The following is a 72,089-nucleotide window of genomic DNA, read 5'->3' on the forward strand; positions in this document are numbered from 1 at the left end:
AAGGCTGTTCTAGTATTCAGTTTTTGTCATAAAAGTGTGCAATTTGAGCAGACCAAGGAACAGACATAGTGTTGGAACCGCATTTCATTTCAGTGCCTTTCATAATATATGTGCTACATTATGGATATTGTTAAATTTTAATGATTGCATTTTTTTCTGGTGTTAGAACTTCGCAATTTCCTCTGATCACACTGGGGTTGGTGAGACAGGAAAGAGTATTTTGACCTAGTTGTCATGTGTTGTCTTTTCTCCTTTCCTTTCCTCTGCAGACACTTGAGAGTTGAAAATCAGAGTACCAGAATGGGTAGAAGACGGGCTCCAGGAAAGAAAGTGGAAGTGCAGTGTTCACGTGAATCCATAAGAGCCACAGTCCCATCTTTACCTCTCCATGACGTCTCAACTTCAAGATCCCGAAATGATGCTCAGAAGGACCAGGACCTGGAGCCGCTTTCAGAGAACCTGTCCCACATTATCCTTCTATCCATGCTGGAGGAGTTGGAAGCCAAACTGGATAACTTGCTGAATACTGTGGAGGGCGTACCTTCTAGAGTTGCTGGGATGATTAAGAAAATCTGGATAGAAAAGGATCAAGGTTACCTAGATAATGGTGGATTGGCTTTGGAGGTTGTCTGTCCGGTGAACATTAGAAATGGTGCTGTTAGCCGGTCTCCTGTGACACCTCAGCCTGATAGGCCAGGTGGACCAAGCTTATGTCTTCAGCCGGTGTTCTCTGATGGGCATGCACCAAAGCAGGAATGTACGCTCTCTTCTCCAACCAATGTTCAAGGGTGTCCAGAGGAGCCAAACCTTTGTCTACACCCAATGTTTCTACATCGATGTGACCCACAGCAGGACCAGTGCGTGCAACCTGGGTTTCCAGATGTACACAAGTCGAAGTGCATGCAACCTGGGTTTCCAGATGTACACGAGTCGCAGCAGGACGAGTACATGCATCCTGGGTTTCCAGATATACACGAGTCGCAGCATGACCAGTGCATGCAACCTGGGTTTCCAGATGTACACAAGTCGCACCAGGATGAGTGCATGCAACCTGGGTTTCCAGATGTACATGAGTCGCAGCAGGACGAGTACATGCATCCTCGGTTTCCAGATGTACACGAGTCGCAGCATGACCAGTGTATGCAACCTGAGTTTCCAGATGTACATGAGTCGAAGCGAGACCGGTGCATGCAACCTAGGTTTCCAGATGTACACAAGTCAAAGCGAGACCTGTGCATGCAAACTGGGTTTCCAGATGGAAATGGAGTACAGCAGTATTGTACTGTATCCAGGTGCCCTCAGACCGATCCTTCAGGCAGATCACTGGAGGCAAAGCGGCGTCTTCATTCGGAATTTGTTGATGGGCAGACACCACAGCAAGACCACAGCATACAATCAGCGTTCCTAAAAAAGAGAGAACCAGATGGGCACCTGAAGCAAGAACCATCCCTATTGTCTACTAATAGCTGGGATCAGCAACAGAACCTCTGCCCACACCCACTATTTTCTTATGGACACAAACCACAGCAAAACCACTGTGTACAACCCGTGCTACCAGATGGGAATGGACAGGATGATCCCTTGGAGAAAGAATTGATGTGTTTTGATTTCCTAGATCCCCAGGAGACCCGCAGCCTACAACTTGTGTCACCTGATGGGATGTCATCATACGAACACATAAAGTTTGTGCTGTTATCCTTTGATGAGTTGGGGTCACAACAAACCCAATGCCTACTGCAACACCTGTGCTTGAAGCAGGAACTTCCTTATGCGCCGGATCCAAACGTGAACTACGAGCTAGAATCTATGCGCCCTGAAGCACAGGAACCGGATCAAAATGGCAATCTAGAACCGGCCTGTACTGATGCACACCGTTCAGATCAGAAGTACAAGCTAGAACCACTGCACACTGAGGCACAGGACCAAGAGCTAGAGTCAGTGCTTCCTGAAGCACAGGAACTAGATCAGAACTACACGGTGGAACCACTGCACCTGGAGGAGAAGGATTCAAATCAGAACTACATGCTAGAACCAGCTTGTACTGATACACAGGGCTCAGATCAGAACAACAAGCTACTGAACCCTGAATCACAGGATCAACATCAGAACTGCAACACAGAACTGCTCTGTCCTGAGGAGTGGGGTCAGCTTGTGACCCCATCATGCCTAGAACTGGACACAAATTCTGCAGATGAAGACTCCATGAAGAGAAGAATTGCAAAATCACATTTATTGCCGTCCCAAGCCACCCCAGGTATGTGTTTCGCTATACATGGGCAAGCGAAGTGCACTAACACATGTAACCTCTTGACAATGCATATGGGCAGATTTTACAAAGTCTCCAAGGTGATCATTTGGGTTTGGGTGGAACTCCCTGAGCGATACTGACCCCCCGAGTACACTGGGTGCAGATGTGTCCCTGCACCCTTCTCTGGTTCCACACAGGACTGCATCCTTCCTGTGCAGAAACAGGCCTGGTTATGGGACTCTGCATGAGACAAGTAGGCCAGCATCTCTCGTTCTTCCTTGTCCGTCCCTATTCCAGGCTGAGGAACTGGAAATAGCGCTATTCATGGGAGGAATTACTGGCCAGAATCACACATAATAGTCTGAGGCAAGTGATGTGGTGTTCATTGAGAATAGCCGACATGCGCAGTCTAGAGAGGGAACTGTGTTTCCTGTTGCACAGTTACATTGGGTAAGACGCAGTCGTCTCCAGTTCCTGATATAAAAATACTAGTCTGTATTCAGCCTCAACAGCAGGGCCGACCAGGGATGTTGTTGCCACTGCGGGCTTCTCCAGGAGTGCACACCTCCTCATGGTAGACAGATACACAAAGTGATTTGTTATTTGTCACTTGTGAGTTTACCCTCCCAACCTCTAGCTCAGTAAAGAGTTAATTGTTTTATGGGCAGACAAAAGTAGTCATGATCTCCCTACAGCAGCATCCTACCTTTAGCAAACTCTTTAATTATGAAAATGTCATTGCATCATCACACGTAACATGCTGAGTTAGGGTTTGCACACCCATAGTGCGAGCAACGGATTGTGGTTCTAACCATAACCTACAAATTTCAAGAGTTTGTTTGGGTTTTAGTCTTACCCATATATACACTTTACCCTTGTTTTTAAGTGAATTTCTGATTTTTTTAAAGACCCATTAAGGTGTTTTAACAAAGCCATCTACAACGTCACTTTAACCAAAATTAGTGAAAATATATAATGGATGAAGTAACCCCTGCCGCACCTTCTAAGGATATTGCAAGTCAATAAGGTGTTCCCTAACCATATAGAGGAACGAGGAAGGCAGAGTTCCTTTATAAGGTTATAGAACTCTGAGGTGACTTACAATAATCTTATTATATGCACCAGGTGGTACTTTATCACGTATAATACATGGTCACACCATCACCGTTCCCACAAACCTTGGTGCTTAGCTCCTACATATGCAGCAGCTAACATATTTTCAAACATGAAGAATGAACATAAAACCTCTTGTGCAAAAGTAAACATAAAAGATATTTGTTGCAAAAAGATATTAGAAACAGTTCAATAAAAGTCCATTTAAAAAAGCTGCAGCAGCTCGGAACGTGTAGAAACATGCAAGAAGATTCCACCCTTCCTTTATCTAAGGAAACTAATAAACATATTCCCTCTGCTCCTCATAGTAAGCTCGTAACATACAGCAGAAGTAATAAAAGCAAAGTTACTCCAGTATTGGAACTTTCATAGATTCACATGCCTGAATCATTCCCCGTCGAGGAGACGGTAGTCTCTGGTATATAAAAAAGCAGTGCTTAGTAGTATAGCAAACTGAAAAGAGGCCTAGGCCCAGTTCCCTTTTGCAACCCATAGCCTTTGTTATGTAAAAAAGGCCCAAACTTTTCCCTGAACCAATCAGAGCTCCTCACCCTCTAGAACACTCCTGAGAGAACCTTCTGCCCCTCGGATTTTTCTACCGCACGTTGTGCTAGGGAGTCTCCTTTGAGCTCTGCTCAAACTCTTTACTACTACAGTATTTTGGCTTAGATTTGAGGTTTTTACATCAACCATGTCTGAGAAGGAGAAAAAAGGACTATTTAGAGCTTGTTCCACCTGCTCCAAGAAGAGACTTTATACAGCTGACCCTCACAAGGACTGCATCTACTGTCTCTATCTGACCATCAGGCAGCAGATTGTAAGGTATGTCGTACCTTTTCGAATAAGACCGTGAGAGATCGTGAGGGAAGGCTTCTGATCTGGCTTCAGAAGGTCAAAGCCAGGAAGGAAATCCTCTCAAGTGAGAGTGAGGAGTAATCTGTGGCGTCTAAGAGATCTCAGAAGAGAAGTAGATCTCCTCAGACACATTCCTCAGGGGAAAGACCTGAGAAGGCCCCAAAAAAGACCACTCCAGGGTCGTCAGGGCGCAGTCCCTCAAAATCCCCTTCAGTCTCATCTAAGGGGATGAAGGGTTCTGCTGGTGAGGTGAAAGGAGCAAAATCCACCTCAGATCCACTACAGTCACCTCAGAAGATCAAGATTACTATCAAACGGTCTTCTTCTACGCCTTCTGAGGAGAAGGGTGCTGCTTCAGCTCTGTTGACGGGACCGTCGACAAAAAAGAGACCATCGACGACGACAAAAACACCTCCGTCGTCGACGAAAAAGGATAATGTTAAGGCTGGTGAGAAAACAGCGTCGACGATTTCACCGTCGCCGGCGATATCGTCGACGGTTTCACCGGCGATGAGGACGTCGACGACCGTGTCAACGACGGCGTCGGCGACGGTGGCGCCGACGATGACAGCGTCGACGAGGACTGTGGAGTCGACGGCAGCGTCGACGAGGACGACGAAGTCGACGAGGGCAGCGTCGACGGTAACTACAACATCGACGGTGGCGTCGACGACGATGACTTGGTCGACGATGGCGATGGGAATCTCGTCGACGGGCTCGTCGATGAGGGAAAAAACACCAGAAAAAAGGTTGGTGCCTTGGAAAAAATCTATAACACCGGAGGTTACATCTCCAAGTAAGGTCTCCCCATTGCTGCCGTCTCACCTGCTGGAGGAAGAAGATTCGGAAGAAAATGAGGAGTATGGAATTGCCAGTAGCCCTTTGTAATTACAGGTTAAGTACCAAGAAGACGATTCTGAGGAGGAATATGGGGGTTATCAAGAACAACCCCAGGAACAGCACCGATATCGCCAACAGCAGCGAGAGGAGATGACAAGTGTGCCATCTTCTTTGTTGAAGGATCTCCAGGGAATGTTGGAGGATTATAGGAAGAGATGCCTAGTGACTCCAGTCGCTCAACAAGCCTTAGAGGCTACTTCACGTCCACGATCGGTTCCAGGGACGCCGGTTCGTAGGAGGGAGATTGTGCCGGAACCTACTGTTAGGTCCCCACCGCCAACGACACACCACGATACCACGGATGACGAACATGAGGATGGTGAGATTGCGGACACAAGTGCAGAATGGCATGATTATATTGCCCCATCACCTTCAACTCCTCCGCAGAGACCAGTAGATTCTCCACTGGAGTACATTGGTGGATTTCATAATTTGATGGAAAGAGCCACAAAGAGATTTGCACTGACCATGAGAGAAGAGAAAACGGAATGTATTCTATATGACTTCAAAGACTCATATCGGAAATCCGTAGGATCCCTGCCTATAGTGTCTCACATTTGGAAGGAAGGATTAAAGGTCATGGAGACGCCAGCGACGGTAACACCGGTTCTGGCCAGACTGGATAAAAAGTATAAGGCACCGGTTGATGCTCCAACTTGCCTTTTGGGTCATCCCAAACCGGATTCTGTTATCACTCAGGTGGCACAACAGAAATCAAGGAACCCATCTGCTCCGATTGCAGCACCTCCAGACAAAGAGGGCAGAAGGTTGGATAACGCGGGAAAACGGTTTTCATTAATGTCGGCTCTGCTTGTGAGAGCCACTAATGCCCTCGCCATATTGGGAAGATATGACAGGCAGATGTGGTGTGACCTGTCTCCATATGTTAATCTGGTGCCGGATCCAGAGAAGCAGGGGGCAAAGAAAATTCTCATGGAAGGAGAGAGGACTTCGGCTGAAGTCATAGACTGCGCTATGGATATAGCGACCACGGCATTTAGATCCTTGGGAGGGGCTGCGGTCCTGCGCAGGCAAGGATGGCTGCGAGCAACAGCATTTAGGCCGGAGGTGCAAAACAAAATTTTAGACCTCCCTTTCAATGGAGAAGAATTATTTGGGAAACATATTGATGATACTCTGGAGAAGGAGAAGAAGAAGGATACTGATACGGCAAAGGCTCCTCGTATAGAGGAGGATACCAACAGGGGAGATATTCTTCTTCTTATCAGTCCTCATCGCAGCCTTACCGTCAGCAATACAGCCAACGTCAATCAGGAGGATATACAAAATCAACTCCACGAGGACGGGGTGGCCGGGGCAAGGACAACACCCGTCGACAATGACAACCTCCATCTTCCGGCTCTGTCAGATGCTCCCGTGGGTGGAAAGATTGCTCACTATCTTCACAATTGGCGGAAAATAACAACGGACCAATGGGTCCTCAAAATAGTTCAATTCGGTCACACCCTAGAATTTCTTCAAGCGCCCCCTTGTACGCCACCGATGCACCAGAGAGCCAACCATCTGCATCAACTCCGGCAGGAGATTCGACAATGCTCCGAAAGAGAGCAATAGAACCGGTACCAAAATCCCAGGAAAACAAGGGGTTTTACGCCCGTTTTTTTCTTATCAAGAAAAACAAGCTCCAGTGGCGCCCCATTCTGGATCTCAGATCCTTAAACACCTATCTCAAGAAACAATCTTTCAGGATGGTATCTCTGCAGGACATCCTTCCGTTATTAAACCCAGGAGATCATATGACCACATTGGACCTACAAGACGCGTATTTCCACGTGCTGATACATCCTGCACACAGACAGTACCTTCGGTTCTGGGTAGACATTACCAATTCAGGGTACTGCCATTCGGCTTGAAGTCAGCGCCAAGAGTTTTCACGAAATGCCTGGCTCCAGTGGCGCCTGTGTTGAGGACGCAAAAACATCAAATATTTCCTTACCTCGACGACTGGTTAGTCAAAGCACCATCAAAGGTACAGGCCAGAGTGTCGACGCAGGCCTGCATAGACTTATTCGCCGATCTAGGATTGACTCTTCACGAGGGAAAGCCAAACCTCCAGCCAACAAATGTGATCACATTTCTGGGGGCAAAATTGGACACAGAAGGCAACAAAGCGTTTCCCTCCGAGGAGAGACAACTGAGGATTGTGTCCCTCTTCCAAGACTTGGTAAAAAGAAAGTCTCTTTCAGTCCGCAGGTACAAATCCTTGCTGGGCACAATGTCCTCTTGTATTCCCCTGGTACCTTGCTGCAGGCTAAGGATGAGACCGTGGCAGGAACAGATCGATCTACAATGGCGTCAGGCGGAGGGATCCTTCGACGATACAATAATTCGAAGTTGCTACAGGCAGCAAAGTGGTGGACGCAAAAAGTAAATGTGTCTCAAGGACTGACGTTTCTGGCAAGAGCGGCTCGGCTAGTGGTAACGGCGGATGTGTCATTAGAAGGATGGGGAGCTTTCCTTCAGGACCTTCAAGTCAGCGGTCGGTGGAAGTCACAGGAGCAGCAATTACAGATAAATCTGCTGGAGCTCAGAGCGATCCGCTTGGCATTACTGGCTTTTCTGCCAAGGATAAAAGGTTCGCCGGTGTTGGTAAGAACAGACAACACCACGGCGATGCATTATGTGAACAAGCAAGGGGGAACGAGATCTCTCTCCCTGTCTCAGGAAGCCCAGGAGATATGGGAATGGGCTCTTCAGCAAGGAATATCATTGGCAGCAGAACACCTCCCGGGAGATGAAAATGTCTAGGCGGATACTCTCAGCAGGCTAAAATCGTCCTGCCAGGAATGGGAGGAGCTAGACCAGGGGACCCTGGACAGCGTCTTTCGAAGATGGGGAACACCGATAGTGGACCTCTTCGCTACAAGGGAAAACAGAAAAAAATGCCAGTATTTCGCAAGCTGGCTTCCCCAGAAGGGATCTTGGGGGAATGCGTTTTCCATTGCATGGTCCGGCATCTTTGCCTACGGTTTTCCTCCAATTCCTCTTCTCCCCCGTGTGCTGGTGAAGATCAAGAAACAGCCGTGCAGGCTGACCCTAGTAGCCCCGTGGTGGCCCAGACAACACTGGTTCACGGAACTGCTGCTGCTGTCGGAGGAACGTCCAATTCAGTTGCGCCTAATTCCATCGCTTCTGACAATGTCCAAGGGGCAGGTGCTCCACCCGGACCCGAAATCCGTGCGATTAGCAGCCTTTCTCCTGAACACTGTGAGTTTAGCCATCTGAACATCTCACATGAATGTAGGGAGATCCTGTCCAAGGCCAGAGCGGAGAGTACCAACAAAACCTACAGGATGAAATGGAAGAGGTTTTGTCTGTGGTGTAAGAGACATGATGTTCACCCTCTTACTGCTGCGCCTCATCAAATTATACCTTTCATTCTGCTGTTAGCAAAGTCAGGATTAGCACACGCCTCCATCAAGATGCATTTGGCTGCGTTATCCCGCTACAGGAGGTCGTCGTCAGGCCCATCTTTATGGTCCTCAAGGATTATCAAACAATTTATGAAAGGGATATTCAGAGTTTTCCCACCAGTGAAGCCTCTACCACCATTATGGAATCTGAATATTGTACTCTCTCAATTGATGAAGCCACCGTTTGAAACGATACACAGGGCAGACCTGAAGTTCTTGTCCTGGAAAGTGGCTCTTCTCATTGCATTGACTTTGGCGAGAAGAGTAGGTGAACTACAAACGCTCACGATTCAGGAGCCTTTCTTGCAGTTTAAATGTAAATGTAATTGTGGGATACTTGTAAAGCGCACTGTTACTCTACCCGAGTGTCCTGGCGCTATAGACCGCTGGGGAACCCGTCCTGGTTTTCCCTGTGAGATGGTCCCTTTCTGGGTATCTCCAGGGTGAAACCAGGCATCCCCGGCATCTGTGGGGGGCCGTTGTGGAGATGAGGTAAGCTTAATGCCCAGAGTTGCCGAGTGTGTTCCCTGGTTAGAGTAGGCACTGAGGCGAGAATTATCGAGTCCGTTGACCCTGGTCCAAGTCCCTGCCGCGTCGGGAATTGAACCCTGGTCCTGGGCCGTTCTCTGCTTACAGGTCTGCCGCCTCTAACCAGTGAGCCACACCACTCCACAAGTGGATAGAATGATTCTCAGGACAAACCCGAAGTTCATTCCGAAGGTGCCAACTGATTTTCATTTGAACGAACCATTGGTGTTGAAACGTTTCATTCCTCATCCATCAACAGCGGCAGAAAGAGTATTGCACTCGCTGGACGTTCAGAGATGTATGAAATTTTACTTGAAAGAAACTAAGGCGTTTCGCAAGTCTTCTAAGTTATTTGTCGCCTTCAGCGCACCCAGGAAAGGTTTCCTACTGTCAAAGAGGGGAATTGCCAGATGGATATCCAGTGCAATTGTCTACTGTCATCAAGCTGCTGGAAAGCCTTTGAATGCACGAGTCCGTGCCCATTCCACGAGGGCGGTGGCCACATCCACTGCACTGTTTGGAGGAGTGCCAATCCAGGATATCTGCAGAGCAGCAACCTGGGCATCTACGCACACCTTCACCAGGCACTACTGCTTGGAGGCAGCCGCAGAATCGGATGCGGCGGTGGGAGAGGCGGTACTGCAGAATATCATCCAGTAACGGCTTACTGCCCACCCATTGCTTTTTATTTGTTTCTTCCAATCTCCTTTAAACAGCCTTGCTTCCAAATGTTCGTAGATTGTTCCCTCCCATGAAGCACCGTCCCGTTACTTGTATCCTTGCATTGGCCCCATATTTTCAACTGTTTTAGGCACTTTTTCTTTTTTCTTTGTCTAAGAGCACTTCATATGAGCACTTTTTCACTCACTCCAAGCTTTTTTTTGTAAACGGCTGTAATTCTTGTTCATATCTCGTCACATTTGCTGTTCATTCACAGACCGAGATCAAATGTCAGACGATGTTTTCCCAAAAAAGCCTGTTATTTCTCTGACTTCAAAGTAAGAGAGCCAGTTCCTCACCGTCTCACTCATTGCTGCTTGCCTCTCCTTGCTTGTTCTTTATAAAAGCAAAGTACTTCATTTTCTTGCCTTCACCACCTCCCCTTTGCATAATGGTAGCAGCCGTTTCAACTAAAGTGCTCATGTCTACTGCTGCCGACCAGAAACTTCACTGTCGACTGTAAAGTTGGCACCTAAGGTAATGGAAGGATGGCTTGGGGTGGCGCGGACATTGGCATGTACAGAGGTTTGTGACATTGAAGCATCTTCTGGCAGCTCTCACCAGCAGCATCATGACACGACCCTGCCACATCTGTACAACGTTTCCGGGCCAAAAGCAGTATAGGATAATAGCTGTATATTCTGTAACCAGTCTGTTTGCTACGTACAATCCACTGTACTAAATGATATCAGGTATTCTTAGTACATGTATTTCTAAAATGTCACACGTTGTAATATTTACGACACATACTATTGTAATGCAAGTTGATCTCTAATAATGTTTAGGACATGTATTATTTGTAAAGTAGAAATGCTTTCTACTTAAAATTGAATATATATACTTGGTAGTTTGTTTAAAGGACTAATCAAACCAAATGTCAGAAGTACAATGCTATAGAATTGTGAAGCACTCTGATACCCAGTGGGTCATGTTCGCACTATATAAAACACTGAATGAATAAATAAATAACACACCTGAGTGCGGGGAGACCCCCCCCACACCTTGTGCCTGCTGTGGAGGAGGTGTGTGAGGGCTGTAAAATTACCTTCACGCCCTGCAGGGCCAGCGCATTCGATGCTGCCTGCGTGGTGGCCATATTCAAGCAGAAAACTATCAGAACATCACAGGCATTTACACCCAATACTGTGAAAGACCGCAAGCCCGTAGGCTGATTTGGAAATCATTGGGCGCTTTGCTAAAGGTATCTTGAGGAAAATAGTCAAGTAAAGAATGGCGCAATCAAACTACTTTTCAAAAATAACATACTCACACTAGGGAAAGACTTCTCAGGCTCTGATTGTGAGCTGGGATTCCCTGCAACAGAGAGCAACCGTATCTAGCTTCTTCTCAGACTAATAGCCCCCTTTCCCGGCATTCAGATTTTTTTTTTAATCTTAGCATTTTTAGGTGCAGCACCTAATGAGCTTATTGATGGCACAGTAACTCTCTGTTCCCGGCATTCTATTTTCATTAATCATATCCACCACATTTGATTGAAATTCAAAGGGTAGGCCTCAGTAACTACGTGTCAATCTTTGTAAACCGGCAAAATGCAGTAGGATATTTCTTTTTCAACTGATGGTGTGGGACACTGCTAAAAGTCATTTGCAAAGTTAGTAGGTTCGCAAGGAAAGACCAATTGGCTTTGCCAGTGCTTGTTTTTTTTGTTGTGTGCTAGGAAACAAATCTTACACTTTCTCCTCTTGTGTGGATACTCAGCAGAATTGTTACATAAATTCTCTCATTTTGAAGACATAGGAAGAAAAGTAAACACCAAGCTCCCTCAAAGAGAGAGCTTGACATTTGACCTCTGTCTTTGAATGCACTGCAAATGTGACCAGATAAAAACAAGATTTAAAGGCCTTTTTTACAGAAAGCGTGTTTGTGGAAGAATAAAGTAAACAAGGTTTGGGCAGCGGGAGGGACAGATGTGAGTTACAAACCACAAACCCAATGGTACGGAATGGGTGGAATGTATTCCCAGGGATGCTTCCTGAATATCTTTAAGATGTCTTTAGTGCTGTCTGGCAGTCGTGGATCTAAAACACAAAGGTTACAGTGAAGTTAAAATTGCGATTGCTTTTAACATCCTAATGAAAAAAATGATTTGAAACTCATTTAAACCATAGTGTGTGTGTCTCTCTCTCTCTCTCTCTCTCTCTCTTTCTCTTTCTCTCTTTCTTTCTCTCTCCCTTTCTTTTCTTTCTCTCTCTCTCTCTTTCTCTCTCTCTCTTACTCTTTCTCTCATTCTCTCTCTCTGTTTCTCTCTCTCTTTCTCTGTCTTCTCTATCGCTCTCTTTCTCTTAATTTCTATCTTTCTCTTTCTCTCTCTCTTCCTTTCTATCTTTCTCTCTTTCTCTTTCTAGCACTCTCTCTTACTCTTTCTATCTTTCTCTATTTCTCTTTCTCTCTCACTCTCTCTCTCACTCTCTCTCTCTCTCTCTCATAGGAAAGAGACCTTCAGTAATTGACACAGCTTTCCCTGCAAAAACGTGCACGCGTTGCATTACTTGTATGGCTCTCACCAGGTTCTGTTACCCAGAATCCCTTGCAAACCTCAAACTTTGTAAATAAGAAACAAACCTCTAATTTCTGTGGTGGAAAGCTCTGGAATCTGTGTGGATCCCCAAAATTGAACCTACCGAGCATTCCCCAAAGTCTACAGATAACAAGCATTGGCATAGCCAATAGGTCTCGCTTTTGGGACCTTATAAGTATTTAGTTATGCATCACAATATCCTTGGTGCAACAAAATTAACTGTTGCATGGTCGAACACTTACAAGGCCCCAAAGACTAAACCTATTGGCTATGCCAATGCTTGTTAATTGTGGCAAGACTTGTGGTTGTTCAAGGAGGTTGTGGGAGGGAGTTCCAGATCCTTGTAGCGCTGGCAGAGAAGGCGAGCTTTATATAGCGTTCTTGCCTGAATGTCGCTTGTTCCAACAGAAGGACTTTACGAATTCTCGATCGTTGTTCAGATCCAGAGATTAGGAGGGTGTGGAGTTGTGGAGGGCTTTGTGGGTGATGTATTCAGTGTTACATTGGACTGTTGCTTCAATGGGAAGCCATTGTAGGATGCGAAGTACAGAAGAAATGTGATAAAAAAATGCTGTGACCTGTCACAACGTGGATAACCGTATGAAGCATTTCTTTCAGTGATGCTAATTTTCTTAGGGAAGGCCAGACAGGAAAGAGTACCAATAATCCAGTCTGAAAAGTACCAGCGTATGGACTACTTAGTTCATCAGCACTGTTGAGCTTTGATGAGACTTGCTTCTGAAGGTAAATGTGAATAAATATAGGTCTGTAATTGTTAAGGTTGTTCTAGACGGCGTCGGTGTTGTTTGATGAGGGGGGTGACTTGGCCAAGTTTGAGGGATGTCGGCATGGAGCTGCTCGAAGAGGAGGAGTTGATGATTTTGGTCCATGCAGGCGAGATATGATGTGACTGAGATTCTTATTACGAAAAACAGTGGACCCTAGTAGTTTGGGGAATCAAGATAAGGATAGACACAAACTGAATAGTATTTATGTCCTTTGTCCAGCTGGACAGGAATTTATTTGGTGATGCACAAAATCAGAAAGTGATGTCAAGGGGGCACAGCCCGTGACCTACAGTGAACAAGACAAAACAACAAATATAGGCAAGAGCGAGCAATTCGGTCTGTATACTTATAATCAGGGAACAGACTTGATAATAGTTTGAGTGACCATTGTACATAGTATTCACAAGCATATTCAGTACATATGATCCTATTGTGTCGATGACGTTTCGATGCCGAAAAACAAGATAAATGGCATCATCTTCAGGACAAATATATAAATCATGTTTGTCTTAGAATTATAAACAGTTGCCTTTCATGCTACATACAAACGACATTTGTGGGAAAAATGAGGAAGAGAAGGGAAAGACACTGTGGATACGTGGACAGGCATGTTAAATTAGAACAGAAGCGACATGAATACAGGTAGTGGTACAATTTACTGTTCGCACCTCAAGGACTGTTCTTTTCTGGCATGCTTAGTGCTAGAACAATGATGTCATGCTGTGCACTAAACAACGGTACAGTGAAGGTTGTCTAGGAACTGTGATCGGTGCTCGGCGCAAAATAGAAGGATGAAGGAATAGATAGATGACGGCGCAGTGTGAAATGGTGTTTGAGTTAAAAACCAGAGTTCAGATTTGGAATAATAAGGGAAACATTTCAGAAAAAAGGCAAGTTAAAAAACAGGTCGATATAAATGGCGCAGTGCGAGGCAAAATTTGGAATAGAAGTGAAAGGGTCAAAATTGGTCCGTGCATTAGCGGAGACTTAACATTTGCTAAGTACCGAGTTGTCTCTACAGTGAGCAATTTAGTGTAAACGGCGCGGTGACATATGAGGAGAAAGGTATTCACGAGGCTGATCCTTAACAGTGCTGGGTACACCATTGTCTATACAGTGAGCAATTAGGTAAAAACAGCTCAGTGACATTTGTGTCTATTCAATGAGCAATATTAGTGAAAACGGCACGGTGACATTTGAGGAAAAAAGTATTACCGAGGCTGATCCTTAGGGCGGGAAAGATAGCTCAGGTCGAGAGGAGTGGTTTGATTAAGACCTATGGAGAAGGTAGCATTCATAAGTATATAAGTATAGTGCAGTTAGGGCAGATTGGGCGTGAGAAAATTGGGCAGAGCATAGTTACCAATGGTAGCGCGTTATTGTCAGGATATCCCGCATGTTTGTCAGGGAAACCGTCCAAATTACGGCTCGCTAGGGAAAGGAAGCACGGGCACAATTCAGAATTATGTGACAATGTGGCCGGAGCAAGGCTATGCGGGGTAGGGTTGGTGTACTTACAGTTGTACCGGTTGCAGGATCACAGGGCATGGCATCTCTGGCGGGGAGCGCTGTTAGACTGTACTGTGAGAGCCGGCTATAAAGCTAGCACTGGGCATGTGGTCTGGAAAAATAAAGGAGGGACTAACGCTAGAAGTGTGGTGGCCATTTTGGATTGGGAGTCAGGTAACTAAGACACGGGGGCCATCTTGGAGTGGAGAAATGAGAGGTTGTAAAGTGGTAGTGGTGGTGACGTGAGTTACAGTGAAAAATTCAAAACTGTGGTAATAATGTACATTCAAAATGACAATTCAGCTATTAGAAAATGAAGACAGATGATCGCATTGAGAGAATATTTTCTATCCATAGACGGAGACAGAACATTTCTTTGACACAGTAATTTCTAACCAGACATATTTGGTCATTCAATTGGAGGAGGGTTGTCCAATCCTCAAGGCGGTTGAGTCCCATGCGGATACTGTTAGTCCTTAGTATCCAATCGAGCTCCTCCTTGTTTAGAAGTTGTGACACATCGGCGCCACATGGTGGTGGTTTGATCTGTGTGGTAATTGTCCAAGTCAAGTCTCTTTCATTGTGTGCCTTTTCCATAAAGTGTTCCAGCAAGGGGGCGTTTTCCGTGTTGCATCTTATTCTGCTCCTGTGCTGCCCAATGCGAAGCTTTATTTTCTGGGTGGTTTGACCTATATATATTTTCATGCATGGGCAAAAGATTGCATACACCACATTTGATGAATTACAATTAGTAAATTGTTTTCTTTCAAACTTGATTGAGTCAAATTAAAAGATTTTGCCTTCAATAGTTGAGTCACAGGCTACACAGTTGCCACATTTCGTGTGGCCAGTTAGTGCAGGTAGTCCCCATACACCATTTAATGTTACTTTGGGTGTGGGTTGTGGGAGGGACGCATGTACCAGGTGGTCTTTGATATTTTTGGCCCATTTGAAAGCAAACATGGGGCGTTCTAATTGTAGTTCCCCTGCATTCAGTACTGGCCAATTTTTTACAGTATGCTTTTCCTTATAGAGTTTGAGGCTGGTGAGAAAGTAGTCACGCATATAAGTCTGTCTTGGTTCTTTTTGGGCTTGGGTTCTAGCAAGACCTCACGGGGCAGTACCAAGCTCTTTTTAGAGAGCGGCGTACCAATTTTTTCGGGTACCCTCTGTTCTTGAGTTTATCGCTGAGAATTTTAGCCTCCTTAAATTCAGCGCATGGGAGAGTCATTTATTGAGTTTTGAGGGAAAGAGGAGGTTTGCTGTTTGATGATTTTGAGAAGGCCTTTAGGTCTGTTCCTAGAACGGTCAAGTTTGACACAGAAGAATGGGGATTTTTCTCTGAAGAGGTCTTTTTTGTATTTTATGCATTTAGCTCCCTGGATCGCAAGATGTGTTACCAAGGGTTGTTGTCTTCAGTTTCTTTCAGCAAATCGGAGTTGTTGCCTCTTTGTTAAGGTCATTGTTAAACCAAATAAAATCTAAATCCGTATTTGTAAAGTGCAGAACTAGTCACCCTTGTGGGTCTCAAGGAGCTGGGGGCTGTTGTGGAAATTAAGTCACATGGTGCTGGCTGAGCTGCCGCCAGAGCCGGGGATCGAACCATGAACCCTGTGCTCCGAAGTCAGCTGCCCTGGCCGCTGCACCACACCTCTCCAAACCAAGATCTGAAAGGGATACTTCTTGATTTCTTCAGTTTCAAAGGGGCGTTTATGTCAAGGAGTTCTCCCATTTTTGTTTTGTAGTGGGCGGTGAGGTCATCACCTTGGAATTTGGGAACTGACTAATGCTTCTAACTCTGCCTGGGAGATTCAGTGTGTGTTCCCTAGGGGGCCTTGAATGCCGAAAAGCGCCTGTGGTACTGTTGATGTCACTGGGTTCTTAGTGGCCACGGTATCTAGGAGCTGGTGGTTGTGATGGAGTTTAGTGGTCAGTCTGCAGAAACGTCCTTTATATTCAACGGCATATATACAAGTTATACACCCACATCATAGGTAGTATATCAATATCAGCATAGACTATTAGACATCCCAAAGGATGGGTCACTGCTATAGGCACATGGTAGGATAGGAAGCAGCATCAACTTGAGATAACAGTATATGCACGAGATAATATAGGAATAAGATGGGCAAAACAATCACCATGTAGGCTTAGAATATCAGTGTAGATATAAAGACACAGAATACTCGCAAGAGAACATCTTACACTTCAGCATTGTGGAACTTCGTTGAGAGTTCATTTCAATGGTGAGATATGTTAGGAGGGGTCACTAGGTGTCAGTGATGTAAATTGTCTCAGACACTATATTTTGTGGGACTTTGTTGAGAGTTGTTTTTACTGGCATGAAGTATTAGAAGGGACAGTAGGTGGCACTGGGACCTCATTTATTCTTTTGCGGTCTGGAGTCCAATATTTATACCTTGCGCCCACTAGTAGGAGTTTCTAGAGGCTTCCACCGCCATGACGTGTCAGGCATCCCCTTCCTCCTTGCCCTGGGTCCAGCTAGTTTGGAGTCACAAAAGACCAATGATAACTCCTTTGTGAGAGGGCTCATGCAGAGCCTATGTGATAAGTGACAGCTGCTCCCCCTCGTTAAGTCAAAGAGGCCTATCCTGCCAACACCTCGCTTCCAAATGAACAGAGGAATACTGACGCTCTCAGCGAAGTCCAATGGCCATGCCTTGTGGCCAATAAAGAAGTACTGCAAGATCAGAGATGTTTGTGTGATTTATTGTTTCCACACTTATTCGCCTTTCTTGCGTCGGAGACGTAAAATCCATTACTGACATGCAGCCGTCACGTGTTTTGTCATAGAGTCTTTTTCAAGGCTGCAAGAGGATATACAAAGTATCTTACACAATTGTTACGACGACATAGGGATAAGAAATGCAGCTGTTAAGTCACCACCACCAGATAGAACAAGAACACCGTTGTGATCCTGAAGGATACCTTGTGAAGAGCCAAGTGCATCAGGTGAAATCCTAAAACAGATTGTGCCTGATAATCTGGCCATGCTAAGTTATTGCAACTTGCTGTAAAGTCATACTACTCTCCGGATAAAGTCATTGTTAGCCAAAACAACAGTATTCAAATCTATTAGCATTTCAGAATGCTCAAGTAGAGTGGTGTTTCCCAAAAATGCTCTATGGCGGCAATCCCCCCAGATTTGGGGATACTAGTGTATAGTGCGGCGCTCGCTCTTCCCTAGACTCCACCCACTTTTCATCTGTGTTGGACTTGGCACTTTTGGCAGGTTCACCCCTGAACTTTTTGCCTTGAGCTCTGACATGGTGGTAGTGATTTTAGACCCCTGGGCACTTTAGCACTGTGGCCCAGTGTAGAATGTGTGCGCTCTCTGAGAACATGTGGTGTCAGATTCCACGAGGCCCAAGCACTGCAGGAACGTAGCATGCACCAGTCCCCTTCCCCTACCCACAGGACACCCACAGGAATAACTCTATGGGTGCACCGGTAGACCTGAAAAGAGGGTGGTAAGTTGAAAAGACACCAAGTCTTCCACCCTTGTAGGTACCGGGACACAGCTCCCTCGATCTTTACGCTTCTGCACCTATGTATAATCAGGGGAAAACAAACCATTCATGTGCACTGTACACCAATATACCCAACCCCCTGTGACCACGCTTTAACAAACACACAACCCTTCTCACCTGTGGCACATGCAGGCTCCGCCTCGTAAAGTTGTGGAGTACTGCAACTTCAAAAACCATGTACTCCTGTTTCTGCTCTAGGAAACTGGGCAGTAGAGGGGAAGGAGCCGTTTAGCGAAATGTCCTCGTACCAAAAAGAATAGTAAGGGGGAAAAGGTAGGCTTTAGTGTGCAGCCAATACCAAAAAAAAACCTTGACGAAAAAATAACACGGAAGGACAAGGATCAGGGAACCCTCCGTTGCGCTATACTGTCAGCGCGATCCAAAACAAAGCCGCCGCGGAGTGACCCAAAACGTCACTACCGCACACAAAGAGGCGAAGCGCTGTCTAACAGAGACGCGCTCGCGCTTGCAGCGAACCTCGGTAACTTCAGCGTATAAGACACGCTGGAGAGAACGGGAGCCCCCGAACCCTCACTAATCGTACACACGGAATACTGGGGCAAAAAGAACAAGGGTAGACAACAAAGGGAAGGGTTACCTGGATACCACTAACACCCTATCAACAAACAACACGTAACACGGGAAATGGGTCAAAATCAAGGCAGGCAAGGAATCAAAAAAGAAAACCCTCTTCACGAGCCCGTGAGAGGGGATAAGCCAACTACAGAGGATTAAGGCAGCAGAAAGGAGGCTCTGCTCAGCACGTTTCAGCAACCAACAACCAGGAAGGGAATCCAAACACTGGCAATATCGAGCACTGAGCCAAAGGTAGGACTAGTTTTTATACGCCTATCCCCGGTCATGTGATGTTAAAACATGGTCACAAAGAAAGGACTAGCTCGAATCCTAACAGTACCCCCCCCCAACAACCCTCCCCACCGGTCTGGGCTTGGAGGGGTGTGATCTATGGAATAGCCGAACCAACCGTGGAGCATGAACCCCCCCAGCCGGCTCCCATGTCCTATCCTCTTTCGTATACCCCTTCCAGTCTACCAAGTAGAAAAGACGGCCCCGGACCCGCTTGGAATCAAGTATAGCCTGGACCTCAAATTCCTCTTGGCCATCTACCAGGACAGAAGGAGGGGGTGGCAACACCTGGTCTGTCGGTACATAGGGCTTAAGCAGAGAGGTGTGAAAAACAGGGTGTACACTATACTCCTGAGGTAGCCTAAGCTTCATCGCTACAGGATTAATTACCTGGAGAATGGGATATGGGCCCACAAACCTAGGCTGCAGTTTACGTGATCCCGGTAATCTCAAGTTACGGGAAGACAGCCACACAAGATCCCCTAATTTGTAGGCTGGAGCAGGGACTCGGTGTTTATCTGCCTGCTCCTTCATGGCCTCCTTTGCATCTAACAGGCTCTTTCTGGCCAAAGCCCAGATGTCTCCCAAATGCCTACACACGTCGTCGATGGCTGGCACGCGTCCCGTGGGCTGTATAGCCATTGCCCTCGAATGGTATCCCAAGGAACAGAAAAAGGGTGTCATGCCCAAGGCGGAATGCACACTGTTGTTATAGGCGAACTCCGCGATGGGTAGAGCAGTTACCCAATCACAGGACAAGGACGCAATCAGACACCTCAAGTATTGCGCCATCGTCTGATTAGTGCGCTCAGTCTGACCGTCCAACTGAGGATGGTAAGCCGAGGATAGACTGATCTTGGTTTTCAACACCCCACACAACTCAGTCCAAAAGTGTGAAACGAACTGTGGCCCTCTATCAGATATAATCACCTCCGGCAACCCATGCAAACGCACAATCGAAGACATGAACACCACCGCCATCTCCTTTGCGGTAGGAAGTTTGGGAAATGGTATGAAGTGGGCCATCTTGGTGAATAAATCTACCACCACCAACACGGCGGTGAAGCCTGCGACAGAAGGTAGATCGGTTACAAAATCCATGCTCATAGAATGCCACGGACCAGGTGGAACCGGCAAAGGGTGTAAAAGTCCTGAGGGTTTACAATGCGAAGGTTTACTAGTCGCACACACCGGACATGCACCTACATACCCCTGAACATCCCTTGACATGGACTCCCACCAAAACCACCTCATACACAAGTCCTTGGTCTTTCTGACCCCCGGATGTGCTGCCAGGGCGGAGGAATGACACCACTCCAACACCTCATCCCTCAAACCAGGGGGAATAAACAACCTGTCCTCCTTATACAACAGACCGTCTTGTAACACCACCTGGGGTAGGCTTAACCAAGGGGCCAGATCCAAGTGACTTAGTCGGTCCTTCACGAGAGCAGGAAAATCATCCACTGTCACTGCCCCTACTATTCTCTCGCTAGCGATCATAGCCCTACTCGTACACGAAGAACCTTCCTCTCTTGCATCCACGTGTATTCGGGAAAGCGCATCAGATTTCACCTGTTGAGCCGCAGGTCTATAGGTTATAATGAAGTAGTATTCATTAAAGAATAGAACCCATCTCATCTGACGCGGTGTTAATGCCCTAGCTGAACGAAAGAATTCAAGATTCTTATGGTCAGTGTAGATGGTAATCACGTGACGGGCACCCCACAAGTAATGCCGCCATTCCTCAAATGCCAGTTTAACCGCCAGCAGTTCTCTCTCTGCCACCGTATAATTGCGTTCAGCTGGCAATAAAATTTTGGAAAAGAACGCAATCGGATGCATATGGCCTGTGGCATCATCTCTTTGTGACAATACACCTCCTACAGCACACAAGGAAGCATCTGTTTCTACGTAATACGGCAGGGCAGGATCTGGATGCACCAACACCGGGGCAGACACAAACTGTTTAAGCAACATACGAAAGGCGTCTTGAGTCTCACTAGTCCACTCAAAGGGAACACCCTTTCTCAAGAGGCGAGTCATTGGGGCCACTATATCAGAGAAATGCAGGATAAATCGCCGATAAAAATTAGCGAATCCAAGAAGCACCTGTATTTGTTTCACATTCGTAGGCACTGGCCAGGTCTCAATAGCCTGAATCTTTTTGGGATCCATACGAATGCCTGCAGCAGAAATGACAAACCCCAAGAACTCCACTTCAGAAGCTCCAAACTGACACTTCTCCAACTTAGCGTACAACTGATGTTCCTGTAACGTCTGCAATACTTGCAACACATGCTCAGTATGATCAAGTCCTTTCTCTGAATAAATGAGGATGTCATCCAAATACACTATAACGGTTTGATCCAAATATCTACCAAGAACTTCATTTATGAAGAATTGAAACGCCGCGGGCGCGTTACACAACCCAAAGGGCATTACGGTGTATTCGAATAATCCATACTTAGTTTTAAAAGCCGTCTTCCACTCATCCCCTGGCCGAACCCTTATGAGATGGTATGCGCCCCGCAAGTCCAGCTTAGTAAAGACTGTAGCCTTGCGGAGCTGGTCCAGTAACACGGAGATGAGCGGAAGAGGGTATCTGTTCTTAACTGTGGCAGAATTCAATGTGCGATAATCCACACACGCCTTCAAAGACCCTTCCTTCTTAGGTATAAAAAAGATTGCCGATGACACAGGCGAGGAAGAAGGACGTATGTAACCCAACGACAACATCTCATCTAAATATGTCTTCAGATGAGCCTCCTCAGGTTCAGAGAGAGCATAAACCCTGATAGAATAGTGATGTCCTCTTCTCAGTAGGCCAATGCGTCTCAGACACCAATCGGTTAAAGTTGGCTATATAAGACAACAGGTCCTGCCTGCCCTGCCGTAATTTCAATAGTTCTGCGTCACTAGCCTGCATGAATGCATGTTTGGCGAATAGGCTACGCATCAAGTCTTTGAACGCCAGATAATTATACAACACACGGTCATTGTTTTCCACTAACGGAATAGCCCATTGGGCCGCGTTGCCAGCCAGATACGACAATATGAACGCAACTTTTGCGGAATCATCAGGAAAGGCATTTGTTCTACACATAAAGTGAAGCTGGCACTGGTTCATAAAAGTACCAAATTTATCACTCTCTCCTGTGAATCTCTCAGGTGGGGCTAAGGGCACTGCTACAGGGGTTGAAACTGTCACTGCTATGGGTGAGCTGCTGCTTGCAGTACTTGCTCCTGCCCCTGCTGAGTACTGGAAGGTGGCTGGCTGGATTACGGGACTAGGTCCCCTATGCTGTGACTGTTCTCTAGCCCTTACAGCCACTAACTCCTGTTTCAGACCTACATTCTCCTGTTGTAACTCTTGCACTTGTGCCTGTAGGGTGTGTACCGCCCCCATGATATCCTGCATTGAGGGCCCTCCCGTACCTCCACCCTCGTCATCCATGCTCGTCCGGGCAGTGCTATATTAACGTGGGCTCGATATTCTGTCAGATTCCACGAGGCCCAAGCACTGCAGGAACGTAGCATGCACCAGTCCCCTTCCCCTGCCCACAGGACACCCATAGGAATAACTCTATGGGTGCACCGGTAGACCTGAAAAGAGGGTGGTAAGTTGAAAAGACACCAAGTCTTCCACCCTTGTAGGTACCGGGACACAGCTCCCTCGATCTTTACGCTTCTGCACCTATGTATAATCAGGGGAAAACAAACCATTCATGTGCACTGTACACCAATATACCCAACCCCCTGTGACCACGCTTTAACAAACACACAACCCTTCTCACCTGTGGCACATGCAGGCTCCGCCTCGTAAAGTTGTGGAGTACTGCAACTTCAAAAACCATGTACTCCTGTTTCTGCTCTAGGAAACTGGGCAGTAGAGGGGAAGGAGCCGTTTAGCGAAATGTCCTCGTACCAAAAAGAATAGTAAGGGGGAAAAGGTAGGCTTTAGTGTGCAGCCAATACCAAAAAAAACCCTTGACGAAAAAATAACACGGAAGGACAAGGATCAGGGAACCCTCCGTTGCGCTATACTGTCAGCGCGATCCAAAACAAAGCCGCCGCGGAGTGACCCAAAACGTCACTACCGCACACAAAGAGGCGAAGCGCTGTCTAACAGAGACGCGCTCGCGCTTGCAGCGAACCTCGGTAACTTCAGCGTATAAGACACGCTGGAGAGAACGGGAGCCCCCGAACCCTCACTAATCGTACACACGGAATACTGGGGCAAAAAGAACAAGGGTAGACAACAAAGGGAAGGGTTACCTGGATACCACTAACACCCTATCAAAAAACAACACGTAACACGGGAAATGGGTCAAAATCAAGGCAGGCAAGGAATCAAAAAAGAAAACCCTCTTCACGAGCCCGTGAGAGGGGATAAGCCAACTACAGAGGATTAAGGCAGCAGAAAGGAGGCTCTGCTCAGCACGTTTCAGCAACCAACAACCAGGAAGGGAATCCAAACACTGGCAATATCGAGCACTGAGCCAAAGGTAGGACTAGTTTTTATACGCCTATCCCCGGTCATGTGATGTTAAAACATGGTCACAAAGAAAGGACTAGCTCGAATCCTAACATGTGGTGAGATTGGCCTGCCCTCCCATAGGAATGCATGGGGTATATGTGTGTCCATGGTAATTCCTGGTATGAGAGGAGTGCAGGGGCGAGTTTAGTATGTATGAACTCGTGAGAATAAATGCTGAGCAATGGTGTGCACAGATTTATGATGACTGGTGGAGAAATACCACTTTTAGAAGTTGCCATTGCTTTGTGTCTGCCTGCCTGATGTGAATTGCATGTCTGGCTTGTGAGTGACAGGGGCTGGATGGTGTGTGTGGCTCCAGGAGACAGGGTGAGTCAGCCCAGTAATGAATAGAGAGATCTGCATGCAGATGGGAGAGAGGAGTTGCACCTGGGACCTGAATAGGACTGTGCCTTCCCTCCACAATGCTGGCTCCGCCCCCTGTGGTGCGTATGATCACTGAAACCCCACCTAACAATAGGGAAGAGGAGCCTGATAAACAGAGTGCTCCAAAACCAGTTGCATCTGGTTTCCCAAGCCCAATGCTGTAACACAAAGGAAATTGTCCTTTAAATGTAGGGGCTGTGACCCCATGAAAGTGTTGTGCTTGTTCTTACTTTGGGAGGAGACTCTGCTAGGAGGAACCGCCGTGGGACCCAGCTGCTGTTTCCTGGGGGTCCCTGCGTGCTGGCCTGCCTGGCTGCACTTTGCTGGGGTCTCCCAATCACATGTTTGGGGATTATTGTTTCTGAGTTTTATTTGATTTTTTCTCCTAAAAGTGTCATTTTTTTCATTACGTACCCCTGCTGCAGCTCTTGCACCTAGGTCTCCTGTGTTGCACGTGTCTCTGAGCGTCCTGCCAAAATGGAGTCTGCCTTTAATTTCTATTGTCTGGTTAGAGACAGTATCTGGGGGTTGGTGGGTTCTGTGAGGAGAGAGACATAGCAGTGAGTGGGTGGGTCAGACACCACGTCAAACTTCGGGAAAACCTCATCCAATGGCAAAAGGATGAATGGGAACATGAGCACAATGAGGAGATGAGGCCCTGACAGCACGCCAAGAGGATGTTGGGTCTGAGGGGGGCCCTGTAGCGTCTGAAGGGGAGGAAGAAAATGACAGGACAGGGACGCTAGTAGATAGTGAGAACCCCATAGATAGGGAGTCTCTAGCTGGGTCCAGTGTCGGGGCAGTGCACCATCTCTTTCCCTATCCCCAGAGGAGTGGGTAGATAGGAGGGAAGAAAGGGAGCATCAGCTGGCTTTGGAGAAGCTCAGGTTAGAGCATGCCAAGGAGATAGCGCAGCAGATGGTGGAGGAGAAAATGCTAGAGACTGAAAGGGTCTTAGCGTAGGAGAAGATGGCAGAGGCTGAGAGGGCCTTTGCCAGGGAGAAATTATCTCTGGAAGGTAGATTATCCCCTGAGTGCAGTTGTGGTTTTCTGGATTCACCAGTGAGGGTGGGGTCCAGTGGTGACAGCAATATGGAGTCCAGTGCAGAAAGTCCCATTCCCAGTTCCCAAAGTATGGTACCTTGTTCCCAAGAAGAGGAGTACAGGTTGAAGTTCAGGGGCAGTAAGGAACTGTCTCACCAGTCTTGGGGGGAGTTTGCGGATGAATGTTTTGTTGCACTGGTTGATTGGGTGACTGTTAACCCGGAACATGATTTTGAGGGACTGATCAATATGGTTATCAAAGAGCACATGCTCAGTCGTTGTTTGCCGGGGTTGTGCCAACACCTGTTGGAGTGTGAGTCCTTTAATCCTTGGGAACTTGCACAGGAGGCAGACTTCTGGGTAAGTGCCCAAAGTTCTGCCAAGGCATTGGAGAGTGATTCCAAAAGTAGTGGCTTGGGTATCTTCCCGTCTTCTGTGGGGGAAGAGGTTCAGTGTAGCCCAGCTAGGTCCTAGTGTAGTGGGAGGGCTGTAGGGGGTCACTTCCTGTCTCAGTGGAGTAGGAGTAAGTGTGGGACTGTGTGTCCCCAGGTGCCCCAGGTGCCCCAGGTGCCCCAAACCCAGTCTCAGGGCCTGGAGGGTTCCCTAAGGGAACACCAGGTTGAGGGCCTAGGCTGCACTAGGAAGCCATTTGAGGGGGATCTCCTATGGCTTAATGGCAGTGGTGACACCACTTCTGTCCTGGGGGTCTTCGCGTGCTGTCAGATGAACAGGGGTCGGAGATCTGCGCCAGGCAGACTTTCACACGACACATGAGTTTTGTGTTACCATCATGGGGTTGAGGCTGTGTGTGCCCCTAGAAGTCCTGGCGTACCAGGCAAGTGTTCAACCGCAGGGGTTAGTCCCTGGGTTGGGAGGACAGGTTCAGGATCTGCTGACCTGGAGGGAGGGACATCTGTATCCAGTGTCCTGACCAGTTTGGCTTTCAGTGGTACCGCTCCAGTTGTGAGGGTGCATGCAGAACTCTGGAAGGGGGTGCAGATGGGGCACCTCTGACCCCGGTGCAACCAGAGGGTTTAGACCCTAGGTTTGGAGACCAGCTGCTGGAGAGACGTCCTGAACTGGTGGGAGAGTTGTGTTCTGGGGGGGCCTCTCAAAGGAGGAGAGTGCGGAACACTAGGAGGAGAGGTAGGGGAAGGAAAGCCTCGCCCATGACTTCTGGTCAGCCTAAAGGTGCAGACCCTAGGCTGGAGAATCAGAGGCAGTCTAGAACTGACCTGATGAGGGGAAGAGTGGAGAATGTCTACTATGTGCCAGGGGTAACTACCCCCACTCTGTTGATGGGCAAGGACCAGTGGCATCTGGTTGGCCTAGGGCCTGGTCCTGGCCGCGGACAGCTAGGGAGTACCAGTGGGGAAGCCTAGTTGGTCCTGAGAGCTTTTACATAGGGTACCACATAATATTGGCGATAGATGGATGGATAGAGACTTTTGAAGAGTTCATAGATGCAATAGATGAAAAAGAGTATAAAGTATCTTGAGAAACATGGTGTCAAAAGCCAAACTACGTCGTCCCTTACCTTGAGCTGAACTGAAGTTCCTGGACAACGTAGAAGTTTTCGCAGAGACGCAAGGGACCAACTTCCCAGAAATCTAACTAATAAACTTGCTGATTCTAAATACACAGCTAAGAATAAAACTAGGCTTATGGGAGGAGGGCCGGTACTGGACGTGACGAGATGAAAGAGGAATCTCGCTGTCGACCTGCAGAATAACAAGCAAGTGGCATTTACTATTGACTCTTAGTGAACTCCCTGGGACCCTTGTAACCTACCTTTGCCCTGAACCACTCAGTCCCCTTGAACCTTCACACTTTAGACTCCTACCTGCGATCAGATTATTCAGTCCTTCGTCCAGTATTTCTTTGTCTTGGATGAGATGGGAAGTCGTGAAGAAGAGATGTGAAGTAGTGAAGAAGTCTCTTGAAGATTCGTTATGGTGTCACGCTTCAAGATACTAAAGAAAACAAAAGGGTGTTTTACTAATGTTCCACTATCTAGTTCTTCTAAATTCCCCTTTAGCTTTTGACTTACTTGGAATTTAGGATGACTGTAGTGGAAAATTGGATTCCTTACTCTCTTGTGTTCAAACCTGTTGTAACACAATAAAAAGATACACCTACTCTCTTCCAAGTAACTCCCCAAAAAACTAGTGGTTACAAAATAACATCTCACATCACAACATATTCCTTGCAATGCTTCCAAACTAGGATCCTGGATTGTATTGTACAAAATTAAGTCTTTGCATAATAACTCTCCTTAAAAGTCACAAATATTTCCAAATACTCAAGTCTCTTGCATTAAAATTCTCTATTAAAAGCCACAACTATTTTCAGAATGGAGGTCTTCAAGTTCCGAGAAAATCAGGTTAGTATTGAACTTGTCCTGTCTTTCTTGCGATGGGCGCCTTCAAATCGAAATAACAGATTTACTTATCTGATGTCTCTTTCTTGCAGGTCTTGTCTTCTATTACCAGGCTGGAACCCGGCCAAAAGGAAGTGGCAAGCGTCGAATTCCCAGCAGAGCGGAGAGGTTCCAAGCGCGATCCTTCCCGCTTCCAAAGCAGAAGGCAAAGCGCTTCTAGAAACTTGGGTGCGGTTTAAATAGCCAACCGCACCCAAAATTACGTGCGCACGCACGCGTCTGCAAAGCCGAGAGCCGAACGCGGCTCAAAGAAAACAAAGTCTCTCTCGTCCCTGGCATTGCACGCTCAATCCTTTCAGTGCTCACAACGTTGCTCCAATCATTGGCACCTTTACAGGAATAAGGCTGGCCAGCAATCTAACTCCAAACAGGCAACTCTTTCGTGTCCCAGCAAAACACTAGCTATCACAAATGAACACATATTCATATTAAAGAAACAGTAATTAACACAATCACTATATATTACAAATGATTCATGACAGTACTCCCTCCTCAAGATCCCCCCCAAAACAGGCAAAATGGGTTTTGGTTTGTCGGGATGACGAGCATGGAATGATTTCACTATTTTAGGTGAATTCTTTAGATTTTCCAAAGGTTCCCATGATCTTTCTTCAGGACCATATCCCCTCCAATCCACTAGATAAAACAATTTCCCTCGAATTCTTTTGGAATCTAAAATTGATTTTACCTCGAATTCGGAGTCTCCATCTATTGTTAAGGAAGACGGGGGTTGGATGAATCGAGTGTTTGGATGAAAGGGTTTAACCAAGGACACATGAAACACAGGATGGAATCTGTATTTAGAAGGAATATTTAATTTGACACATACTGGATTTATAACCTTTTCAATCACAAAAGGGCCAATATATTTTGGGTTAAATTTGCGGTTTCCCTTAATTCTCAAATTTTTGGTACTTAACCAGACTTTATCTCCAGAAGAGTAAGGTGGTTGTATGGTTCTGTGCTTGTCTGCAAATTTTTTCTGAGTTTCTTTTGCTTGTGCCAATTTGAAAGCAGCTTGTTCCTGGATAGATGATAGTTTGGAAACATAGTCTGAAATAGCTGGTACTGAATTTACCTTCTTAATTTCCTCAGGGAAATTTTTGGGATGATATCCGAAATTACAAAAGAATGGGGACATTCCTAAAGAAGTATGATCTACATTGTTATAGGCAAACTCCAACTGACTTACAAGATCTGACCATTCTTCATCTGCACTAGTTAACATACAGCGAATGAACTGTTCAATAGTCTGATTGGTGCGCTCAGTTAAACCATCAGTCTGAGGATGGTAGCTTGAGGATAAGCGGACTTCCATGTTTAAAAGAGAACTCAAATTCTGCCAAACTCGAGAAATAAACCCCCTGTCGGAAATGACTACTGATGGAATTCCATGTAATCGAATTACATGCGTCATAATCAGATGAGCCAATTCCACAGCTGTTGGTAATTTCTTTAGAGGAATAAAATGGGCCATACGTGAAAATTGGTCAACTATAGTCAGAATAGTAGAAAAGCCTTTTTTGGTAATTGGAAGTTCAACAATAAAATCCAAAGAAATTGTGTGCCATGGTTGAGGTGGTATAGGGAGTGGTGTTAACAAACCACTTGGAGCTTGATGTGAAGGTTTGTTTTGAATACACACACTACAAGTTTCCACAAAATCTTGTACATCCTTAAACATGGAAGGCCACCAAAACGTTCTTTTGATTAAGTCGTATGTTTTTATCACACTTGGATGAGCAGTTAAAGAAGTGTTGTGGTGGAAATGAAGTATTCTTTTCCTAATTGTTTCAGTGGGTACAAAAATGAGATCTTGCATAAAGATCAAATCACCTCTTTCTTGAAGAAGAGGATACCTTTTTTTCCACTCGTCTAGTCCCTTAGATGAAAGCTCTTTTTTAATATCGGAAATTACTGGGCAGCAGGATAAACTTGCTTGAAAGCGAGATGTCGGAATGACAGGTTGAACTTCTTGAGATGATTCAGTAAGTTCTGTTAGATTGTATCCTATACTAGATAAGGCATCAGCTTTCAAATTTTCTTTTCCAGGACGATACGTGATCACGAAATCATAGTCATTAAAAAACATTGCCCACCTCAACTGTCTGGCAGATAAGGCTTTTACGGATCTTAAAGCTTGAAGATTTCTATGATCAGTGTAAATAGTGACAGGGTGTCGAGCACCGAGCAAGTAATGACGCCATTCTTCAAAAACTGCATTTATTGCTAAAAGTTCTTTATCTGCAATGGCATAGTTTAATTCCGCTTCAGACAATTTCCTGGAGTAAAAGGCTATGGGATGCATTTGGCCTGTGTCTGTATTTCTTTGAGATAGGACTCCCCCAAGTGCTAGCTGCGAAGCATCTGCTTCCACAATAAAGGGTTGGCTGGGGTCTGGATGACTTAAGATTGGGGCTGAGGTAAATCTCTTTTTAAGTTCTTGGAAGGCCACTTCAGCCTGGTCTGTCCAGACGAATTTTACACCTTTTCGCAGCAATTTGGTAATGGGTGTTATAATCTGAGAGAAATTTTGAATAAAACGGCGGTAGAAATTTGCAAAGCCTAGAAAGCTTTGAACCTGTTTCACTGAAGAGGGGCTAGGCCAAGAATTTGCAGCTTCCACCTTTTTTGGATCCATTTCTATTCCACTAGGGCTGATGATATACCCTAAAAAGTCAACTTTTGAAACATGAAATAGACTCTTTTCCAATTTTACGAATAGGGAATTGGAAAGCAATTTTTGAAGAATAGCACGAACTTGCTGTACATGTTCTTTTTCTGAATTGGAAAAAATCAAAATGTCATCTATGTAGACAACACAACATACATCTATGAATTCATGCAAAACCTCATTTATAAAAAAAATTGGAAAGCAGCTGGGGCATTGCAGAGTCCGAAAGGCATTACTTGGTACTCAAAAAGGCCAAACTTGGTTCTGAATGCCGTTTTCCATTCATCACCCTTTCTGACTCTCACAAGATGATAAGCCCCGCGTAAATCCAATTTAGTATAAATAGTTGCCTTTTTAACTTGATCCAGCAAAGTTGGAATCAGAGGCAAAGGATACCTATTCTTAATAGTCACGTTGTTCAAAGCTCTATAATCAATACACTTACGCAATTCCCCCCTTTTTTTGGAATAAAAAAAAGAGCTGATGACACAGGCAATTTGGAATGTCGGATGAAACCATTAGCTAGGTATTCATCTAGGTACTCCCTGAGGTGTACATTTTCTTTCTCTGTCAGTGCATAAATTCTGCTACAGGGCAAGGTTGCTCCGGGAACTAGGGGCCCGATGTAGGTAAACGCGATTTTCCGAATTCAAAATACCGAGGCGGGCCGAATCGGTATTCTGAAATCGGAAAACGAGATGTAGGGAAAAAAAAGCGAATGAATACCGAATCGGTCGGCATCGGTAATGAGAATCGGTACGTTCCGAATCGGCACGGTCCGAATCGGAAAGTACCGAATCGGCTAACAACGAATCGGAAATTACCGATTCGGCTACCACCGAATCGGATAGTCCCGAATCGGCGAATACCGATTCGGTAAAAGCCGATTCGGTAAAATCCGATTCGGCAATCATAGATTCGTAGCCATGAAAACACACCCATGGCGAAAAAGCCCATAGGAATGCATTGAAGGAACCGATTCGGCTTTTACCGAATCGGATAATACCGAATCGGATTTTACCGATTCGGATATTACCGAATCGGTAAAAGCCGATTCGGCAAAAGCCGATTCAGCCAATGAGGTGGCTCCCCCTCCCCCACCCAAACAGGGAGTGACAACCCTGGCAGGTGCAGCTAATTAAGAAGTTTCTGGAGAGCCAGCCTGAGCTCAACACTCACAGTTAGCAGCAGTGGGAGTAGGAGGTTGCCAACTGAACTGGAGAACATGGCAGAGCAGTCAGGAAGCCAGAAGTCCTCCCAGAAGAGGAAGCCGAAGTTCACCACCACCGAACTTCAGGTGCTGGTCGAGGAGGTGGTGAGGGTGCACCGCCAGCTGTTTGGCAAGCTGTCCCTCAACGTGCCAGACAGCACCAAGAGGAGGATCTGGGCCGACATCGCCCAGAAGGTGAATGCTGCGGGTGTCACCCCCAGGTCCGTAGAAGAACTGAAAAAGAGATTCTATGACATCCGCAGCCTCACAAAAAGGAAGATGGCTGAGATACAGAGGCAGGCTGGACTCACTGGAGGAGGCAACAACCCGGCGCCACCCCTCACCGAGCTGGAGGACCTGGTCTCCAGCACCATTAAGAGGGAGAGTGTCAGTGGAATCGGGACCCTGGACAGCTCTGCGAGAGCTACAGCTACAGGTAAGAAGCATGCGCATCATGACACACCCTACCAGACACCTCCCCATTAGACACAATGCATAGGCAAACCCCAGCACAGTACTGTCACCAACATACAAGAGACAAGCATCATGGTACATGTAGTCAGCAGAAGTTAGCTAAATATGGCAGTGCAGAATCACAAGACAGGAAACAGTGTGACACAGTGTAAGGAGATGCAAGGACATGTGGAATGCTATAATTGTACTGACTGTAATACATCGGCACTCAGTTTACAAATGCTTCTTTGTACCTAGGGGCCCCATCAGGCGGAACAACAGTGACATCAGAGGGAGCAGCACCGTCCGACACTGCAGTCGCAGGGCCGAGCACCAGCCAGGCTGGCCAGGAGGAGGAGGAGGAAGGAGACACCCCAGGGCTAGGTATGGAGGGAGTCCTGGTCATTGACTTCGATGCACTGCACTCCCCAGAAATGGCCAGCACACCCCCCTTGCAGTTCTCCCCAGAGAACTCCCCTACAAGGGACACCATTCCGCCTACACCAGCTCCTGCCACAACCATGGCCTTGCCACCTGTTCAATCTGTCCTGGGAGCAGGGGCTCAGGGACCGGCCAGCTTCACACCCCCACCAGTGGCACCCCAGCCCACTCAGCAGGCCGGAAGCAGCAGTGCCCGGCGCCGTACCATCACCACCACTGCTACACCAGCACGGGAGGGCAGTGTATTCCTGGGCCTGGAGGGACAGATGGTGAAGATTCAGAGGCAACAGGCAAGATCCACTATGGCCTGCCAACGCCAGCTCCTGCAGCACAACATGCAGATGGGAGAGTTGGTCAAGGGATTCCAGGCCGTCGTGGAATCGAACAAGGAGGTGGCAGCAGGGTTAGGCAGGCTAACCACTGCCATCACCCACTCATCTAGCAGACAGGAGGAGCATGAGCTGGTGCGCAGGCGGGATGCCCGGGTGCTGAACCGCGCCATGGGCCGCCTTGCAGCGGCGACGGCACAACTGTGCCATCGCAGCGCCAACCAGGAATCTGTCCTTAGTCAGCATACGGCTGAGCTCACTAGGGGGATGGCCCGGATCACCACTGCTATGGAGGCCATGATTATTTCAAACACCGCCTCCAATCCTGCCCTGGACCTGGGTGATGCTGGGGACAGCAGCAGCCCGGCCAGCGCTGCGTCTGAGCCACGGAGGAGCACCAGGTGCTCCGCTGATGCTGCTGGGCATTCAGAGGGGGCTGAGGGACACCCCAGTGGGTCTGGCAAGCGGGCAAAGAAAAAGCCTTGCAAGGGCGGGTGAGGCAACCAGAACCTTGGACTTTATTTTATTTACCATACACCATTTTTTGTTGCACATCAGTGCTGTAACTGTGTTGCAACACTATTAAAATTTGTTTTTTCCAATCAACATTTAGCTGTCTTTGCATCTGTACTCAGTCAGAAATAGTTCTCAGTGATCTCCTCACGTCTGTATCTGCCATCACTTGGCGTACACACCCCAGCTGGCTGTGTCAGTGGCACAGCTTCGTCGTCGTCATGGTCCTCGTAGTCAGACAACTCCACCTCAGTGCCCTTCTTCACCGCAAGGTTGTGTAACATTGCACATACAGCTATGATCTTGCAGCAGGTGATGGGGGTATACTGCCTTGCACCTCCACTCTTGTGCAGGCATCTGAATCTACTTTTCCAGATGCCAAAGGTCCGTTCGACAACATTCCTTGTGCGTATGTGGGCCCGGTTATACCTCCTTTGGCTGGGTGTGGAGGGGTTGAGGTAGGGGGTGAGTATGAATGAGCGGAGGGCATATGCACTGTCGCCTGGAAGAGAAAGGGGTCACATTAGACACATGCATACATGTATTCCACCTACCTACTATGTGTTATGGGGGTCTGATGATGTGTCTCACCTAGGAGGTATCCTTCTCCAAATTCGCCAGCCATCAGCCGTGCATATATGCCGCTCTGTTGGAAAATATTGGAGTCATGGGTACTCCCTGGAAATTTTGCTACCAGGTCTGTGATGGTGCACTTTGCATTGCAGATCACCTGCACGTTGATGGTGTGTGTAGACTTGCGATTGAGGTGGTATAGGGAGTGGTGTTAACAAACCACTTGGAGCTTGATGTGAAGGTTTGTTTTGAATACACACACTACAAGTTTCCACAAAATCTTGTACATCCTTAAACATGGAAGGCCACCAAAACGTTCTTTTGATTAAGTCGTATGTTTTTATCACACTTGGATGAGCAGTTAAAGAAGTGTCGTGGTGGAAATGAAGTATTCTTTTCCTAATTGTTTCAGTGGGTACAAAAATGAGATCTTGCATAAAGATCAAATCACCTCTTTCTTGAAGAAGAGGATACCTTTTTTTCCACTCGTCTAGTCCCTTAGATGAAAGCTCTTTTTTAATATCGGAAATTACTGGGCAGCAGGATAAACTTGCTTGAAAGCGAGATGTCGGAATGACAGGTTGAACTTCTTGAGATGATTCAGTAAGTTCTGTTAGATTGTATCCTATACTAGATAAGGCATCAGCTTTCAAATTTTCTTTTCCAGGACGATACGTGATCACGAAATCACAGTCATTAAAAAACATTGCCCACCTCAACTGTCTGGCAGATAAGGCTTTTACGGATCTTAAAGCTTGAAGATTTCTATGATCAGTGTAAATAGTGACAGGGTGTCGAGCACCGAGCAAGTAATGACGCCATTCTTCAAAAACTGCATTTATTGCTAAAAGTTCTTTATCTGCAATGGCATAGTTTAATTCCGCTTCAGACAATTTCCTGGAGTAAAAGGCTATGGGATGCATTTGGCCTGTGTCTGTATTTCTTTGAGATAGGACTCCCCCAAGTGCTAGCTGCGAAGCATCTGCTTCCACAATAAAGGGTTGGCTGGGGTCTGGATGACTTAAGATTGGGGCTGAGGTAAATCTCTATTTAAGTTCTTGGAAGGCCACTTCAGCCTGGTCTGTCCAGACGAATTTTACACCTTTTCGCAGCAATTTGGTAATGGGTGTTATAATCTGAGAGAAATTTTGAATAAAACGGCGGTAGAAATTTGCAAAGCCTAGAAAGCTTTGAACCTGTTTCACTGAAGAGGGGCTAGGCCAAGAATTTGCAGCTTCCACCTTTTTTGGATCCATTTCTATTCCACTAGGGCTGATGATATACCCTAAAAAGTCAACTTTTGAAACATGAAATAGACTCTTTTCCAATTTTACGAATAGGGAATTGGAAAGCAATTTTTGAAGAATAGCACGAACTTGCTGTACATGTTCTTTTTCTGAATTGGAAAAAATCAAAATGTCATCTATGTAGACAACACAACATACATCTATGAATTCATGCAAAACCTCATTTATAAAAAATTGGAAAGCAGCTGGGGCATTGCAGAGTCCGAAAGGCATTACTTGGTACTCAAAAAGGCCAAACTTGGTTCTGAATGCCGTTTTCCATTCATCACCCTTTCTGACTCTCACAAGATGATAAGCCCCGCGTAAATCCAATTTAGTATAAATAGTTGCCTTTTTAACTTGATCCAGCAAAGTTGGAATCAGAGGCAAAGGATACCTATTCTTAATAGTCACGTTGTTCAAAGCTCTATAATCAATACACTTACGCAATTCCCCCCTTTTTTTGGAATAAAAAAAAGAGCTGATGACACAGGCGATTTGGAATGTCGGATGAAACCATTAGCTAGGTATTCATCTAGGGACTCCCTGAGATGTACATTTTCTTTCTCTGTCAGTGCATAAATTCTGCTACAGGGCAAGGTTGCTCCGGGAACTAGGGGCCCGATGTAGGTAAACGCGATTTTCCGAATTCAAAATACCGAGGCGGGCCGAATCGGTATTCTGAAATCGGAAAACGAGATGTAGGGAAAAAAAAGCGAATGAATACCGAATCGGTCGGCATCGGTAATGAGAATCGGTACGTTCCGAATCGGCACGGTCCGAATCGGAAAGTACCGAATCGGCTAACAACGAATCGGAAATTACCGATTCGGCTACCACCGAATCGGATAGTCCCGAATCGGCGAATACCGATTCGGTAAAAGCCGATTCGGTAAAATCCGATTCGGCAATCATAGATTCGTAGCCATGAAAACACACCCATGGCGAAAAAGCCCATAGGAATGCATTGAAGGAACCGATTCGGCTTTTACCGAATCGGATAATACCGAATCGGATTTTACCGATTCGGATATTACCGAATCGGTAAAAGCCGATTCGGCAAAAGCCGATTCAGCCAATGAGGTGGCTCCCCCTCCCCCACCCAAACAGGGAGTGGCAACCCTGGCAGGTGCAGCTAATTAAGAAGTTTCTGGAGAGCCAGCCTGAGCTCAACACTCACAGTTAGCAGCAGTGGGAGTAGGAGGTTGCCAACTGAACTGGAGAACATGGCAGAGCAGTCAGGAAGCCAGAAGTCCTCCCAGAAGAGGAAGCCGAAGTTCACCACCACCGAACTTCAGGTGCTGGTCAAGGAGGTGGTGAGGGTGCACCGCCAGCTGTTTGGCAAGCTGTCCCTCAACGTGCCAGACAGCACCAAGAGGAGGATCTGGGCCGACATCGCCCAGAAGGTGAATGCTGCGGGTGTCACCCCCAGGTCCGTAGAAGAACTGAAAAAGAGATTCTATGACATCCGCAGCCTCACAAAAAGGAAGATGGCTGAGATACAGAGGCAGGCTGGACTCACTGGAGGAGGCAACAACCCGGCGCCACCCCTCACCGAGCTGGAGGACCTGGTCTCCAGCACCATTGAGAGGGAGAGTGTCAGTGGAATCGGGACCCTGGACAGCTCTGCGAGAGCTACAGCTACAGGTAAGAAGCATGCGCATCATGACACACCCTACCAGACACCTCCCCATTAGACACAATGCATAGGCAAACCCCAGCACAGTACTGTCACCAACATACAAGAGACAAGCATCATGGTACATGTAGTCAGCAGAAGTTAGCTAAATATGGCAGTGCAGAATCACAAGACAGGAAACAGTGTGACACAGTGTAAGGAGATGCAAGGACATGTGGAATGCTATAATTGTACTGACTGTAATACATCGGCACTCAGTTTACAAATGCTTCTTTGTACCTAGGGGCCCCATCAGGCGGAACAACAGTGACATCAGAGGGAGCAGCACCGTCCGACACTGCAGTCGCAGGGCCGAGCACCAGCCAGGCTGGCCAGGAGGAGGAGGAGGAAGGAGACACCCCAGGGCTAGGTATGGAGGGAGTCCTGGTCATTGACTTCGATGCACTGCACTCCCCAGAAATGGCCAGCACACCCCCCTTGCAGTTCTCCCCAGAGAACTCCCCTACAAGGGACACCATTCCGCCTACACCAGCTCCTGCCACAACCATGGCCTTGCCACCTGTTCAACCTGTCCTGGGAGCAGGGGCTCAGGGACCGGCCAGCTTCACACCCCCACCAGTGGCACCCCAGCCCACTCAGCAGGCCGGAAGCAGCAGTGCCCGGCGCCGTACCATCACCACCACTGCTGCACCAGCACGGGAGGGCAGTGTATTCCTGGGCCTGGAGGGACAGATGGTGAAGATTCAGAGGCAACAGGCAAGATCCACTATGGCCTGCCAACGCCAGCTCCTGCAGCACAACATGCAGATGGGAGAGTTGGTCAAGGGATTCCAGGCCGTCGTGGAATCGAACAAGGAGGTGGCAGCAGGGTTAGGCAGGCTAACCACTGCCATCACCCACTCATCTAGCAGACAGGAGGAGCATGAGCTGGTGCGCAGGCGGGATGCCCGGGTGCTGAACCGCGCCATGGGCCGCCTTGCAGCGGCGACGGCACAACTGTGCCATCGCAGCGCCAACCAGGAATCTGTCCTTAGTCAGCATACGGCTGAGCTCACTAGGGGGATGGCCCGGATCACCACTGCTATGGAGGCCATGATTATTTCAAACACCGCCTCCAATCCTGCCCTGGACCTGGGTGATGCTGGGGACAGCAGCAGCCGCAGCAGCCCGGCCAGCGCTGCGTCTGAGCCACGGAGGAGCACCAGGCGCTCCGCTGATGCTGCTGGGCATTCAGAGGGGGCTGAGGGACACCCCAGTGGGTCTGGCAAGCGGGCAAAGAAATAGCCTTGCAAGGGCGGGTGAGGCAACCAGAACCTTGGACTTTATTTTATTTACCATACACCATTTTTTGTTGCACATCAGTGCTGTAACTGTGTTGCAATATTAAAATTTGTTTTTTCCAATCAACATTTAGCTGTCTTTGCATCTGTACTCAGTCAGAAATAGTTCTCAGTGATCTCCTCACGTCTGTATCTGCCATCACTTGGCGTACACACCCCAGCTGGCTGTGTCAGTGGCACAGCTTCGTCGTCGTCATGGTCCTCGTAGTCAGACAACTCCACCTCAGTGCCCTTCTTCACCGCAAGGTTGTGTAACATTGCACATACAGCTATGATCTTGCAGCAGGTGATGGGGGTATACTGCCTTGCACCTCCACTCTTGTGCAGGCATCTGAATCTACTTTTCCAGATGCCAAAGGTCCGTTCGACAACATTCCTTGTGCGTATGTGGGCCCGGTTATACCTCCTTTGGCTGGGTGTGGAGGGGTTGAGGTAGGGGGTGAGTATGAATGAGCCGAGGGCATATGCACTGTCGCCTGGAAGAGAAAGGGGTCACATTAGACACATGCATACATGTATTCCACCTACCTACTATGTGTTATGGGGGTCTGATGATGTGTCTCACCTAGGAGGTATCCTTCTCCAAATTCGCCAGCCATCAGCCGTGCATATATGCCGCTCTGTTGGAAAATATAGGAGTCATGGGTACTCCCTGGAAATTTTGCTACCAGGTCTGTGATGGTGCACTTTGCATTGCAGATCACCTGCACGTTGATGGTGTGTGTAGACTTGCGATTGCGGTATATGTATTCGGTGTCCGCTGGTGGGCAAATCGGAATGTGCGTGCCATCTATGCAACCGATGATTTGGGGAAATTGTGCCATCTGGTAGAAGTCAGCTTTGGTTTGTAGCAGTTCTGCGTGGGTTGCAGGGAAAGAGATGTATTGGTCCATCCTGTGTATCATAGCGTCAAGGAATGTGTGGAAGAACCTTGACAGGCTGCTCTGGCTCACCCCTCCTGCTGCTGCTACACCACTTTGATAGCTGCCAGACGCTAGCAGGTGTAGGCTGCATAGCACCTGGATGTGCGCAGGGATGGCGTGTGCCCTTGGGGTGTGGTGGTCCAAGAATGGCTTGAGATCCCTGATGAGCTCAAGTATGGTGTCGGAGTCCAGCCTGTATCTCTGTAGTATCTCTGCCTCTGTGAGCATGAACAGGGTTATCCTCTGTCTGTAGACCTGTTCATTTCTTAGCCATTCCCTCTGTCCTTCCTGCTGTAGCCGTAGCCGCCTCGCAATGACATAGAAAGCTGCCATCCTGCAAGTTGCAATGCATTTTGGGACTGTTTATATGGGTTGGAGTTGGTTACCACCTGATTGCAATCCATGGTAAATACCGAGTGAATTCTACCGATTTTGAGCCGATTTCGGTGTTTCTGTGCCTCCCTACATCTCCCCAACTGTCGGAATCGGGGAATTTCCCGATCAGCGATTCATACGAATCGGCATGTTTTCCGATTCGGCTCATGTCCGAATCGGTCTTTCTACCGATTCGGTACATGGACCGAATCGGTGATTTTCCGATTCGGTGTCACTAACGAATCGGACAATGGACCGAATCGGTGATTTTCCGAATCGGTGTCACTAACGATTCGGTACATGGACCGAATCGGTGATTTTCCGATTCGGTGTCACTAACGATTCGGTCAATGGACCGAATCGGTCTTTGCATCCGAATCGGTGTTTTTCCGATTCGTTACATATCCGATTTTCGGTATGTACGTATCGGATTCTTTCCCATTCGGTACTCATTCCGAATCGGTTTTCACTCCGATTCTTTATGTTTTTCGTTCCCTACATCTCGATGGCTGTTTACCGATCGGTAAGGGCCAAAAATCGGTATTTTCGGCCGTTACCGATCGGTAACGCCCTACCTACATCGGGCCCTTGGTCTATTCTGCAATCAAAATCCCTGTGAGGTGGAAGTGTGTTAGCTTTTTTCTTATCAAAGACGTCAGAGAGGTCGGAATAAACTGAAGGAACCCCTTCAAATGTTAAAACACTGGTAGATTCGGTTCAAAAATCAAATCCCCGAATAACATCCTCAGTCTTCTCAAGAAGAAAGCATTGATTTATGCAATGAGAGGACTTGAAAGTCAAAGTTTTTAACAGGACGAGTAGGGCAATCCTTTACAAAATGACCTGTCTTTCCACAGTCCAGGCATTGATTCATCTTTCGCCTTTTGTCTTTTTTCTCTTTTGATAAAGGACCCCGAACTGTACCTATTTGCATTGGTTCTACCGACTCTACTTTAGAAGAGACCTCGCGAGGCGTAGAACCTCTTTCCTTTACAAAAAACAGTTTGTGATCACTCCTTCCTTTTTCTCCCTTTCTTTCACTTAATCGGTTATTTAGTTTTACCACTAAATCTATGAAGTCATTAATATCATCGGGGGGTTCTAGAATTTGAGTCACCATATCTTTTAAATCGTCTCTCAAACCTCTATAAAAGATGGAAACCCTCTTATCATAAGGCCATCTGGCCTCTAGAACTAAACGATTAAACTGCGAAATATAATGGAGTAAATCTGAAGATCCTTGTTTTAGACCTAGCAGCTCATTATCGGCAGATTGTACAAAAACATGCTTAGCAAAAATCTTTTTTAAAGCATGTTCAAATTAGTCAAATTATAAAGAATCGGGTCATCACTCTTAACTAAAGGAATTGACCAATGAGCTGCATCTCCTCCAAAATACGATAACATGAAAGCTATCTTGGAAGAGTCGTCAGGAAAAGCCGTCTTTTTTGCTAAAAAATGTAAATGACACTGTTGCAAAAATATAGAAAACGTATTACAATCTCCAGAAAACCTTTCTGGTGGGGCTAAAGGAGTGGGAACAGGTGTAACCACCTGAATTTGAGTAGGAATTCCTGACTCAGAAGATGAACCCTGAAAAGTTGCAGGCGACAAAACAGGCTTACGCTGTATTGATTCCTGTAAAGCTGACATATCTCTACGTAAAGATGTGTTTTCATCTCTAAGATCCTTCAAAATTTCAGCTATGTCCTGCAAGGTTATTTGGTCCATTGCGTCTGGGCGAAAAAATATCCGTGGGCTTTGCCTTCTGTCAAAAGCCAAACTACGTCGTCCCTTACCTTGAGCTGAACTGAAGTTCCTGGACGACGTAGAAGTTTTCGCAGAGACGCAAGGGACCAACTTCCCAGAAATCTAACTAATAAACTTGCTGATTCTAAATACACAGCTAAAAATAAAACTAGACTTATGGGAGGAGGGCCGGTACTGGATGTGACGAGATGAAAGAGGAATCTTGCTGTCGACCTGCAGAATAACAAGCAAGTGGCATTTACTATTGACTCTTAGTGAACTCCTTGAGACCCTTGTAACCTCCCTTTGCCCTGAACCACTCAGTCCCCTTGAACCTTCACACTTTAGACTCCTACCTGCGATCAGATTATTCAGTCCTTCGTCCAGTATTTCTTTGTCTTGGATGAGATGGGAAGTCGTGAAGAAGAGATGTGAAGTAGTGAAGAAGTCCCTTGAAGATTCGTTATGGTGTCACGCTTCAAGATACTAAAGAAAACAAAAGGGTGTTTTACTAATGTTCCACTATCTAGTTCTTCTAAATTCCCCTTTAGCTTTTGACTTACTTGGAATTTAGGATGACTGTACTGGAAAATTGGATTCCTTACTCTCTTGTGTTCAAACCTGTTGTAACACAATAAAAAGATACACCTACTCTCTTCCAAGTAACTCCACAAAAAACTAGTGGTTACAAAATAACATCTCACTTCACAACATATTCCTTGCAATGCTTCCAAACTAGGATCCTGGATTGTATTGTACAAAATTAAGTCTTTTGCATAATAACTCTCCTTAAAAGTCACAAATATTTCCAAATACTCAAGTCTCTTGCATTAAAATTCTCTATTAAAAGCCACAACTATTTTCAGAATGAAGGTCTTCAAGTTCCGAGAAAATCAGGTGAGTATTGAACTTGTCCTGTCTTTCTTGTGATGGGCGCCTTCAAATCGAAATAACAGATTTACTTATCTGATGTCTCTTTCTTGCAGGTCTTGTCTTCTATTACCAGGCTGGAACCCGGTCAAAAGGAAGTGGCAAGCGTCAAATTCCCAGCAGAGCGGAGAGGTTCCAAGCGCGATCCTTCCCGCTTCCAAAGCAGAAGGCAAAGAGCTTCTAGAAACTTGGGTGCGGTTTAAATAGCCAACCGCACCCAAAATTACGTGCGCACGCACGCGTCTGCAAAGCCGAGAGCCGAACGCGGCTCAAAGAAAACAAAGTCTCTCTCGTCCCTGGCATTGCGCGCTCAATCCTTTCAGTGCTCACAACGTTGCTCCAATCATTGGCGCCTTTACAGGAATAAGGCTGGCCAGCAATCTAACTCCAAACAGGCAACTCTTTCGTGTCCCAACAAAACGCTAGCTATCACAAATGAACACATATTCATATTAAAGAAACAGTAATTAACACAATCACTATATATTACAAATGAGGTGCTGGTGCACGGGACAGGGGTGGGTTTTTTGTGAACAGTCACCCCCTGGCTTTCCTAGTCTGGGGGTCGAGGAGGTTCATGACACATGGCCGGTGAAGGAGTGAAAGAAGCCATGAAAAAGAATTTACAAGAATGTGAAAAGACATATGATCAAATCGAAAAGGCCTTTAATGTCAAGTTTAAGCCAGTGCTAAATGTGAATTATAAAAGATATATATTCAGCCAAGAATGCCAGAGACCAGGTAAGACCATTGGTGAGTTTGTTGGAAGACTGGATGTTTGGTAAAGCACGTAAATTCAATTAATTTATGATGAGGAGGCTACCCTCCTCGGAGTAATCAATGGATGTCTGTTGTATGCATTTCAACGGTATACAGTCAAAATATCGAGTTTTTAATATCGAGTTACATTAATATCGAGTTAAAAATATAGAATGGACACAATATCGAATGGACAGAATATAGAATACAAAAATATCGAATAGAATAGCATAAATATCAAATTAAAAAATATAGAATGGACAAAATATCGAATGGACAGAATATAGACAACAAAAATATAGAATGACAGAATATAGACAACAAAAATATAGAAAGACAGAATATAGACAACAAAAATATAGAATGACAGAATATAGACAACAAAAATATCGAATTTGAGGTAAGTTAATATTAATTTTTTAAAGTATTTGTTATGTTAGTATATGTGTGAAAAGTGTATATTTATTTTATAATTTATTTAAATTAATTAATTTTATGGTATTTTATTTTTGCATTTTATAATTCTGTAGTGGGTTGTGGGTTTATAGGGGAATAGGGTGGGAAGTAATTTAATTATAATTAATTAAATATGTTAATTTATTTATTGGTATTTATTTAGAATTAATTGTTAAGTGATAATTAATTGGTAATTAATTAAAATGTAATTGTTAATTATTTTAATTAATTGATTAATTGATAATTATGTTAATTTTATTAATGTATTTTCTGTAGCGGGTTGTGGGTTTATAGGGGAATAGGGTGGGAAGTAATTTAATTATAATTAATTAAATATGTTAATTTATTTATTGGTATTAATTTCAAATTAATTGTTAATTGATAATTAATTGGTAATTAAAATGTAATTGTTAATTATTTTAATTAATTGATTAATTGATAATTATGTAAATTTTATTAATGTATTTTCTGTAGCGGGTTGTGGGTTTATAGGGGAATAGGGTGGGAAGTAATTTAATTATAATTAATTACATTTTTAAATGTATTTTTTGGTATTTATTTGGAATTAATAGATATATAAATTTGTAATTGGTAATTAATTAAAATATAATTGGTAATTCATTTTAATTAATAGTTTAATTGTTAATTATGTTAATTCTATTAATTTATTGTCTGTAGCGGGTTGTGGATTTATAGGGGAATAGGGTGGGAATTAATTTTGTGAATAAATACATATTGTTATTTATTTATTGATTTTGTTTTGTTGTACATTTTAATACATATTTAATTGTTACTATTTAAATGTTAATTTGTAAATAATTTGTATTAATAGGTAAATATTTGTGATACTTTTTTTTAGTATTTGTATTTGATTAATTATTATATTATATAAAATTGTTAATTACTTTTAATTAATTTGTATTTCTATTAATATTTATTTTATTTTTATTCATATATGAAGTATTTACTTTCTCTACTGTTGCACTCTCTGGAGTATGAATAGTAATTTTTACCCCTACACTAACCAATACTTTCCCTACTGTTGCACTCTCTGGAGTGGGAATAGTAATGATTACCCCTATGCTATCCAATGCTTTCCCTACTGTTGCACTCTCTGGAGTGGGAATAGTAATTTTAACCCTCCCGCTATCCAACGCTTTCCCTACTGTTGCAATTTCTGGAGTGGGAATAGTAATTTTTAACACTACGCTATCCAATCTTTTCCCTACTGTTGCACTCTCTGGAGTGGGAATAGTAACTTTAACCCTCCCGCTATCCAACGCTTTCCCTACTGTTGCATTCTTTGGAGTGTGAATAGTAATTTTTACCCCTACGCTATCCAACGCTTTCCCTACTGTTGCACTCACTGGAGTGGGAATAGTAATTTTTACTCCTACGCTATCCAACGCTTTCCCTACTGTTGCACTCTGTGGAGTGGGAATAGTAATTTTTACCCCTACGCTATCCAACGCTTTCCCTACTGTTGCACTCTCTGGAGTGGGAATAGTAATTTTTACCCCTATGCTATCCAACGCTTTCTATATTGTTGCACTCTCTGGAGTGGGAATAGTAATTTTTACCCCTACGCCATCCAACGCTTTCTCTACTGTTGCACTCTCTGGAGTGGGAATAGTAATTTTTACCCCTACGCTATCCAACATTTTCCCTACTGTTGCACTCACTGGAGTGGGAATAGTAATTTTTACCCCTACGCTATCCAACACTTTCCCTACTGTTGCACTCTCTGGAGTGGGAATAGTAATTTTAACCCTCCCGCTTTTTCTACTGTTGCACTTTCTGGAGTGGGAATAGTAATTTTTACCCCTATGCTATCCAACGCTTTCCCTACTGTTGCATTTACTGGAGTGGGAATACTAATTTTTACCCCAATGCTATCCAACGCTTTCCCTACTGTTGCACTCACTGGAGTGGGAATAGTAATGTTTACCCCTACGCTATCCAATGCTTTCCCTACTGTTGCACTCTCTGGAGTGGGAATAGTAATTTTTACCCCTACGCTATCCAATGCTTTCTATATTGTTGCACTCTCTGGAGTGGGAATAGTAATTTTTACCTCTACTCCATCCAACGCTTTCCCTACTGTTGCACTCTCTGGAGTGGGAATAGTAATTTTTACCCCTACGCTATCCAATGCTTTCCCTACTGTTGCACTCACTGGAGTGGGAATAGTAATTTTTACCCCTACGCTATGTAAATGTAAATGTATTTGAGCTTATATAGCGCACAGCTACCCGCAGTGGGTTTCCCGGCGCTTGCTTAGGGAACCCGTCCTGGTATTCCCCTGTGAGATAACCCCGGCAGGGTATCCACAACGTGAAAGCCAGGCATCCCGCCGCGAGGGGCCGTTGTGGAGATTAAGCAAGCTATTGCCCAGAGTCGCAGAGTGTGAACCCGTGAGCCGAGAAGGCACCGGAGCGAGAATTATCGAGTCCGTGGAATTTTTAGCCCAAGACCCGCCGAGTCGGGGAATTGAACCCTGGTCCATGGCCGATCTCAGCTTCTGGGTCTGCCGCCTCTAACCCCTGAGCCACACTTCTCCTCTATCCAAAGCTTTCACTACTGTTGCACTCTCTGGAGTGGGAATAGTAATTTTAACCCTCCCGCTATCCAACCCTTTCCCTACTGTTGCACTTTTTGGAGTTTGAATAGTAATTTTTACCCCTACGCTATACAATGCTTTCCCTACTGTAGCACTTTTTGGAGTGAGAATAGTAATTTTTACCCCTACGCTATCCAACGCTTTCCCTACTGTTGCTCTCACTGGAGTGGGAATAGTAATTTTTACACCTACGCTATCCAATGCTTTCCCTACTGTTACACTCACTGGAGTGGGAATAGTAATTTTTACCCCTACGCCCTACGCTATCCAACGCTGTCCCTACTGTTGCACTATCTGGAGTGGGAATAGTAATTTTTACCCCTACACTATCCAAAGCTTTCCCTACTGTTGCACTTTTTGGAGTGGGAATAGTAATTCTAACCCTCCCACTATCCAATACTTTCCCTACTGTTGCACTCTTTGGAGTGGGAATAGTAATTTTTACACCTACGCTATCCAACGCTTTCCCTACTGTTGCACTCTCTGGAGTGGGAATAGTAGTTTTTACCCCTACAGTATCCAACGCTTTCTATATTGTTGCACTCTCTGGAGTGGGAATAGTAATTTTTACATCTACGCCATCCAACGCTTTCCCTTCTGTTGCACTCACTGGAGTGGGAATAGTAATTTTTACCCCTACGCCATCCAACGCTTTCCCTACTGTTGCATTTTCTGGAGTGGAAATAGTAATTTTAACCCTCCCACTATCCAATACTTTCCCTACTGTTGCACTAACTGCCTTGTTGTGTTGACCTGCTGCTGCTGGGCTGCATTTTGGTTCACCCTAACTATGACATCATCAGACTAGACAGGTCTGGAGGCAAGATTTGAGGTGGTATTGCATGCATACACCGGAGCAACATCCCCGTAAATAGAGCCATACCCTCGTTACTCCCTTCCTGTGAATACATCAGCCTCGACATCAACAGTAATGGTAAACCTGTCTGCTCGCTCCACATCATCTGTCACCCACCTGGCGACAACCTCCTATTCAGAGAACACCTCATGGACCTGATCACATCACTCACCAGTCGACGAAACAAACAAATGTTCCTGGGTGACTTTAACCTCCACTGGAATGACCCTAATGACACAGTGGTCAACAGCCTCAAAAACTTCCTCAAAGCCTTAGACCTCATCCAACTGTGCAGCAGCCCGACGCACAATAAAGCCGCAATCTTAGACTTAATAATCTCTAAGATTGATTCCACACATCTGGAATCTATCCTCCCTTGTGATTGGTCTGACCATCACATCATCACCTTCTTCATCAAGGAAACAATCAAACTGAACTCGGCCCAAGCCACAAAAGCGAAGATATGGAAAAGAGATTGGAAAAAGCTCAAAACAAACACGTTACCCACCTCTAGCCAGAATCTACTTCTACACCCTGCTGGAACTTCCAATGTAATTGACCTCACCAACCACTACCTAAACTCCATGACCTCGATAATTAACGAATTTGCTCCCTTGCAACTAAAGAGAGTCTCCACGAAAGACTCTAAACCCTGGTTCAACGGTCTCCTTAATGAGGACAGACGTTCTCTCAGAACTGCCGAACATAACTGGAGATCAGTACCTTCCGCCAAGCTCCTCTTGACTCTAAAAAGAAAGAGAAATGCTTATTTTCGATAGGTCGAACGCACCAAAGCAGACTTCTTCAGTCAACAACTTAACCAGGCAAGAAATCGACTCAAAAAACCTTTTGAATTAATCAAAACGCAATCTAAGGACCATCCTCAACGGCCACAAGAACTAACTCACCCACAACCAACAGACTGAGAACATCAAGAAATCTCTCTTGCCCCCTCATCAAAACCTCCCCCCTACCCCAAACGCTTCTCAACAAATCATATCAAAGTTTACCTTAGAAAACGATGCAACATGGTCATACCTTTACACCTATTCTGAAGAATCTATAGGCAAATTTCTCAGTGCACTGAAGCCTTCCAATCACCTCACTGACCTCCTTCCCGCAAATGCGGTTAAAGGTCTTACACCTATGCTACTATCCCTCTGGACCAAGATCATCAACAGCTCACTTCAACAAGGCTGCATCCCTGACTCCCTAAGGGTGGGGCAGGAGGCTCCCATCCTTAAGAAACCCTCAGCTGACCCCACGGACCTTAACAACAACCGCCCTATCTCCAATATTCCCACCCTGGACCAACTTCGGGAAAAATGTGTTCAACACGAACTGACAAAACATATTGATCACTTCAACCTCCTAAACAAACACCAATCTGGCTTCCGTGCAAATCACAGCACGGAATCAGCCATGACACACATCATTGATGATGCACTTCAATTACTTGATCAAAAAGAAGCATGCCTCCTCATCCTCCTAAACCTCTCCTCAGCGTTCAACACGGTCAAACAGGAACACTTGATAGATCTGTTGAAACACAGAATGGGTCTCTCAGGATCAGTGCTCAAATGGTTTACCTCTTTTCTGCATAACCGGACTCAAAAATTCAAGGTCAACAATACCCTTCCAAACTAGTTCCTGTTACGCTAGGAGTCCCACAAGATTCCTCGTTATCTCCTACACTCTTCAACCTGTTCATGGAACCACTCACCGATCTGCTACAAACATCCAGCGCGCAATTTCACATGTATGCCGACGATACCTAACTTTACCTCCTGAACCCGTGTTACCGTGCCGGGAGACCGTCATTTCTTATTGGGGAGACTATTATGTCCCGTGGGCCGTTGTCTGGATTTCCGACGCGGCCCAATAGCATGCATTGCACCAATTATTTTGGAATACCACACATGTTGCTGAGCGACATCAGATATAGAAACCATCATTAGCTGTATCACAGAGATAAGATTTCTGTACCTATCAGTATTGATTTCCATCAACGGCGGCAGGCCACGCTTCACTTCTTTTTGGAACCAGGCATATTGAGCAGTTTCACTCAGTATATTATCTAGAGTTTCCGTTACCTGTTACGGTGCCTGCTTCATACTACGCCTATCCTCTGTACTTTACTGGTCACTTACTATTCTGAATCAACATCACAGACCTAGCCCTGACGAAGTTACAACGCGTAAATGAAACTCGTTGGCTGTGTATGTCCTTTTTGGTAGAATTGCCTAAATAAAGAAAAGAAAATCCAAGACTACAAGTACCCGCGTAATTCCTTTGAGTGCGCCTTCCATTCTGTCTCCATATCTGGTTGTTCAACTTTACCTCAAGATCAACACCTTGGACGACATTAGTTTGCTTAACAATACTCTTAAGACCACCCAAACATGGCTGGCAGTGAATCACCTCAAACTGAACTCATTAAAAACTGAATTCCTCCTTGTTGCCCCACCCGCCCAGGTCCCCACAATGCACAATTTGATCAAACACCTCACAGCACTCGATGTTCAACCAACCATTGTGGATTCGGCAAAATCTCTGGGTATAACTCTGGACTGTAACCTCAATATGCAGAAGCATATTAGTAATGCAACGAAGGGAGCAAACTTTCAGATCAATACACTAAGGAAGCTGAAGCCCTTCCTACCTCCCAATGACTTCAAGTTAGTGGTTCAGGCTCTAGTTCTACCGTGGCTGGACTATGGAAGTGTCTTGTCATGCGGTCTCCCCAAAGCCACTACAGCTCCTCTAAGAGCCTGCACCAACGCGGCAGCGAGACTCATCACTGGCTCGAAAAGAAGGGCACATATCTCCCCGGATCTAAAAACTTTAAACTGGCTGCCATTTGAAGCCAGAACCCACCTGAAAATAGCTTGCATGACGCACAAGGCCTTACATCATAATGCACCCAGCTATCTCACACAAAACCTCACAATATCTGGAGGGTCAAGATCAAAAAGAAGTGCAGAAAACCTCCTTCTGAAGCCACAAAAATTAAATAGGAAAAAAACGTATAATCGTTCCTTTTCAGGATTGGCACCCAGGATATGGAATGCCCTTCCACCAGAAATAAGACTGAACCCCTTCACCTCTTCCTTCAAACTGGAAGTAAAAGGCATCCTTATGGCAAAATGTACGTAAACATAGCCGCACATGACTGTGAGACCCCCTACTCCATTCATCCTACCTAACAACCTAATCAATTTTTGCCACTACCATGATCCACATGTTTCGCCCTTGCTGTGCACCGCACTGCATGGCTTTTTATATGTATAGTCTGTTCCATTTATCTGACGTCTTTATCATCAATGTATTACCATCACCCTTCAGACCGAGGTCCGGCTCTGCACCTTATCTGATGTGTCCTTCTATCTGTGATTGTCTTTGCTGCTTTTCATTATGGTTCTTTTTATCCTTAATGTTTGATTTGTCCTTTTGTTTATTAAGCTTTCTGATGTTATTCTTATGATCCTGCTTCATTTTATTGTTTGTTATGCCTATACACATTTACTGTAAAGCGCTCTGATACCCGCAAGGCTCTTGTTCGCGCTCTATAAAACTTTCAAAATAAATAAATAAATGTGCTGTCTGCTGCCTGCCACCTACTTTTGTGCCCTGAAGTGCTCTCCAAGGGTTTGTTTGCTTGCCCCCTGTTCTCTCGAGATCGCAGGGCCATCAAAGACCTTGTTACCTCTTTTCTCCAAGACTTCTGCAGGGTGAGCCCATTTTACAAGGGCTAGCATGTCGCCAGTGCTCCCTTCTGCACCAAGGTAAAACTTTGTGCATTACAGGACAGTGCACCATGGGCCTACAGTGCAGCGGTCTGACCAGCAGAGTGCCTTTGTGCATTGTAGAGAAGTGCTCCATGTTTTACAAACCAGCACGTGGTGAGTGTTTTTTCTCTAGTGAGAACAGTGTTGTTTCGCCTGGAGGCATTACCAGAGAAACAAACACGTCCTTGAGCCAGCGTGCTCACTGCAGCTGAATTGGATTGTGAACCTCGCCCCCAGAGTCTGGCACGATATCACCACCGTCAGATGCCACCAAGAACAAACCAGTGTGGCCCCTCTGGTTGTGAGACTCGAGGAACAGCCCCCTGAAGACTTGTGCTGCTCTGAGGTGGTACAGTGCAGCGTCTAAGGCTGCAGAGCTACATGAGCTGTACATAGCCTTCAAGGCAGGCCTACGTTGCTCTGTAACATGTTGCTGGCCAGCACTCTGAAGCTCATTCCAGCCAGCCTCGCCCTCTGGTTTTAACGTGTGTAATGCACGAAGCGCGCAACATCGGGTCCCACTCCAGAGACATGACAACATTGTTAGCAAGTTACAGATGCCCTGAGGACAGTGGCCCTGCACCCACAAGGTACTGTGAGGCGGGTTGGGTCGAGCAGAGTGGTAAAGCAGCCCTGCTCTCCTTCACGGGTGGCTTGGTTTCCCTTTGGCAAAGAGACACGATTCAAGCGGCCCCGGCAGGCTCCAAATTCGAAGAGTGTGAGAGGTATTTCTTGTTCAGCATTGTCTCTGCTCTGGAGATGACCTCAAGAATGGCGCAGGGCCATCCATGGAGGAGAACTGCTGGAAGACTCAAGCTCAATCACTGTTTAGCGTTTAGTAGGTGCTCCTGCGCCGTACGTTTGGTTTCTAAATGCAATCACTTCAACCACGTTCACTATAATTACCGTATGAAGTGTAATAGGAGCGCAGGAGCGCTGTGACCTATGTTTTCATAGTCATTTGTGTTTTTCTCTTTCAAACCTGCATTATTTGCACTAACGGTGTGATTTAAGTCATTTTGGTCTTGTTTGATTTACAATATAGGATTTATTTTTACATAATCCTTCATAGATTCCCTTATGTGGTTTACTCACTGTGTTGCTGCGCTAGTGTGTTGCACAAATGCTTTGCACATTGCCTCTTTACCCAGGCCTCACTGCTCTACGCCAAGCTACCGGAGGGTGGGCGCGGGTTATCCCAGGTGTGTGTCTGGCTTACCCTGACTAGAGTGGTGGATTCTGCCTGGCTTAGGTGCCTACCCTAGCCAACCAAAAAGCCCATGTCTAACAGTGGTTCTTGTGAATCACTTGATTTCCCAGCATGCTCCTGCTGCAGGACTAGGTCACCGCACTTTGTGTAAGAGGACTGGGCACCATTTGTGTCTCAAAGGGAAGTGTGACTCTTCTTCTTAGAACATACATTTTTTCCCCTGAATTGTAACTGTCCGCCTCTCCATATTATATCAATACAGCTTTTTCAAGAAATATTTTCTTCATGTAATTTTCTATGTTTTTTCTATTTTGCAGAACAACAATCGCATCTAGAAAATATGAATGGGAAAAAAAGCCATAAAGGTTCTGGAGGCAAGATGAATTATACTCAAAAAAGCTACTTAAGAAAACGGCGCAGAATGCACATGAGGGAGAGACGCTTTGCTTGTAATGTGTGTGACAAAGGATTTATCAATGAGACACTTCTTGTGAGACACAAAAAAGGACACACCAGCCTCAGGCCATATCCCTGCAAAATGTGTAAAAAGTGTTTCACTCAAAAGGCAACTTTTTTACAGCATCAAAGAACACACACTGGAGAGAGGCCTTATCACTGCACAGTGTGTTCCAAGCGCTTTGCTCATAGGAAAGGCCTTGTACGACATCAAAGTGAACACACAGAAGAGAGGCCCCAACAAAGTGTACACACAGTAGACAGGCCTTATCACTGTACTGTTTGTGCAAAGAGCTTCACTCGAAAGAAAATCCTTCTTCAGCATCAACGCATACACACAGGAGAAAAGCCTTATCGCTGCATCATGTGTGAAAAGAGCTTCCGTCAAAAGGCAAATCTACTAAAGCACGAACTAATACACACCGGAGAGAGACCTTATCACTGCACTGTGTGTGAGAAGAGCTTCAGTCAAAAGGCAAATCTACTACAGCACCAAAGAAAACACACGGGAGAGAGACCTTATCACTGCACTGTGTGTGAGAAGAGCTTCAATCAAAAGGCAAATCTACTAAAGCACCAAAGAAAACACACCAGAGAGAGACCTTATCACTGCACTGTGTGTTCAAAGCGCTTTTCTCGTAAGGGACACCTTGTACAGCATCAAAGTGTACACACAGGAGAGAAGCCTCATCATTGTACTGTGTGTTCCAAAACCTTTTCTCGGAAGGCACACCTTGTACTGCATCAAACAACTCACACAGGAGAGAGACCTTATCACTGCACAGGGTGTTCCAAGCGCTTTGCTGATAAGGGATCCCTTGCATGGCATCAAATCATACACACAGGAAAGAAGCTTTATCAATGCACTGAGTGTTCAAAGCGCTTTACTTATAGAAAAGGCCTTGTACAGCATCAAAGCATACACACTGGAGAGAGACCTTATCACTGCACTGTGTGTTCAAAGCGCTTTTCCCAGAACGGAGGTCTTGTACGGCATCAAAGCGTACACACAGGAGAGAGGCCTTATCACTGCACTGTGTGTTCAAAGCGCTTTTCTCGTAAGGCAACCCTTGTACAGCATCAAAGTGTACACACATGAGAGAAACCTTTTCACTGCACTGTGTGTGAGAAGAGCTTAAATCAAAAGTCAAGTCTCGCAACACCAAACACACCGGATAGAAACCTTATCACTGCACAGTGTCTTCCAAGCTCTTTTCTCAGAAGGTAACCCTTGTGCTGCATCAAAGAACACACACAGGAGAGAAGCCTTATCACTGCACTGTGTGTGAGAAGAGCTTAACTCAAGAGGCACATCTTCAACAGCTCCAAATAATACACACTAAACTGAACCGTATCACTGCACAGTTTATGCCAGGAACTTCACTCAAAACGAAAGTTTCTACAACACCAATAAATGCAAACTAGATCCATTTTCACTGTAACAATCTTTTGTCCTGCTTACCACAAAAGTAAGTTTTACTGGAATGTTGTAACTTGGCGAGGGCTTATAGTCGAAAATTCCTAATGACCAGTGTTCCTTTAGGGTACGTGCATTTAGTGCAATAACCCTGAGTGCGCAAACTCCGTTGCGAAGCGCATACACTTCACACATCACTGAGGCACCATTTGCAGCTCTTGCTTTTAAAAAGGGATCAGCGTGGAAAAAAAGATCTCTTGCTTGAAGGAGTACAGAGAGCAGATCTTGGGCGTAGCAACATACCACCGTGGAAGAGGGGAGAAAGTTGCAGCATACCTATTAAACGGCAGGTATCGGGTTGCCGAGGGTCAAAAGTTGTGCAGCATCTTTCTTCTTCACATGCCGTTTGCTGCACTAGTTTCTGAGAGAGGCTGCAGGGCTTTAGAGGCAGCTGTGGCTCTCTGGGCGTGATTCGTGCCTTGCAGATTAATTCATTTTAATAGGCCATGCACTAATTAGCATTGTTCGGTATTTAAGGGCATGAGGTATGGCATACTGATGTTTAAGTCCCAGCTAAAGGTGTGTTCAAAAGGCTCAGTGCATAATGGTATGCCTGTACTAAACTCATTTAGAGAAGTCATTTCTGACCCTACCGCAAGCATGCTAAGGCATATGTATGTGCCCCCAGTGAGGCAGCATCATTAAGAAGTGTCATCCCCATCTCGCTCCTCCCGTTTCCAGCCAAAGTCATCGAGAAGACCGTCAACAAGCAGATGGCCACCTTCCTCGAGACGAACGGATCCCTCGACCTCTCACAGTCCGGCTTCCGAGCCAACCACAGCACCGAGACCGCCCTCATTGCCGCCACCGATGACATCCGAGCCCTGATGGACAATGGAGAAACAGCGGCCCTCATCCTCCTAGACCTCTCCGCGGCATTCGACACGGTCTGCCACCGCACCCTAGTACGGCGCCTCAGCAACATCGGAATCCAGGACAAGGCGCTGGAATGGATCATCTCCTTCCTCGACGGAAGAACATAGAGAGTCCACCTACCACCGTACAAGTCAGAGGCCTCCGAAGTCATCTGCGGCGTCCCCCAAGGATCATCTCTGAGCCCCACCCTCTTCAACGTCTACATGAGCCCCCTCGCGGCCATCGTACGCAAACACAACCTCAGCATAATCTCCTACGCCGACGATACCCAGCTGATCCTCTCCCTGACCAACGACCCCGCCGCCGCCAGAGCCAACCTGCACGAAGGGATGAAAGAGGTAGCCGAGTGGATGACGACCAGCCGCCTGAAACTGAACTCGGACAAGACGGAGGTCCTCATCCTTGGCTCCTCACCCTCCGCCTGGGACGACTCCTGGTGGCCCCCCGCCCTGGGCACCGCACCCAAACCGACAGACCATGCACGCAACCTGGGCTTCATCCTGGACTCCTCCCTCTCCATGACCAGGCAAGTCAACAACGTCTCCTCGGCGTGCTTCAACATCCTACGCATGCTACGGAAGATCTTCTGGTGGATTCCCACCGAGACCAGGAAGACCGTCACCCAGGCCCTCGTCACCAGCCGACTGGACTACGGCAACGCCCTCTACGCCGGGACCACCGCCAAGCTCCAGAAGAGACTCCAGCGGATCCAGAACGCCTCAGCCAGACTCATCCTCGACATCCCACGAACCAGCCACATCTCCGGACATCTGAGAGACCTTCACTGGCTCCCCGTCAACAAAAGAATCACTTTCCGCCTCCTCACCCACGCACACAAAGCCCTACACGACCAAGGCCCGAGCTACCTCAACAGCCGAGTCAACTTCTACGCTCCCAAACGCCACCTCCGATCAGCCAACCACGCCCTCGCCGCCGTCCCCCGCATCCGAAGAGCGACTACAGGAGGAAGGTCCTTCTCCTACCTGGCCGCCAAGACCTGGAACTCCCTCCCTCCCGACCTGCGCCTGACCCAAGACCACCTCTCCTTCAGGAAGAAGCTGAAGACCTGGCTGTTCGAGCAGTAGCGGCACCCCCCCCCCCCCCCCCCAGCGCCTTGAGACCCTACGGGTATGTAGCGCGCTCTATAAGTGTCAATGATTGATTGATTTTCCCAGCCTAGACCTGGGCTCCGTAATTGCAGCTCTGGTCACCTGTGAAGCGTGATTGCGCGCAGCCATGCAAGAATGTAAGGCTGCTCGCAATCCTCGTGTTATTTCTTTATAAATGTTCTGAGTCCTTCTCGCTGCTAGTTGATTCTATTGTACCATCTGAATATAGGATTAATTTACCACCTCTCTCACACCATAACACAAGGGCACAGCCGCAACGCTCTCACGGCATCCTACAAAACACACACTAAACTACTACTTACAAGAAAATAAGTTTTTTCATTTAATTTTTTAAGAGTAGACAGAGGGGTCCGTGGGACAGCTGCCTGTTCTTAAAATTATTTGTTTTATTATTTTCCATTCTCAAAGGACCCCTACCTATTTGCAAATGGGAGTCAGTAAAATGTGACCTTAATTCAGCGCATTCAGATTCAGTAATTGGAAGAGATGTCGTAAACACGCCCCTTTTAAATACCAAATCGCAAACACTAATTGTGAGTAGATAGCGGGTTACTGAATCACAATTTGTATTTGGTACATTTCTAAAAGCATTTTTACGGTTGGACGTTTCTGTAAAAATGCTTCGTACAAGTGACCCCTAATGATTTACTCCCCCAGCAGAACTAGCCAATAGGGCACTAAACTAATGGGGCAGTGCCAGCTTTGCCGTGGGCAGCAACCGGCACTTAGTTAAAAAAAAAAAGATTAATCACTGCAAGCATTCATTTATTTTGTGCTCCTCGTAATTGAAGATATCTCTTTCAGTCTTAGGCTTGTAGATAATATTTTGTTTGAAGTCCATGTTCGTGTTTTCCCAGCGGACGGCAGATGCTCCTGCTGTTCTTGGTCCATTCATCACACACTCCTGCTGGTGCTTGCTGACTCCTCATGCTTCTGTGCACTTTTCCATTGGTGCAGCAGGTGCAGTGGCACGGGGCCCAGGGCTGTGAGGGGCCCGTTGACCCTGTAAATTACTGTATATTAGCAGCCCAACAACAGTCAAATTGGATTTCCTTCGCTTGCACCTGAGCTCATGGCATCCTGGTCTTTCCACAAATATGCATAAACCTGAGCTGGTCGTCACTGCTAGCACTGATGGAGGGCTGTATGTTTTAGAAGGAGAGTCAATCTCTCAGGACCATGAACAGATAAAATGATTATTATTACGAGTCACTGCACTGCCGATGCCTGAGCAGCAGGAACCCTTCGTCTACCTCTTCTTGGTTCATGCGGGACTTCATTCTGCCTAACATAAGGTTCCCGTATGTTTCATTTAACAACACAGTTTGCTTCCCAAATGCAACGGCAAAGTTAGATTTTAGTGGGATGAACAGCACATAGGATTATACCTGAAATCTTTTTGGAAATACAAAACAGACATACACACATGCATCAACCCTTTTAAAAATATCAACACCTTATGTCCATAATACTCCACTCCACATGTTGTATAGCATTCCCCGTCATAGGGAGGGGATGCCTTCACAAAAGAAGGGTCGAGGACGTGTGGCATCTTAAAAGGCTTCGGAGCCTGTGCTCTGCGCGCTGCAGATGTCCGCAGTGGATCTGCCCCACATGACCTATTGTCCGTACATTCTTCAACTGCATACATTCGTTCGTCCTTTGCAGGGGTCTGGTGTTACCGCTGCCCCATTCCAAAGCCCACCACGCTGCAGACTGCAATCCTCTTTTAGTATCCTGTGTCCAGCATCGCCCCTCTGCGTGCTCTTCCTCCTCTGAATTTGTGCCTTTGTCCACTAAGTATGCCATATAAAGGGCCCAGTAGTCCCTAGGGTGGTTCTGCACAGACTGAAGCTCATTAGAAGTGTCCACCTACTCATTACAGTATGCCATGTCCGAGTGCCGATCCCCCAATTTTGGAGCTGGGACCCTTGCCCAGCGCATCGCTACTCTGCGCTTAGCTAATAGTAGTCCAATAACTACTAGCTTCCTGACCGATTTTCCTAGGTCCTTATCATATCCCAATAAAGCTCGCATCGGTTCCATCTGTATAGTGAGGTTGTTCTAGCCGTCAATGCCTGGAAAACTCCCTCCCAGAATTGAAGTATCGCTGGACAGTTCCAAGCAGCATGTATAAACCCTGCTACCTGCTCATTGCATCGCAGGCAGTTTGCAGATTCCCGTCGGCCATATCGGTAAATCTTTCCAGCGTATAATACACACGGTTTATGTACTTAAAGTGTATCAACTGGTGTCCCCATTTACAGATCCCTCCTTAGTTCTAGCGCAGCAGGACTGCCATACCGTATCTTCTATAGGCCTACCCAAGTCTCTCGGCAATTCCGATCTTGCTTTGGTCACACTGGGTCTGCGATTGCCTGTGCCTAAGCATAGAGCACTCTTACTAACTTGTCTGGGGCTTCTTCTGTTTCAGGGCAGAACGTGCCGGCATATCTGGTGGCTCTTGCAAGTCTTGTCCTAATAGTTCTCTCAATTCATGGCAGTGATATCGAGTCAGGGCTGATGGCGGGTGCGTTGCTCAGGGATATTCCTCCAATTCCCAACCTTTACTTTGTGAAAAAGATCTCCCATCTTTTTTACCCCTTGCGTTTGCAGGGCAGTTCTCATATTTGTTACCAGTACTAATGAGAGCCAGGTGCACTGCTCCAGTTTAATATGCCAGAATACAAGAGTGTGCCCGCTTGTTTATCTCACAAGCTCCACCATGCATGTGATGTAGTGTTCAGTAGATCAAAAACTCCAATTTGGCGGGCTGGAGCCTCGAAAAGTTTCTGTGGGGGTGTGCGGCGTCTCTCTCCAAGCACTGATTAGGCAGATCGTGTGGGCCATGAATCCAGTAGTAGGCGAAGGAGCTTTGCACCATTTCATAGTACAATTCTAGGTCTGGCGCATTAAGACCCCCCCATGTCATAAGGTAGAGTGAGGACCTCCCACTGAACCTTTGGCTGCTTTCCCGTCCATGCTAATTTTGTCAGAAAACTGCATAATGTGCCAAAATTGCTTTAGGCAGGAGAATAGGTATGTTCAGAAATAGAAACCTAGGGAGGACTACCATTTTCATAAGAGCTATGCACCCAATGAGAGAGAGTGGTGGTTTGACCCAGCGGTTCAAATCTTCTTCTAACATTTGTATCGCCTTACCATAGTTCTCAAGTATGACTATTGCTGGGTCTGTATGAATCTGTATTCCCAAATACCGTACTGCTTCTGTGGTCTATCGTAAGGGGAATTCCAATACTGGTGGCGACGAGGATGGGGTAAGTGGAAAAAGGATGGACTTTTCCCAGTTAACCTTTAACCCTGAAAGACCCCCAAATCGTACCACTTCTCTTAACATAGGCGTAAGATTATTCCCTGGTTCCCAAACATACAGCAACATGTTGTCGGCGTATGCTGATATGACTAGTCTGTAGCTCGGGGATCGCGGCCCTCTGTGACCATGATATTCTTGGAACACGCACGCCAGCAGCTCCACTATGAGAGCGTATAGCAGGGGCTATAGTGGGCAACCCTAATGGGTGCCTCTTGTAATCGGACTTTGGGACATGGTTATTGCACCAATACGAATATGTGCCACCGGTTTGTTGTGCAGTGTCCTAACCAATTGTTGAAATACTTCTCCCACTCCAATCTGTCTCAAGGTTGCTCTCATGAATACCCACTCGACTGAGTCAAACGCCTTTTCGGCGTCCAAAAAGACTGCGGCCGCTTCTGTTTCTTGGTCCAGGTGCTGTAGTGCATCCAGCAGCGTCCTAAGATTAGTATTCAGACTCCGACCCGGGACAAATTCCATCTGCTCTGGCCCCTCCAGCCTTGATAATATCAATCCAGCCTATTGGCAAGCACTTTAGCGTACATTTTCACGTCAACATTTAATAACGATAAAGGCCCACAGGAGAAGCACACATTGGGAGGTTTACCAGGTTTAGGTATTGCAACTTTGAGGGCCTCGCGCCTCTTAGGGGTATTATTCCGGTCTGTAGCATTTCTTCATAGAGCGTGACTAAGTGTGGTATCAGGATATCTTGATATGCTTTATAAAAAGCCACAGTTATGCCATCCATCCCCGGCGCTTTCCCAGGTTGCATACCCGCCAGTGCTGCACGGATCTCCTCCGGGTCCAGCGGAGCCATCAGATGCTCCCACGTCATTTTAATGTGCTCCAAATAGTCATTCATGGCTGCCTCATCTGGGGTTATTCAAGACCTATATAACTCAGCATAGTGTTTGCCAAATCTCTCGGCTATATGGTGCGGCTCCTGTAGGAGTTTGTTCTTCATCTAACTCTTACAACAGAGCCTCTACCTCTCTCCTAGGGTGCACCAATGCTCCTAGCACGGTCCCTGGGTGTTCCCCTTCTCGGTATGCTCTGGCTACCACATACTGTCCCATATGCTTAAACTCCTGGGCTGCTATTTCATTGTACTCGTCTAGTCTAGCCTGGATGTACCTTAACGTTTGTTTATCTCCCAACCATTGATGTTCCGTTTCTAGCTCTGATATTTCTTTTTCTAGGGGTGTTCACCTACTCTGGAGGGATTTCAGTACCCCTGAGTGCTTTGATATAACCATCCCCCCGATATAAACTTTGAATGTTTCCCAGACTGCAGCAAATGTATCCACCGAGCCTACATTGTCTGAGAAAGACTCACTTATTAGCTGGCTCAATTCCACTTTAAAGGCGGAGTCTAGGAGAGAGAACGGTGGGAATCGCCAAGTAAAGGCAGAGGTCTGGCATTGTCAGAGCTCCATGGTCAGTATCACTGGCGAGTGATCAGAATATGTACGGGGGAGAGGTCCACGTTGGGTAACCCTAGGCACTAGGCTCTTAAAGATTAACCAATAATCTATCCTAGTGGGTATGTCATGTACAGTGAAATAGTGCATATACCCGCCCCCCATATTTAATCAATGTCTGCTGGTCTGCGGGTCGGGTCCATTAATCTATCCGTAGCAGGTTCCAAGAGGCAATTAAAGTCACCCCCCCCAAATCTGAGGCAGGCCATCGTCCTGGTGCAGGTAGGCGCCGAGTGTGTGGTAAAACTGCGGGTCATCATAGTTAGGACCGTAGAGTCCAATCAACAGGACTGCTACGTCTTCCTTATAACAACCGGCCACCACAAATCTACCACTTGGGTCAATGGGTACATATTTTATTGTCACACCTTGTGAGAAGTTAGCCTGGTATATGATGTCCACTATTCTAGTGGGCACCTTGCACCAGTCTAAACGACCCTTATGATGGTGGTTGTAAAGTCAACCTTATAGATCTGCTATCCTAGTGGTATCATGGATCAGCAGTCTTAGGCTAAAACTTCAGAGAGCATGTGAAGCCAGCTGTTTTACCAATTCTAATCCCTTGAATACAAAATGAAAGGAAATCACACAAGGTATATACAAAATATATATGAATTAATACTAACACAACCCCTCTGAACTCTTTATGAGGTCAGAGATCGAGATACGTTACTCATTAAGCATACTTTAAGTTGCACAAAATACCGTTATGACCTAGGGGCCTCATAAACCATATACTAAGTAAGTGATATAAGAACCACTTCAGAAATAGAGAATAGGCCTAGAGTCCAGAGAATCGCTGGGGCTACACTGGACAACCAAAGGTTAGGAAGTAGGAGGCCCACGGGATGCGTGTGCAGTGTCTAAACACACACGCGAGTTACCATAGAGTTATAATGGGAACGTAAAAGTTATAAAGTAGATTCAGGGCACTTCCGGATGGACTACGGTGAAACCCCTTTAAACTAGGATACTTGGATAGTTAATACCCACGGGAGCACCGGAGTACTCGAGTTACCTCACCCAGGGAAGCCGGGTGCATAGGTGTCTTTTCGTGTCGGGTATCGTCGCTGTTTCCTATGGAGAGCTGCAAAGAAGTGCTGCAGACGACCAGGAGAAAAGTGTCCAGGTGGATCCAAGGGTGGATCGAAGATGTGAAGAACCTGAAAGCATAGGGGACAGAGTCTGGGTCACTAGCCAGTGACCAGGAAGGAACCAAGAATGAACCAGGCGATGTGTTTCAGGTGGAGAAAGCTTGTCTCTGCAGCCACGAGGACCATGAGGCGACGTCGATGACCAGGAGCTGGATTCGAGCTGTCCCATGAAGGATCGAGTTGACTGCAGTGTCGGTATCCGGATTTGACCAAACAAGCCTTGGCAAATGCAATCCACGCAGGAAGGGAAGACTGGCTTCAGGTCAGACCAGCAAGGTCTGGGGAGCTTTTTCTTTGCAGGGAAGCTGGAGCATGCCCGGAGCAACTAGGCAAGTGGTGTATTTTCAAAAGGAAGTCTTCTGAGGGCTAACTAGCCAATGGGCTAGCAACTGGGAAGACTCGTCAAGCTGAAATGTAGGAGCAGGCCCCACACGGCACTTGTGGAGTGTGGAGGATTGAGCTTCAGTGCAAATGGCTCTTGGGTCTGGGGCTTCTCAAACCCCAATGCACAACTTTGAGGATGCCTCAGAAGCTGCACGGTTTAGCAAAGAGCAGGTAGTCCAGGGTGTCCGGTCCCACGTCTCTCGTGTCTGCCACGGGTCACAGCTTTGCTGTGGATGTAGATCGGAATCTGAGAAGTCTGGAAGTCTAGTTCCTGAGTTGCTGAGTCTTAGGGTTTCGGCGGGAGCGTCGACAAAGCAAACTGGCAAGTTACTGGTGGTGCCTGTTTGCACAGGGTGGTCACTCCTTGACCACAAGGGAGATGTCTTCAGTCTTCTAGTCAGTACAGAACATCGAAGGTCCAAGAGTTTCATTTCAGAGTTTCAGCCCAGGATAATCTAATGTCTCTAGACACAGCTCCTATCTTTATACTGATTTTAGGGGCTGGATTACCTACTAGGTCCCTCCTATGGGTGGACCCTGAGAAGGTGGTGGTTACACCCCTTTTCCTTCGGCCAGTTTCGGCACGGCATCCCCAGGCAGACTGGTTTGAACCGGGCTATGCATGGAGCACCTTGTGTGCCCCAGGCAGTGTCTGGAAAAGCATCTTTCCATTGAACCTACCCTGCCCCAATAGACTACAGGCTGTCTGGGGAGGTGCTAGCACCTCCCTCGACAGGAAACCTATTCTCCTGGCCTCCCTTACCGGAGTTTCGCCCAGCTGCAGGAGGTCAGACTCGTGTCTGTGGCAGCAGCATCCATTTTGTGATGCTGAGGCTCTGTTCAACTTTAACCGGGTAAAGCAGTAACTACATGTCTTCTCCCTCTAGAAGGGTGGAATGCTATCCCCGCCGCCAGAACTGGCAGTGGGGGTAGAATTCCAAAGTGTTTGCCACCTTACACGACATGTTTTGATAAAGCCAAACCAAAGTTAGCATTAACCACAAGGATTATAATGCACTTAAGAGTGTATGGTATGGCTATATCATAGCGCAGCTATAAGGACATGGTTCCGAAAGCTGCAGAAAGGCTCAGCTCATGCTAGAACACCCTCTCACATAAAACCAAGCACTCTGCCTTCAGAATTGTCAAGGCCTGCCTTAGGAGTGACTTATAGGTATATATGTGTCTATATACAAGGGTAGATATAGGTATACTATATCTAAGCAAGGGGTGATTACACCACCTTGCCCAAGCTGAGTGATCAGCCTGTGGTGTCAGTTCGGATGGCCAGCCAGGGGTGGCATAATACATACTGCAGCCCCTTATAGGGTTTGGATGTAAACTTGCCCTGGGTACCTTTGGTACACTATACAGGGGCTCACAAAGGTGACCCAATTCCCACTTAGATATGCACCTAAAGTACATGGTATCAATTTAGAGAGAGAACAGCTGGGCTGTGGGTCTGATTAGTAGGCCCACAGCCACACTAAAGTCGAAAAACCAGAGAATCACAGCAAAAAGTGGGGGTGACCATAGGAAGCAGACCCTACTCTCCTACACACCTGCCTTATTGTCAGCCCAGATAAAGACCCCTCTAGCATGTGAGGTAAATCCAGATGCAATAAATTGACATGTTGTCGTTTCACCCCCTTTCTCATTGGCTCAAAGTCTGGTTGAACAAGGGTACCGGCCTAAATAGAGAGATCCTAAGGGATTGTATGGCTCTGGACCATACCCCCTACATTCCTTGGTTAAAATACATCCGGGATGGATATAGGACTCTTGGTAGGGCGGATCTCTATAGTAATCCGAATTCAATAGAAAGAAAAGATCTTCTTTGGGCCACACAGACGTTTTTTAGACAGCGGCTGGTGAACAGGGAAGAGCGTGAGTTGAAGCCCAGTGTACGTAAATTTATTATTCTTAAGACGTACCCACAAAAGAACCGTATCTCCTAGGGCTTCCCAAAACACATGACCGTTTTTTATTAACAAGATTCAGTTTTGATTTATTTCACCTTCTCCTCGCTCACCCAAGGGGAAGTAGAAAAGGCTAGACTCTGTTGCCTTGTGGTTGCGATGGCAAATCCCCTCAGGATATGACAAATTTTTTAATGTTTTGTAGGTATTATGAGGTGACGAGGGAAATGTTTGTAATCCACGTTTTAAAACAAGCAAACATTACGCAAGTGCGTCCTGCTTTTACCTTTTTAGCCATGCTTTCAGGGTCCACTTTATGGCAAGTTCTTAGCTTTTAAAGGTTACAGTTCGGCTTAGAAGATCTAGCTGCGACTAAATTTCATGTATGAAGTAGTCCTGAAAGTGTGATCATTCTTGATTTTTATATATATGAATTGTGATCCGTCCACTGCAAGGTAACTTGGACTTTTATGTTTTTTATACAAAAGCTGAATAAAGTATTTTGATTGATTGATTGACCTTGCATTCTACGTTGTGTCAATTCATCACTATTGGGGCCAGGTGCGTCTCCAGTAATATTGCTACATCTACACTGTAGCGTTTGAGATATTCTATCACCTTCCGTATTCTCCTACGGTCATTCAACCCTCTAACATTCCATGTAAGGAGTCTAATCTGCGACTTTAAGTGTGGATCAATCATCCCTTTTCTTGTATCTTCCGTGATCTCAGTGCTTTGTGTGCTGTGCAGTTACGAGTAGCCAAATTCTCAACATACACACTTGTATCTAACAAAACAAATTAGACAATACCAACCCCGTTAAGGATCCCACCCACGCTATACATTCCCAAACTTTGCATAGCATCTCTACGACCCCCCTGTTTCCCCCAATGTCCCTCCCGGTAACTTAAAAGTACTGTAAACTATACAATGTGGTGCACACATGAGGGCGGATGTTGCTCCCTCTCCACTCTTCCCTAATCCCAGCCTACATTTAGACGCTATCTCTCAGGGGTCTTAACTTCATGTGCACAAACAATATTGCTTGGTTCCACTTGTCAGCTAAGCGTTAAGAACATCAAGGGCCAGTTTGGATAATCGAGTCCTCTCCCTTCAGAGGACTTCTATCCCCGCCTCCCCGTCTCCATTGCATGCAAGTATGTCCATGCTCAGCATCTACATGGCTCCGTACCATTTTAACAATAATCCGTACATGTAGCTGCATAAGAAGGTCCAATCTTCTCCTCCCCACCAGGTGAACACTTTCACGGTCGTCTCTCAGCAAAGGATAAAACCATGGTGTGCTTACAATGTTTGCAGTGCGCTTAGCGCAGCTGCACACGCTGATCTCATATCCCCAACTTAGCAGGAGAGTGCGGGACAGATCTGATGTTACCATCACCTCATTGCTCCTCTAGGTCTAGAGCGTCCTCATCTTTTTTCTAATTACCTTTGGGGAGGCTCCTTTTGTCTTTAACTTTTCCTTTTTGCTCAAGAAACTGGAGTGCTGTCTTGTAATCTGTAAAGAAGGGAGTCTTCCCCTCATTTACAATTCTGAGCTTAGCGGAATACATCATGCTATATTGCGGCTTTAACTCTTGCAGCTTTCTCTTCACTGGCGCAAAGTGGCGGCAAGGTTCCTGCAATTCCTCGTGGCGCAGAGTCTGAATCTCTATGGCCTTCTGCAGTGCACCATCCCAGTCCCTATAGTTTACAATTTTGGCAATTATTGGGCGAGAGGCCGCCTCCAGGACCGGCTTCAGGGCCAAGGCACTGTGAGCCCGCTCCACCACAAAGATCTCTGAAAAAGTGTCTCTGCCCATTATGCTCACCAGTGTGCTTTCCACGAATTACTCTACATTCGTTATATTAGCTGTTTCTGCAACTCCCACTATATATATATTCCACCGCCTAGAATGTGCTTCTAGATCCTCTGTCTTTGCAGGGTGCGGAGCATTCCATCCATTACCTTGTTCCTAGTCACTCCTTCGCTGATCATGTCTTCCACATCAGAGACTCTTCTTTCTACAGTATCAAGTCTCTCTGCATGTTTGTCTAGTCTTTCCACCATTCTGTCCATACGGTTAGTAAGCGTGTCTATTTTCCCATCTATTTTTGTTAAACTGTGTTACATGGCTACCAATATTTGTTTGAGATCTGCATCCGCAAGAGGGTCCCTAACTTCAGGCTTGGAGTCCACAGCATCAGGTTCGGTGTCTCTGCTTTTTAGACCTTTGTGGCTCAAATTGCAACTTGGCCTGTGCCTTATCTGCTTTCCTCAGGCTGTTCCTCTGCAACTGGGCGTATGCTTGCTCAATCCACAGATCAGAAATTCCTGGCTGCAATTCTGGATTCTCCACGCACCCATGCAGTGCCCTGTGCAGAGGCACTGCACTCTCCAGTTATTTTCCCACCTTGTACTTATCAGCCGCAGCGTTTTGCTCGTGGAGGGGCCAACTGCTCAATTCACTAAGCTTATGTCTGTCGTGTATGTCTATTTTTTTGTTGTTGAAACTTTATTGATTTTCAACGGCATCTAATCACTACATCAAAATCAAACATAGACAGACATATCAATTTGGATCATCAGATATTAGTCAATACATTCAAAAGCGTTGCATAGGGAAAAAGGAAAAGGTCATGTTCATCATCTTGTTTTTTTCTGGGCTCCCTAAAATACATCAAGCATTACATCCTACAAAGCTCAGTGTCCACAATCCTTGGGCACTTAAAGGGGCGGCAGTTAGTGCTCGCGTAATACTGGTCCATGATCCAGTAGAAATATATCTACTCTCATGTATTCACCCATAGGCATATGAAAGGCGAGGATGACACTGTGTTACACTCTATGCCAAGGGGCATTACAGGCACAAGTCTCCCCTAGGGGTCCATGTCTCTGTTTACACACTAGTGTCTTCAGGGGTGTCTGAGGGCTGGGCATCAAGGTAGGCCTTCAGACGATCCCAAATGTCTCTCGGGCGGGATGACAACAGAAGTAGCTCAGCATACGAACACAATTTTTCTTGACAATATGTTAGATCATGAAGCCAGTCTTTAATTTTGGCGCTCCGCCCCTGCCCCGTCTGCAAGCGATACAGCGTTTAGCCATCAGCAAAGCAAGTGATATGAAGTGACGGGGGGCTCCGCCACCAGTGCTGTCAGTGGAGCGGGTTCTAAAGGAAGGGCTGTCATTTGTGCTAGGGCCTCAAAAACCTGCCTCCATTACTTATTCACTTCTGAGCAATCCCAGGCCAGATGAAAAAAATGTGCTCCTGCACATCTGCATCTGTCACAGCTGTCTGATTCCTTCAATTTATATTTATACATTTTGACTGGGGTATAATCGAGTCGGTGCAAAAATGTTAAATGTGTAATACGGAGCCTGCTACTGGCTGAGATTTGCTCCGTTTGTAAACAACAATAATCCCACTGTTCATCTGTGAGCTCTAATCCTAGTTCTGTGTTCCAATGTGTACGAGTGGAGCAAGGGGCTGTTTCTCGTTGAATATGAATGGTATGATAAAGTCTGGAGACAACATGTCCTGGTGAAGCAGCCTGCAAAACCATGTGCCGTTATTATATACGGGGTGACCCAAAGAAAGTCCTAGGACCTGGGTATTGAGCGTTACAGATATGGTGGTCCTAGACGTTAGCTCTACACACAATTTTGGATATTATTTCAAGTAAACTTTGTTCAACTTTTACTCCACATGCGAAATTAATCCTGCAATGAAGAATTGGAAACAAAAAGGAGAGAAACAATAGCCCAAAATAAACAAATGTCCAACTCACACAGAAACGGTGTTTCAATCATTTTAAAAGTAGAGGAGAGAAGACTCTACTGTTTATTCTCAATAAAATTCCTCCTCATGGTACAATACACAAATATGCAGTTTTCGGAAAACAGGGGGTTACCAAAGGGTAAAGTGCATAGAGTGAGAAATTGGTGCTCGTGTAAGATAGAAAAGGGCCAAGATGGTCAGGGGATGGTAAATTCCAAATGTTTTTTGAGTCCAAGGTTAAATCATCCTTGGCAGGATTCTGGAGGAGCCTGCCCTCAATGATTATTACGCAAAAAATGTCAATCTTTCTTGCTGTCTTACGGCGAACAGTTCATCCGTTGCTTCGTATTTCCAAGGGGGTGAGTGGGCAGCAAGAAAGAATGACATTTTTTGCGTAAAAATTGTGTGTAGAGCTAACGTCTAGGACCACCATATCTGTAACGTAACATGCACAACCATGTGCAGCGGGGCAATCGTGGGGAGCTCCTGAGGGAAAGCTGGGAAATGTGTTGCACACCCTGCCTGAGCCACAAATAAAGGAATATGTCTAAGGGGGATGGACGATTAATAAGAAACATTTGCTCCTGCGATTTAAACTTCCCATTGGAGTATGGGTCTCACCAAGTTGCAATGTTCAGGCGTGTGAGTAGTTTGCTAAATCCCTTCTGCTGTAGTAGTGGCAAGAGTGGGTGATATACCAGGGGGATTAAAGGAGAATAGAGCACCGTTCGCCCGTGCATTGCAAGAATGCGAAGCCAGGCATCTACCGTGCCTGTGAGCCTTGTGGACGTTTTGTTTCTGGGTTTTAGCATGGAATAAATCATACCCTCGAGAGGGACAGGTTCAGCCAGCCAATGCTCTGCTGCAACCTGCGGCATGTACGCAGGGGGATGGAACCAAAAATAAGCATAGTGTGTGCTTGTGAGCAGGTGTGGTACAATTCGAAATCAGGGACATCAAAGCCCCCCGCTGCATAGGTCCTAATGAGTACATTCCTTGCACGACTGCTTGTCCCCTCCCCGCAAACCAGTCTGATCATTTCTGACCGCAGTGCCCTAAAAAAAGTCCGGCCTGGGTGGTATGGAACATTAAGAAATAGATATAGCAGTTGTGGGAGTACAACCATCTTTATCAGGGAGACGCAACCCGCCATAGAAAGGAGCAGTGAGATCCATCTAGTCACGCTGCTAGCAATACGGTCGAGGGCAGTGCCATAATTAAGTCGTTTCAATTCCTCACGATCTCTGGAGATACGTATCCCTCTGTACCTCAAATCCGAGTTGCACCAGTCCAATGGGAAGGCCAAAGGGAATCGCACGGCAGCGCCTGTGAGAGGGAAGACTTCCGACTTTCCTCAGTTATGTTATATGTTATGTTATACAGAATTTATATCTCGCACAAATACTCTAGAGTGTCCTGGCGCGCATATGGACTGTGGCAGGGGGAAGCAATTATGTTTAGGACGACTGATTGAAGAGAAAAGTTTTGAGCTGTTTTTAAAAAAATCGGAATTCATGAATATGCTCAAGATCCACGGGAAGGGAATTCCACGCAATAGCTGCTTTGACAGAAAGAGACTGGCCCCCCATCCGCATCCTGCGGAACCTCGGAATCACCATCCGATGCTGAGAGGCTGAGAGCAAAGATCGTCTGGGGCATAGAACGCAGTGTGTTCTAATGTAAGATGGTCCAGAGCCATTAAGGGCCCTGTTAGAGATGGTGAATGCTTTAAATTGCACCCGCTGGGCCAAAGGAAGCCAATGTAGGTCCCCTAAATGCTGCCGGACGCTAGATCTCCTAGAGATATTAAACAGGAGTCTGGCCACGGCGTTCTGTATGGTTTGAAGTTTTTTAATAGATAGCATGGGTGCCAATATATAAAGCGTTGGCATAATCAAGGCGGGAGGGGATAAGCGCCCGGGCAACCATATCCTTGGCTGGCCTCGGTAACGTGGAGAGGAATCTCCTAAAAGCTTTGAGGGTACTGAAGCAGACTTCAGTAAGTTTCTTGATTTGATCCGAAAATCGTAGATCTTCCCCAAACCAGACCCCTACATTCTTCGCTAAGCCTCCCTCTGAGTTAGGGCGTGGGAAGTCAGAGGGCCATAAAGGTTCTCTGAAAGCAGGGGGAAACTGACAATACAGGAGCACCTCTGACTTATCTTCATTGCACTTGAAAACAGACAAGAGACATTTTTGGGCGGTGGCAGTTCTCAGATCGGAGTCTTTCCAGGTGAATAGGAGCTGGGTGTCGTCAGCATAAGCTATTATTTTGGCACCCAGCTCCTCAGCTAAGAAGATCTGGGGGTCAGATAAATGCTGAAGAGCGATGGGCTCAGTGTGGAGCCCTGTGGAACCCCAGTAGATAATTTCCTGATCGATGACTTAAAAGGCGGCATCCAGACCTGCTGGGTACGGTCTTCCAAAAAAGACTTTATCCAGTCCCAAGCTGGGCCAGCAATACCAATGGAAGACAGCCGGGCGAGAAGTTGCTGGTGGGGCACCATATCGAAGGCGGCAGAGAGGTCCAATAAGATCAGGGCTGCCCTGCCACCTGCGTCCAAGCACTCCCTAATCGCCTCTGTCATCTCAACCAGCCCTGTGTCAGTGCTGTAGGAGGCCCTAAACCCGGATTGTGCAGGATGAAGAGCACCTGAGGCCTCAACAAAGGCCTAAAGTTGCAGGATAACAACCTTTTCGCAGACCTTAGCCAAGGCCGGTAAAAGAGAAATAGGGTGATAGTTGGTGGGTATAGAGGGGTCTGCTGAAGGTTCTTTAAGGAGAAGTTTGGCCTGTTTCTATTGCAGAGGGACGATGGCGGTCTGAAGAGAGAGGGTGATTATAGATGCTGCCTCTAAATAGATTGCCTCGACCACCTCCCCCAGGGCTCTGGTTGGACAAGAATAAATATGGGATCCCAATTTCAACGATTTAAGGATGGCCAATATATCAGTGCCAGCAGCAAGCCAAAACGGTGTAAATGAAGGGGTAGACGCTCCAGGACAAAAAAGCGGCAGCAGAAGAAAATTCCTCTGCTCCCGAGACTCTGTCCTGAGGCTGTCCTGAATCCTTTGAATCTTACCAATAAAGAGAGAAGATAGCTCCTCACACCATTGTGTTGAGACTGGGAGGATCATTTGTTCAGCACAGGGGGACAAAAAACTACGAACTATGGAAAAAATGTCTTTACTATTATTATTGGCCTTGGCAATCCGCTCTGCATAGAAGTCGCTCTTAGCTTTCCTAATGGCTACATAATAATCCCTCTGGGCTGAGTGGAGGGCCACATTAGCCAAGGGGCAATAACCATGCCGCCAACGCCGTTCCAGTTCCTTGCACCCCAGCTTAAGCTCTTTAAGGGAATCGTGAACCAAGGTTTGAAGGAGTAAGGCGCAATTGTCTGGTAGGGATAGGTTTCGAAATAGAACCAACCCCCCCGGCTAATCCAAGAGGAGAAGCTGTCTACCGCCCCTTCAGTTGAATTGTACCCCAGAGGGTTCCCAAATATATAACTGCATAGAGGGATATCAGTATTTGGCGCAAGTTGCAAAATAAGGCCTTGTCCTGATGATGATGACAAAGCTTAGCTGCCAGGGGCTCAATCGCAAGGGCGAAAAGGTGGGAAAGAGGGCATCCCTGTCTGGTACCCCTGGTTAAATTGAAAGCCATAGATATGTGGCCATTGATCATAACCCTGAAGGAAGGAAAATTATATAACAAGCGGATCCACAAGCGAAACAATGGAGGGGAGCCCATGCGTTGCAGAACCTCCAATAAATAGTCCCATTCGACCGAATCAAACGCCTTGGTGGCGTCTATAAAGACCGCTGCCAGGGCCAGATCAGGGTCCACATTATGTTATATAGAAAAGTGTGTACGTAAGTTATGTGTGGTCGAGCGCCCTGGGATAAATCCCGACTGATCGGGGAGAACCAGCTATTCCATGAGCAAGCTCAGGCGGTTGGCAATGACTTTAGCGAGAATTTTGGCATCCCAATTAATAAGTGACAGAGGTCTGTACGAGTCGCAAGAAGCAGGTGACTTTCCAGGTTTAAGTAGTGGGATAATGAGAGCCTCTCTCATGGAAGGGGGGAGCCTATCTTGCTCCAGGGCATCCTCATATACCTCCTGGAGAAAGGGAGCAAGGAGATCTATATACGCTTTGTAGAATTCAATGGGGAGCATATCCAACCCAGGGGCCTTCTCCGACCTCATTTTCATAATAGCTTCCCTGATCTCATCTAGCTAAATGGGGCGCTCAAGAATTCCCTCTGCGAGTCTCCCAGCCATCCCAGAGCCACATCAGAAAGATAAGTGTCAAGGTCAAGAACGTCCCTGATCCTTGAGGTGTACAGCCCGGAGTTGTGGGCCCTAAATGTGGCAAGGATGTCAGCTGTATCTCTGTATACCACCTCCCCAGGTCCCTCAACTTCTAGTACATAATTGGAAAATCTAGGCTTTCGTAAGGTCTCTGCCAAAGCCTTGCCCAGTTTCTTTCCCTCACCGTAG

At 46.3% G+C, this 72,089-nt stretch overlaps 1 protein-coding gene across 1 annotated transcript; it reads left to right on the forward strand.

Annotated features, from left to right (window-relative positions):
• The first annotated feature begins 300 nt into the window (after window positions 1-300).
• Window positions 301-53,139, forward strand: LOC147736891 (uncharacterized). Its single transcript, XM_086953558.1, has 3 exons — window positions 301-897; window positions 1,033-2,254; window positions 51,902-53,139. The coding sequence occupies exons 1-3, from the start codon at window positions 301-303 to the stop codon at window positions 53,137-53,139; spliced, it is 3,057 nt and encodes a 1,018-aa protein (XP_086809684.1).
• The last annotated feature ends 18,950 nt before the right edge of the window (window positions 53,140-72,089 follow it).

The sequence above is a fragment of the Lissotriton vulgaris genome, chromosome 1_2 (assembly GCF_964263255.1).
Source record: "Lissotriton vulgaris chromosome 1_2, aLisVul1.2, whole genome shotgun sequence".
Classification (NCBI taxonomy): Eukaryota; Metazoa; Chordata; class Amphibia; order Caudata; family Salamandridae; genus Lissotriton; species Lissotriton vulgaris.

What these genes read in the sequence shown, in the direction of transcription:
- LOC147736891 (XM_086953558.1), top strand. Translation starts at nt 301, where the DNA reads ATGGGTAGAAGACGGGCTCCAGGAAAGAAAGTGGAAGTGCAGTGTTCA. An exon ending in CAGATGTACACAAGTCGAAG is followed by an intron (nt 898 to 1,032) that starts TGCATGCAACCT and finishes CACAAGTCGCAC; the next exon opens with CAGGATGAGTGCATGCAACC. An exon ending in GCCGTCCCAAGCCACCCCAG is followed by an intron (nt 2,255 to 51,901) that starts GTATGTGTTTCG and finishes TCTATTTTGCAG; the next exon opens with AACAACAATCGCATCTAGAA.